This window comes from Dioscorea cayenensis, chromosome 14 (assembly GCF_009730915.1).
Source record: "Dioscorea cayenensis subsp. rotundata cultivar TDr96_F1 chromosome 14, TDr96_F1_v2_PseudoChromosome.rev07_lg8_w22 25.fasta, whole genome shotgun sequence".
Lineage (NCBI taxonomy): Eukaryota > Viridiplantae > Streptophyta > Magnoliopsida > Dioscoreales > Dioscoreaceae > Dioscorea > Dioscorea cayenensis.
Genome location: NC_052484.1, coordinates 24834 through 96523, shown reverse-complemented (window position 1 = coordinate 96523; position 71690 = coordinate 24834). Strand labels below are relative to the sequence as shown.

Below are 71690 nucleotides of genomic sequence, written 5' to 3'. Positions count from 1 at the left end.
TTTTTTTATTTTGATGAGATGTCAGGTTATATAATTAAAGACAACTTCATCTCTATTTCTTTTTCTATAAATATTTTTAAAAATATAAATGTTTGTATTTATCATAATAATTATTTTAGTTTAATGAAACATTCACATTGTTTAAACTCTCAATATGTAGATTTATGTATACTCTTTCTTAATCCTATTAAGATATTTTTGTTCTTTATTTAAATATTTGTTATTTTTATAGATATATCTATCATTTTTTGTACCTAAATTCTTATGCGTCTAAACTTATCCCAAATATTTAGAGTTATAAATCCCAGTGTTCAAATTTCTAACGGAATGCATTTAGATTTTTGCATACAAGTTTTTTTTTTCAGCTAATTGCTAATTAATTAAGTGCTCTATTTCAAATGTGCACGAGTAGCACACTCTTTAGCTCAAAATAGGTGTAAAGTTTCATTAAACTGCTTAGTTCTCTTGACAAGTATGTATTTTTTTCTTCATAAATGCTTAGATATCTTATTTCACTGTAGAACTATTAAAGAAAAAAAATATTCATTTTACTTAACAAATTCGTAAAATATAAACTAATAGCTTAGATTTCTCAATGGACACACTGTGTTACATATTGTTCCATAATCATTTATTAGATATAATAAGTAAATATTAGATATTTTTTTAATAAAAATCTAATTTTATAAAATTACTTAATCTCTTGAAGTATAGTCTTTTGTTATTTTTTCCGTTTCAGTTCTGTTTTGATACTACCTATTTATTTTTTGTAGATGTTTTATTTATCAGTTTTTTTGTTCTGATCATATTGAATGGTCGTGCTAGTTGTGTTTATCATTTTTATTTCTGAAATAAATTTTAGTTTATTCATTTGAAAAAAAAATACTCAATGAATATATGAGAAAAAAAAATAAATTAGTACCCTATCCATCTAGATTTTATTATATTAAAGGACATGTGTTTTAGTGGTCCTTGACATGTGTGGTTTATAAAAGATCATTTGTCATCTTGGTGGTCCTTGACATGTGTGATTAATAAAAGATCATTTGTCGTATTTGTCGTGAAATAAACAAGTCAATTTTTCGGATGTGCTAAAATATGTCCATTCAATTTTAAAACTTAATTATTAAAAAAAAATGTTAACTGGATATTTATATGCAAATAATTCCTGCATTTATTTAATATAAAAGTATATAGCTTTTTATTATGTACATGTTAACACTAGTTGCGATATCTTGTTAAATGGACTAAATATAAGTTTAAAAATTAGACTTGCTTAATTGATTAAACAATTGTGAATTTGTTAATGGAATTTTTAAGTTTCTCAAAGAATTTTGTGAGAAAAAGTACCAGCCATACGTTTTCAGGCCATTCATTTGATAGCACCAAATAAATTAATGAATAATACACGTGAATATGAAGAGACTTGTGAATGCATGCAATAGTTGGCACGTGCTCATATTTTAGTCCGCCGACCCAATAAAACCACAAACCCTGCAGCAAATCAACAGTTGACACGTGGTTATGTTTGGAAATATCATCCGCACGTTGGGTTTCACCCCTCGAAATATCAACCCTTTCAATAAATGTCAGTTTTTTTATTTGTAATTTTTTATAATAATTTTAGAAATTATTATTTTAAATTATTTTTATATCTAAATTGACTTCCCAATGGCTAACTCCATCTAGAGTCTCCTTTGATCTTCTAAGCAGAGATCCTTTCTACTATCTGAGGGTTCTATTTATTATAATTGTTTTTGTTTTGTTTCTTTTACACTTTCAATGGATTTTTTTATATTGTCATGTTGATGTGTGTCAATTTCTCTTTGTTCATACTCACTCTTTTTTTTCTTTAATAAATTAGTAACTTTTTTAAATGACTTCCATATTTTTGGGTGAGATGTTAATTACATCCAGCCATCTTAATTATTTTTATATTTAAGCAAACTTCTATATTTTTTTTGGTGAGGTATTACATCCACTTTCTGATAGGAACTCTTGTATTTTTGTTCTTCATTTATTTTTATTATTATTACATAAATGTTTTTTTTTCTTTTATTTTTTTATGTCTAAATGTTTATGTTTTTTGCCCTAATTATATAAAGATTTTAAAAGATCAAAGTTTTGTGTATAAGGATGGATATGTTTAAGCTTTTACCTTGGTAGGTTTATATATATAATTTCTTGTTTTTTTAATTAATGAGTTATTGTTTCTTTATTTAAATATTTTTCATTTTAATTTAAAATTTTGATGTTTATATGATGAGGCATCAATCTTGATGAGCAATAAAATATTAAAATCTTGATGAGCAATAAAGTAATACAATTTCTGCATAAAGAAAGACTGGAAGTGATTTTTTTTTTATTATTTCTATTATAATTGTAAAAATTGTGTAAATGAAAATTTGCATTAGTTTTTATATTTTAGCATTTTAGTCTCTTATAACTGTTAGTGGGAAATTGAGGAGGGCCTTTCCCTATTGCCTGCTCTTTTCCTGGCTTGTGGACCATGACCTGCTACCCAACACTTAGGACCTAGTTATTCTGTCCAATGTAATTAGAAGGATAGTTTCGTCTTTCTATCAATATTAATTGGGAACATAAATAACTTATAACTAGTTGTAATTGTTTCAAGAGTTGTAGCTTGATTTTTATCAAATTCCCAGATTTTTAGAACCCTAGGCTTTGGGGTTTTGGTTGCTTCAGCTAGTTTTTCAATCTTTATTGGTATAAGGTCAAAACCTAAACTTATTCCAAATGTTAAGTATTTTTTAATTTATTTTACTGAATGGAGGGTTTAGATTTCTAAAAGCAAATGTTTAGTTTATGTGCTCAAGTGTTTAGTTATCATACAAAAATTATTTTGTTCATATACCCAAATGTTTAGAAGATAGTATATAACTATCTAGAATATTTTGATATAAGTCTAATGAAGTGTCTATTTTTCTCTCTGGACATACTTTAGATGCCCTGTTTCACAACTCACAGGTAAGTGTAACGAAGAGTATATATTTTAATTCTAAGTTTTTCACTTGACCACTTAGATTTCTTAAGATATATTTGTCTCTTCATAAATGCTTATGTTAAACATTTATACATATATAAATGTTAGCTTGCATATTTGTAAATTTCACCTGGCTATTTAATTAGATATGTTTTCCTGGTCATAAGTTATCTGGTATCCTTCTTTACAATTAAACTTAAACAGAAGTATGCATTAATTTTTATTTGCAGAGATGTAAATCTTGAGCTAATTATTTTGATTTCTCAACAAGTATGTATTTCCTTTTAGTATATAAATATGTGCTTAAGTTCCTACTTCACTCTTGGTCTAAGCAAGAGTACGTATGCACTTTAGGGGTAAGGGTTTAGGGTATATTTCACCAAGTTGTTTAGATTTCTAAATAAATATGTATTCTCTCTTCAGAGGTGCTTGAGTTCTCTATTTCACCGTAATTATATCACTCAAGTTCATGTATGTACATATTAAGTTTGAACTAAGAAGTATTGTCTAAGCTTGTTTTAATCCTGACGTGTTCAACCAGATTGGAGTGAGCTTGCGCGCTACTCTCTTAGTTTCATAGAAAAAGTTTGTTTTGTTTTATTTCGACAATAGAGATAAGCCCTTGCTAGGAAATTAAGGAACGTGGCGGAGTTAATTATATATGTTTCATGTGTCCTCGCCTTCATTTTAGATTATTGGTGGTTTTGAACCTGTCATCACCTTAATTTTCTCTCTCCCAAATGACCCAAATTAACACTGCTTATAACCACCCGACTTAAATAATTTTGGTAGCTTAATTATAGTTAAGTTAAAATAAATAAATAAATGGATAAAATTTTAAAAACGTGCACCATGCATGATCTGCTTTCTGGAGACAATTAATATTGAATAATTAGCAACAGTGATATATCGGAGTCTATAAAAGGAGCTGGGGGCGAGAGGGAGAGAGCACGCACCAGTCCACACTACTTTCCACATATACTGCTCTCCAAACTCGATCCAAATGACTACTTCCAACATAACCCACTTTCTTCCTTTCCTTCTCCTCTTTGCTGTTCTTGCAGTCTGGATTAATGGCTCTTGTGCCAAGGTCCCAGACGAAGACGACCACGCTGCCTTCCTAGGTGCACCCATTTGTCCCTCTCCGGATAACTCTCTGTACTACCGGCCGGTGATCGGGATCCTAACTCACCCCACCGACGGTGCAGGCGGGAAACTGAACAAGACCTCCTATATCCCTGCGTCCTATGTTAAGTTCGTCGAGTCGGGTGGCGCCCGCGTCATCCCTATCATCTACGACGAGCACGAAGATACCATCACCCACGTAATTCCTTCTCATCTTCATCTCCACCTCACAATAAATTAAGATTTTGTGAATAATTCACAATTTTATTGAAAAAAAAAATATTTTCTTGAACTTTTTTTGATTACTATTTTAATGTTATAATTATAATGCTTTTTATAATATTATTAGTTTGTTTCAGGTGGTGGCCGTTGCTTTTTTAAATCCAAAGAGGTTTAGATTGTACTCTAATTATTTCTATTAATTATTGTTTTATAAGGATGTTAAACATTGTTAGATACTATTGGATAAAAGTGCGTGAATGGACAGCAGCGGTCAAATATTATGGTACATTTTTAAATTTTAAATTTATCAATATATATATATATATATATATATTAAAAATATGGATATGGACAAATCACGGATGAATCTTTTGACATTCATATTGAACCATTGACTAGAGAAATAAATGAACTGCAAGTCTTTTGTTGTCAGGGGTAGTTAATATATATATATATATATATTAATTTGAAATAATTTCAACATATTGCCCCTTTTTGAGAAAATATGCCATTTACTGAGTTCTATAAAAGTATTAATAATTTAATAATTTACAAAGTCATTCCATTTTATTAATTATTTAAATAAGAGTTTAAATGTCAAAGTAAATATTATTTTTAAAATACAAAAATTAATTCTCTCTCGAATTGACCCTTAATTAAAGCTACTAATGGAAAGGTTCAGAATAAAGTGCGTGTGGGTTTTTGCAAAACTGGGAAATATATTTAAAACTTAATTCTAACACACTATATCATCTTAAATCTTAATTATATTTTCCGCTTTAAAGTCAAGAAATAAAAATAAAAAAATAATTGACAACATCCCCAGACGTGTTACTAATTTTTGTATTGTTAAGAAAATACAGAAGTGGTTTTAATTGTTTGGAGTTCTCTAAATAACATGGTTTTTGTGCAGAAACTTGAGTTAGTGAATGGCGTGCTGTTTACCGGTGGATTCATGACATTACCCTCTTACACTAATGTGGCAAAGAAAATTTTTCAGGTATGACAGTCACATTTATGGCAATATATATATATATATATATATATATATGGTAGAGATGTTCTCGATTACAAATTTATTGCAGAGAAGGAAAACTGTGTGATGTATATATATATATCTGTATGGCTAGTTGCGGTATGTTTGTTGTATGGAGAAAGCTACTGATATTCTTTTCTTCTGTTTCCCAGACAGTTTTGCATAAAAACGAAGCAGGGAATCATTTTCCTTTGTATGGAATGGCCTTAGGCTTTGAGCAATTGATCCATTTCGTCGGCAAGGTTCCTGTTGTTCTTTTTTATTTGAAATTAAGTTGATGTTTAGTTTTGTACTATCTCAAGTTTAGCATATAGCATGCCTTTCAGGTTGAAATATGGGGTTGCTCTTTTACTGAAATCCTTTCAACCATGTTATGAAATTCCAAATCTTTTGAAGTCATTGACATACATATATATATATATATATATATATATATATTTTTGTTAAGTTCATCTTATCTCATTAATTAATCTACCTGTGTTTCTGAACTAATTAATGATTGTAGAATCCTAATATCATGGAGAAAATTGCTGCATACGATCAGGCATCTAAACTTAATTTCTACACTCGAGACTTAGGAGGAACTGTTTTCCAGAGGTAGGTATCTGCTCCAAAGCTGTGTGCCAATATATTTACGTATGCATGCTATTATTGAAACAAAACATTCAGAATTTTATATCCGTTTATGATTGTGTTTCAATGATCAGTTCTGTCATCCTGATTTTCTATTGTTACACTGTGATATGCTTTTATGAACCATTTGATTTAACATGAAGAGCGTTGTTTTAGCCTAATTTATGTTCACTTTGAAGCATGCTTTTCTTTTTGTTTTTGTGTTTTTTTGGTTTTTTTTTTTCCTTTCTATTTAGCATAGATCATTCAAGCTCTTCTAATTTTTATTCCTTAGCTTAGCGATATTATTTGAATTGTAATTTTTCTGCTGCTTACGTTGAATTGATTGCCTTTTATTATGTACAATGCTGAAGCTTTCCTCCAGAGTTATTGAATAAGATGAGCACAAAATGCCTTGCCATGCACAATAGTGGGGTGAGTTTTGAATAACAGCACTAAATATATATGCTGAATATTTACAAGGTCATTCATGTTACATGAAATGTATATAATTGTTTCTTTTGCTTCCATATATAGATATTGTTTAATCCATTTATAAAGATTCAAAATCTTTGCTTTCCAGCATTTATTCATATAAATGAATAGTGCACTGATAAAGTATTATTGTTTATAATTCATAGTTGTGGTAAATGGATGCCTAAGTTAAAGAGGCAAAGTATATGCACACATGAACCAAGGCATAGCTTAGTGGTTTCTTATCTTACTTTTTTTCAAGCACAAAGGTAAAAAAATAAAAAAAATATTTATCACCAATTTATAAATAAAAATAATAATAATAATAATAATGTATGCACACATATTGTTAAAGAATATATATTTTTTCACAATAGCATTAGTTATTACATATCCCACACTTGAACTAAAAAAAAATTGACAAGTGAATAATTAAGAAGGCATATTTTGTTTTTTTTTTACTTCTCATCCTAGTTGTCACTGTTAGATAGAAATCAAGGACATTTTACGAAATGTTACCAATAATAAACATCATAATTCATCTAGAATAGAGGGATGTGTGAAGAAAGAAGACAAGATATCATAACAAATCAGATATTATAATAGAAGCCACACACTCAAAACAAGTTTTGTCCCCTTTATAGAAATTGACTAATTCTATTGATAAGAAATTCCCATTGATAATACTACTAATTAACAAGCATATTGTCTTTCAATGACAATACTAAAACACATATATGATTTGCTTGGAATGTATTCTCACAGTTATACTACTTAGATTTTAGTGCTTTTTTGGATTAGAAAGACAGCTCACTAAAGACTAGCTAGTTCCCACCAAATCCAAGTAAGCAACATTACAAATTTATTTTCCATTAATATATATTAATCACACAAGTTCATGTAATGTAACACTTTCATATGATGCATTGACTGAACACATATATAGAAGCTTGATGACAATGAGCTCCTGTTTCAACATTGCATCCTTTATGTCACATTTTAGGAGATCTAGTTTATATCAATTAAATCTTGGTAATAATTTGATCATGCTGATTAATTATGAAAATATGGCAGGTTGGTATTTCAAGAGAAAGGTTTGAAAAGAACAGTACTCATCTGCCTAGCTTCTTCAAGGTTCTCACAACCTCTGTTGATGCTAAAAATAAGGTATGCAATTTGAATGCATTTCATTAACTGCATGCGAACCTATAATTTCTTTAACTTGATTAGCTACTGCCAATGTCTGTATTCAATCAGGAATTTGTTTCCACTGCGCAAGCCTACAATTATCCTATAGTTGGGTTTCAGTGGGTCCCGCCTGTATGTTTTAACCTTTATTGTATTAACTTTGAAAAATTAATTAATATTTCTAATTAGCTAATAGAAAATTTTACCTGCCTTGATACAGAAAAATGCTTTTGAGTGGGGAAACAGAAAAATACCTCGTACTGAAGATGCAATTCGAGTTACTCAACAAACTGCCAACTACTTCATCAGGTGGCTATTATTTGATTTTCAATGCTTGGGAGCTTTGTGTTTAATTGCTTTTTACTGCATTAATCTTGCAATTCTAATGTAATAGACCACATAATGCCAAATTGCCAATATTTTTCAATTAATTGGAAATGTTTGTCTGTGATGCTACTGAAGACAGAAGAAAATTTTTTAACCATAGAAATTCTAGTACTTAAATTTTAAGCTTGCAATTCACTTGATCACCTCATGCTAATTAATGAAGGAATATCCTCAAATTGTAATATTCCTGAATTGCTTTCTATTGTTCACTTATTTGTATCTGTTCTTCAGTTCTATTCTAGGAACGAGAACTAAATACCAAATATGATCAGTTAACTGAATGCAAACTCTTAGAAGAAAATAACTAATTTCTTGGTTCTCAAACTCTACTGACTGATACAACCGCTATTATTACTTTTTCATTAGATAACATTAAACAAATTGGCAATTGAAATCAGTATTTCTCTTTTAATTTATGCAGTGAAGCGCGGAAATCTAAAACCAAACCTGATGAGACTGAGGTTCTAGCCCATCTCATTTACAATTACCAACCAGTTTATACTGGAAAAGAAGGGTAAGGAAGTGTTAAACTTTGTCTATTTGCAATCAGCTTAAAGATTGTTGTTACAATACTTTGAAATGCTAATGCTTGTGTCTCTCTATGCTTCAACTCTGCAGCAAAGGATATGATCAAGTCTATTTCTTTCCTTGATGTCTCAATGCACTATGTTTATGTTTATTAAAAGTGCTTTAATTTAATGGACGTTGTATGTTTGGATGTCTAATTAGTATGTGCTTTATGTGTAAGAAGTCCTTCCAATGTGTATCTGTATCAGTGTATGTGCACTTGTAAGTGCTTGTAAACTGTAAATTTACTATTACTTAAGGAAATAAAAAGCACTTCAATAATATTTGTTTATCATTTTGTATGTTCCTCTTGTTTGGTTTTTAATAAAAACCAAAGAAATGGTATCCTTAATTAAAATTTATATCAAGCTTTTATATAACATCAAACTTTTGTTATAACCCAAACACCTCAAACTCCTACTAATTCATAATTCCCAACAATTTTACATAAAAGAAAACATTATTAACATCCATAACAACAATAACCAAAGAGTAAAAATTATTATTATTATTATTATTATTATTATTATTATTATTATTATTATCATGAGGCTTCAATCATTCAGATTGGAACTTCTACGCAGGGAGTGAGTCAACCAACTCGGCGACGACAACGGCACTCGGACCCAAGCCGACCCGGGCTCAACTCGAACCAGACCTGGCGAAACACCTTCACGATTACATCGTGGTGCTCATCAACCGAGTTCTCAATGCCAAGTGACAAGCCAGCAACCTCTTCTGGCCGTCCGATCCTCTTCTCCAAGATCATCTCCACCATCGATTCTTTATAGTACTTCTGGGGATCACACAAGCGCTTCACTACCGCGAACCTCTCCTCTCCAATCCCCTCCCCTTTCTCCTCCGTCATCGCCGCGCGGGGCTGTCGGATCTCTCAGTCTCATCGTGGATCGTGAGATCCCGGCGAAATTCCGGTAATTCGAAGTCCGATCCAACCGATCTAGCCATACGGCGGCCAAATTTCACCCTAGTTCCCCCAAGCGCAGTCGGCTCGGCGAATGCGGCTCGATCCAACGCCTACGGAGTGTTGGAGAGGTAGGCGGATGCGGATCGGATGGCGAGCGGGTGGGGTTTGGGGTTGAATTACTTCAGCTTGGAGATCCAAAGAGAGAAAGGAGTCGTTTAGCATCGGAGCGGTAAAACCATTCTGGGGACCTGTCGACTGTTGTTGCAAATACTCCATGGATTTAGCAATAGAAGCCAGTACTGATTGTTCGATCAAAGAGATCCTAGCTCTCTCGTCTTTCATACGATCTTTCTCCTCTTTTTGATCAAAGACCGCCATGACTGTTTCCATCTTAATAGTGCGATCCTGGAATCTAGTTGTTCTCCGCCATGATTCAATGGAGAAGAAGAAGAAGAAGAATGAAAGCTCCAATAAATGTAATGAACTGAATCCACAGATTCACACAAACTCCCCTGAAAAAGCTTCTTGCTCACATTCATTCACCAGTTTTTTTTCCCAAATGAACGGCTGCGCGTTTATGAAAGTAAGTAGTTTTGGGAAAGAGGAGCGGGCGAACCCACTAGAGACCCAGGGACGTGCACAAGCCTCGGTGGAACAAGTGGGAATGGGGCCGCGCTCACATGGGCGCTGAAACCACCCGTACACAACCACTATTCACAACTCCCAGAAATGTGCCCTCAGCCGAGAATCGAACTCTCACCACTCGGTGAGAGCTCTATCGGCGACCCGTGTACCAATAGACCCGAAAGTAAGTAGTTTGTGTAAGCTTCGGAGTAAGTGGGGAAAGGGCCTAAACATATATAGAGGTTGAAACCACTCACACATAATTAATATTCACATTATCAAAAATATCTCTTCACCTGTGATTCAAACTCTCATCACTATTTATGAAAAGTTCTAATGTGAATCCGGTAATTAATAGACTTTATTGTTAGTTTATTTAGGGGGTGTTTGTTTGGAGGTATTTAGTTTTATATGTAAATGAAATTACTTTACTTTAAAAAATTTGTTGTTTGTTTGAGTATATTTATAAACCAAATGTTAGAATTGGAAGATAGGAAGAAGAGACAGAGTTCTCACAGAGATACCAAGGTTACTGAGAAGCAAGATACACTATATTGAAGCTAATAGAAACATAAAGCAAAGATTCAAATATAAAGACTCTTAAGTTGACTCAGTCCCTAACACAGCACACAAACATACAAGAAAGATAAAAGACAAAAAATAAAAACATAAAGGTAACATCCAATGGCAGCCCAGCAATTCTTGAGTTGTCCAATCAAATTCCAGCAGGATCTTTGACAAGTAAACGGTCAGCTCTTCAGAGGTATAAAGTAACCATTCTAACATGCTCCCTTTACTCTAAACCTCTAACACCCAGTTCATCTCTAAACTGTTCGAATTTGTAATTGGGTAATCCTTTTGTGAAGACATCCGCCACTTGGTCGTGAGTGCTGCAGTGAACAATGCTAATAACTTCATCTTTTATCAAATCACGAATGAAGTGGTATCGGGTGTCGATATGCTTCGTTCAACTATGATGAGTGGGATTTCGAACTATGGAGATGTCCGAACTGTTATCACATCTGATGATTGTAGGGAGCTCCTATTTCTCATTCATGTCTGCTAAGAGGCAACGTAACCAAACAGCTTCACAGGCAGTGGATGTAACTGATATGTATTCAGCCTCGATTCTCGATAGTGCAGTTATCGATTGTTTCTTTGAACACGAACGAGATCTTAAAGAAGAAAAGCAACTGGAGTACCGAAGATATGCGAAGAGCTAATGCTAATGGAAAGGCTCTCAATGCAATTTTTGGAGGTGTTGATGACAACCAATTAAAGTATATTGCAACATGTGAGTGCGCCAAAAAAGCTTGGGAGATTCTTCAAACCATTCATGAAGGCACCAACTTGGTAAGAGAATCTAAACTTCAAATGTTGACAACCATGTTTGAGAATCTCAGGATGGGAGAAGATGAGACCATAGCCATGTTCAATGTCAAATTGATGGACATAGCAAATCAAGCCTACCAGCTCGGTAAGGAATACTCGGATAAGAAGCTAGTCCGGAAGACTCTTAGATCGCTTCCAAGATGATTTGATGCAAAAATCTTAGCAATAGAAGAAGCAAGAGACATTTCAACTATGAAACTGGATGAGCTGATGGGGTCTTTGCAAGCATATGAGATGAATCTCAATCCTGATAGAAGAATAGAAGATATAGCTTTAAAGGTTGAAACAACAAAGCAGAAGGAACTACTTCAGGGTGTTGAAACTGACAATGAAGATGAAGATGACAATGATGTTGCTCTTTTGACAAGAAAGTTGCGAGATATGATCAGAAAATACAAGACACAAGGTAAGAGATTCTAGAGTAAAGATGCTCCGAATAAAGAAAAAGAAGAAGTCGAAGATCATCTCATGAAGATTAAGTGTAGAGAATGTGGATGCTTTGGGCACTATTAAGCCGATTGTGCTAACACTCTCAGGAAGAAAGGAAAGTCACTGAATGCTAGATGGAGTGATGACTCAGATGGTAGCACTGAAGAAGACGATGAAGGAAGTCTAACCAACTATCATACATCTTTTCCTACTGTGATGAATGGATCAAATCGTGTTGCAGAATATGTTGCAACATCAGCTACAACATCAACTGAAACTGACAGTGAGTTCAATGAGTTAACAGAAAATAATCTTCTTGCATGTTATAAACTCATGATGAATAAATTCAATGAGATGATGTTGCAAAATCAATAGTTAGAGTAAGAGTTGAGTGATTGCAAAGAAAAGTTGCAACATGCTGAGAAGATCTTGAACTCCATGAACAAAGGTAAACCCAAGCTTGATGAGATTCTATCTGTTGGAAGAACAAGCAAAACCCGACATGGTATTGGGTATGTTGGGGAAACTTCAAAAGTCAAGACAAAAAGTTCAGAAGTTATATTTGTCAAATCAACTACTCAACAAAATAATGATGAGAAGCAAGTCGAAGTAAGGGAAGAACTGAAAAGTGAAGTGCCTGCATGTTTTCATTGTGGAGAGACTGGCCACATAAGACCCAAGTGCATCAAATTAAAAGAAGACTTGAAAAGTGGATGAATAGTTGGACAAGTACAAGCCGTCATCAAAAGGAAAGTCAGAGGAAAGACTATAGTAATCAAGAAACTATGGATCCAGAAAGATAAAAAACTAAGAGAAAATATAGAGGTCTCCAGTTCAGAGTTGAAGATTGTGAAAAATCAGACAACTACAACATTATGTTACAACCAGCAAAGTGTTGATTGTGGTACTATGAAGTCAACAAACAAAACACTCCAACGAGTGAAAATCTCTTGATGTCTCTCAAAGTTTAAAAAAAAAAAAAGAAATAAAGAGGAGGGAAAATAAAAATATTCAAAAAAAAAAATAGAGGGATTATTTCTTTTGAAAAGAGATTTTTTTTTAAAATATGAAAGGGTGCCTTGGAAGTTATAACTAATTAATGGGGGCATAAAAACCCTAATATCCCAAATTGTTTCCAAAGATTGTTTTTGAAATCAGGAGAAAGAGAAGAAGAAGACGAAGACAGTGAGAAAAGATGAGGATGAAGAGGATGACCCGCCGTGCTCCAGCCACCCCACAAGAAATCACTGCCCGAATTGCGGAAATAAGGATGAGAGAGACCGATTCTAAAAGGAAGAAGATAGTGTCACCCAAATTGTTAAAGGGAAGAAGATAGTGTCTAGAAAGAAGGCCCCGTCAAGGAAGAAAACCCTGAAGAATGAGAATGTTAGCAAGTCCAAGAGGAAGTCTTTCTCAGATATAAAAGTAGAAGTCTCTCCAAGGCTCAAGAGGAAGTGTACTGAAGCTGAAAAACAGGGGGAGAAACCATCATCAAGTTTTAAGAAAAAAGAAGAAGGCAACCCAACAGGCAAAAGACAATGATGAAGACAGATTCCTTGATGAACCATATAAGAAGAAGTTTGAATCTGTTGCAGAGAGAGGTATTGTGGTTGAAAGAATGATTGATGAGGTTGCATTTGAGAAGTTTGGACTGACCAAGTTATTGCAAGAAAGGAGTCTGTATAAGTCTGCAACATTTCCAGAAAGTTACAATTTGTCTCTAATGCAAGAATTTTACAGTAATTTTCTGTCATCTGACAAAGGTATCACTAGAGTTTATGTTCGAGGTAAGTGGATTCCTTTTACTCCCGCTTGTCTGAACAGATTCCTGGAGTTTAAACCTGAGGTGAAAGGCAACTATGTAGAAGGGTTTGAGTTGAATGAAGAGGTTCTGAAAGAAATTACTGGAGGAAGGACAGAGTCATGGGGAGAAGAAACAAGGCTACCGACTTCCATCCTCACAGCCAAGTACAATGTTCTGTTTAGACTTGGCATTCAGAATTGGTTACCAGCCCCACACAACTCCAGCATAGTAAAGGAGCTCGCGCTTTTATTATTTGCTATTGGAACTAGCAAGAAGTTCAATCTGGGAAGGCTGATTTTCCAGAATATTGTGAAAGAAGCTGACTATACAAGCTCCTCAACATCACTTGGGTATCCTGCACTGCTGTCACAGTATTTGTTACAACATGGAGTACAACTCAGGAAGGGAGAAACAGTCACAACAGTGAAGAAGCTGAAGATTTCTCAGAAGCTATTCAGCCCAAGTAAGAAAATTGATTTACCTGTAGGAGTGTCTCCACCACAAATGCCTGAAGATGCAGAAGAGGCGAATCTGTTGGTTGAAGAAGAGTATGAAAAGCTTTTGAAGGAACAACTAGAAGATGTGGAAAGGAGGCAACGATGATTGTCTGCAGAACTATTCATCATTGCCCAACAGAAGCAAAAAATCCTATCCCGCCTAGAAGTCCTCGAAAAGAAGAAGAAAAGAGAAGCTGATGGCCACAACTCAAGGGGAGATGAAGACCAGGAAACCTGAAGATAGGGGAAGTTGCTGAAGATGGTATAACAAAGCTTACAACAACTCATGAAGAATTCGGCATCAATTATGTCACAAAGGGGAGAAGTTTTGCTAGCACCAGACTGACTTGTTTTTCATTTCGTGGGCACTTGGACATTTAGTCTTATTGTTTGGTTCTGAACATTTTTATGGTTGTTAGTCCTTTATGTTTAATCATATTTTGTCTCACTAGTTGCAGTTTGTAATACTCTCTCAGTTCTTTGTAAGTAACTAGATGAAATCTGGTGTCAGTTATGGTTTCTGTTCTCCAGTTGATGTTGTAACTGGAAGTTGTAACAGTATTAGTGTAGTCTGTGTCCCAGTCAGTGTTGTAACTGAATGTTGTAACAGGAGTCAGTCTAGGTGCAAAAGCAGTTGTGTCAAATTATGCCAAAGGGGGAGATTGTTAGTGCAACCGCACTATTTATTGGCATGATTTGACACCAAGGCAGATGACATGCCAACCATGGTGACAAGGCATAATTGATGATATGCAGAGTATGGTGACATGGCAAGGAGACTTGGGGTGCAAGGCAAATCATCTTAAATATGGTGGAACTATTTTTAGTAAGTCTACAGCATGGGGCCAAATATCTTGAAGATCTTGGTGGTATTATTCTTGGTAACTTGTTCAACTTGAAGACAAGATCATATCAAGACCATACTTAGAGAGATATGATTGAAGACTAAATATGGTGGAGCTTATTTGAAGAAATATCTATTCATGGTATGAATGAAGGAGATATGATTTCAAGAATCCTTGATGATTGAATTGATTGATTGAAGATCTATTATTGGGAAGATTTGAGGACCAAACTTGGGTGAATTGAAGATCAAGTTTGGAGAATCTTTGAAGACCAAACTTGGAAGATTGAAGACTAAGTTTGACAAGTTTCATGGAAGACGCACAAGGACGTGCACCCCTTGCGAGGGGACTGCGTGATGAGAAACTGAGGAGGTAGGCTAGTTGCCGGCAGTCGGGATCGGGAGATTTGGCTGCATTAACTTAGACTAAGCATAACCGGGAGGTTGATGGGTCTTGAAGTCGTCCGCAACGTAACCAGAACTCAGTCAAGTCAGCAGTCAGGGCCATGTTGCAACTTATGTTACAACAGGAGTTGCAACAGCTAATTTCGGAAGGTTTTTAAATTAGTAGCCGCGGAGATTCTAAAAGAGGTATGTGCTATATTTGGGACGTTGAGGCGTATATATAAGCTACCTTGCTCGTAGATTGTAAGTGTGACTCTTGGAGGAGAGTGGGTGAGCACTAGACAATCTAGAGAGGGTAGTGTTCTTTATTGTTGAGTGAGTGAGTGACAAGTGTTTGTACTCATCTATTTTTACCTCTTTTAGTGGATTGTTTATCTCCGTGCTTGGCCCCCAGACGTAGGCGAGTGGATGCCGAACTGGGTTACCAATGTCGTGTGTCTCTTTCTTTCTTGGTTTGTGTGAGATTTCTATGAGTGCTTGAGTGTTCCCTAAAACCCACAAATTACACCGGCGGAACTAACAAGAGGTTTAGTCTGCACCCACAACCGTCAATCTATTACCATTATTATTTCTAATGAGTCTTAAACACGAGATCTTTCGAATCTCTCATCTACAATAAAATCAAATCAAGTACTATTATGTTATAAGTATTTTGGTCGATTTACAAATTACTATTTACCATTTAAGCTTAGTAGCAGTCTATAAAGATGAGCGCGGGGGAGAGGGAGAGGGCGCGCTAGCTGCACAGTCTCCTCCTGCAAACCCCAAATGGTTGCTTCCAACACAGCCCACTTTCTTCCTTTCCTCTTTGCTGTTGTTCTTGCATTATGGATGAATGGCTCTTCTGCCAAGGCCCAATCCCTTGTTCTCCCATGCCAAAATGATGTTATCTTCCGATCCTCAGATGGATCCAGCTGCCCCTCTCCTGATCCCTTGTTATACTATCAGCCGGTGATTGGGATCCTGTCTCACCCCGGCGACGGTGCAAGTGGAAGGCTGACTAACGCCACCAATGCCTCCAATATCCCTGCATCCTATGTTAAGTTCGTTGAGTCAGTTGGCGCCCGGGTTATCCCTATCATCTACAACGAGCCCGAAGATATCATCATAAAAGTAATTCCTCCTCTTAATTATAAGTCTTTTAAGATCTCCTTCTCATGAGAAAGAAAGGTGCATGTTTTATTTCCTCATTTAGATTGAATTCTCTCGTGAACTGTTTTTATTTTTATTTTGTTTGCATTTTTATTTAATGTTGTAATTATAATATATATATATATATATATATATATTATATACGTTTTGAATAGATGTCCAGCAATGTTTGGTGGTAGTTGTTTGATCATGGTTATTGTACTATTGTTGTAAGTGTTAAATAATATTAGATATTGTTTGATACTATATATGGCCAGTCCCATTATTGTACTTTTGTTTAACATTTCCGGAAGTAAACCCCTCTGGACGAAGACTAGTGATGAGGTGGTTCCACAATAACTATTAAATGCAAATCTAACGATCACTATGTGATGTTTATAAATTAGAAATTTAAAAATGTTTCTAAACGACACAATCTCATATATATTAGAATTGTGGATTGAACTTGAAGAAGAGTGTCATCGTTGTAATGGCCAAGTAATAAAAACATTTAATTACGGAAAGTTATGAGTTTAACTCCTTCTCAATACATGGTTGAAAGTGGTGGTTTAAATATGTATTTTTAATTTTAAATAATATAAATGTTTTCGTTTTTTTTTTAGAAAACATGCCATTTACTGAGTTCTAAATGGTTAATGTACTTATAATTTATTAATTTGAAACACCATTCAATTTTTTAAATTAATTAGACAAAAATCTTAAAAATCAAAGTAAATATTATTTTTAAAATCCAAAAATTAGTTCTGAATTGACACTTGTTTAAAGCTACTAATTATATTTAAGAATTAATTTTAAAACAACACTTATATATGTAAACATCCTAACAAGTCACAACATATATGAAAATCTTAATTTTATTTCCAGCCTTGAAGTGATAAAAAAAAATTGATAACAACCTCAGACGTGATACTAATTTAAATAGGGAGAATTGGTTATAAACCCCTCAAAAATTCTATAATTACATATTTACCCTCAGAAAAAACATAATTGTATATATACCTCTGAAAAATATAGGTAATTACAGATATGCCCCTACTGTTAGATTCCGGTAATCAAACTTGATTAACTATGGTTATAACTTGGATTAAAATATACAAAATGTCCAAAATAACCCTTATACAACTTAAAAAATACTTTTCAAGGGTATATATACAATGGTATAATGGTAATTTTATATATTTGTTGTTTGTTAATGGATGGTTTTTCAACTAATTTGAACCCCAAGGTTATATACACAATTATGTATATTATTCAAGGGTATGTATGCAATTAACTTTTATTCAGGGGCAAATATGCAATTTCAAAATTTTGTAGGGGTACACCTGCAAAAGCCCCATTTAAATATTGTTAAAGAAAAATACAAGCATGGTTTTGGTCAAGTTGTCTTATAACATGACGTTTGTGTAGAAACTCAATGTGGTAAATGGCGTGTTTTTTACTGGTGGATGGGCGAAAACAGGCTTGTACTATGATGTGTCGAAGAAAATTTTTGAGGTATGTGGTCACTCACATTTATGTCAAAATATTCCTTTTTTATTTATTTATTTTATTTTTTATTTTTTATTTTTTTTGTTCTTGATTACAAATTTATTGCTTAATTAGAAGAAAACGGTACCTGTGTTGTTGTTAGAAGAAGAAAGAGAGAGAATGGAACAAGTGTATATACTTGAACACATTACATGAGTGACCCTTTGGGTCTACATATAAAATATGATAAGTATACATATACATCTGTACATACATATACATGTATATATATAGACAATACAACAATACATCTAACAGTTGTATGTATATATATATATATATATATATATGTATGACTAGTTGTGGTATGTTTGTTGCATAGAAAAAGCTACTGATCTTCTTTTTTCTTTTACTTCCCAGATAGTTTTGGCAAAAAATGATGCAGGGGATCATTTTCCTTTGTATGGAATGGCCTTAGGCTTTGAGCTATTGACCATGTTCATCAGCCAGGTTCTTGTTGTTCTCTGTGATTTGAAATTAATTTGATGTTCAATTTGCTACTATCTCAAGTTTATATAGCATATAGTTAGCATGCCTTTCAGGTTGAAAGATGGGGTTGCTCTTTTACTGGACTCCTTTCAACCACGTTACGTAGATTATTAGAACACTACAAGAAAACAGTCGCATCACTGACGGACTTTTCCGTCACTGAAAACTACAATTCCGTCACTGATGATCAACAACGACGGAACTGTCCGTTGGAAACGTTTGTCGGAAAATTTTGTGTCGCTGATTATATTCCGTCGGAAATATTTTTTTCCGTGGGTGATGCTAGAGTATCACCGACGGAATATTCTGTTAGTGAATCCAAAATAAAAACTAAAATTAATGATAAGAAAATACATATCACCGACGAAATTCAGTCGCGGATATACTCACTTCACCCACGGAATTCCGTTGGTAAAGATCTTTAACACTAACGAAATTCGGTCACTGATGTGGTGTATTACCCACGGAATTCCGTCATTAAAAAATTATCACCCACGGAAATCTATATTTGAGTCTCTTCACCACCAAATGAATTCCGTCAATGATAGTGTATATCACCGACGGAATTCCGTCATAGATATACTCACTTCACCTACGGAATTCCATCGGTAATGATCTTTAACACCAACGGAATTCCATCACTGATGTTCTGTATTACCCACAAAAATTCACATCAATAAATAATTATCACCCACTGAATTAGGTATTTAGTCTCTTCACCACCAAACAAATTTTTGTCACTCGGTAGTGTATATCACCGACTGAATTCGTCACGGATACTCGCTTCACCCACGGAATTATATCAGGGAAAGTTCTTTTTAACACCAACGGAATTTTTGTCACTTATGTGGTGTATTACCCACGGATTTCTATCACTAAAAGAATATCACCCACGGAATTAGTCCCTTTACATCCAAATGAATTCCGTCACTAAAAGCTCTTATATTATATTATTAATTATATTTATCCTGCTTGATTTCCCTGTACCAATACATATAAGAAAATTCATATGGCAAACACACAATATTAAATACTGTCAACATGTAAATAATTTCCCGTACCATACTTAGTGTACATACATCACTGATAATTAACAAGTCTTAACAAGTACTAAACATAAAAAAGAAACAGTACCATATGTATAGCATATATTAATCTGTTTAATATTCAAAGTGGTGATCCACCAGTGTCTTTATCCTGCGAGGTAGGCTGAGAAGGTCCTACTGAAGCATTTGTAAACATACGCGCAGGATTAAACATATCCATCATTTGTTCAAGATACTTCTTGATATCCGCCGTATCGCTCGCTTGCTTCTCTACTTTATCCTCCAAGTTGATCATTCTGTCTTTCACAAGAGTCACTTCTTCACGTAAATTGTCAATTTCAATTGGAGTTTGTTCACGTTCATGATTCGGACGACTACAAGCCGAGTATGATGCATCTCCAGCATTGATGGAAGTAGATATGAAATTCTTACCACGTGGCGTGATTCCAAACCCATAGAAATGAGTGCGTGTAGTACCTTGCCCTCCAATTGCATCACACCAAACTTCTGGGTCAAACTCAGGATGATTGGCTTCATCAGGACCATACTTTTGACTCATTGAAGAAGTATAAGATTCCTATAAAAAAATAACAAACCAATTAGATCAACATATACATCAAAATTAATTTATAAACTAGCTAGTTGCAATTTCATCAATATACATATCAATGATCCTACATTATAACATGACAATAAAAAGTTGACAACAAAAAAAAAATTGTGATGTAATAATCCCCATACAAGAAGCATATTCAGTTTTTGGCACAAGAAGCATGCACAAATAGAAATACATGCAATTGTAAGAAAACATATGTAAATTCTCCTATATGGCCATGATGGAAAACACACCATGATAGAATTCTATAAATACTATCTCTAAAAAAAAAGTAGCACATTTATTCTCCAATAAAGTGAAAAGAAATATTAAGAACATAGACAACCACATAAGAAAAGAAGTGCATATTATCAAAGGCATACACTTACACAGACATTCTTGGACTTATGATCAACAAAATCACCTTGACCTTTCTCACGTTTGTGGGTGCGGTTGAACAATTCTCCATAGGTTGGTTTTCGGTTTAGTTGTTTTTCCTACATGACAATATTAAATAAGAGATTATAAAGACACGTGCTAGTAAAATTTAAAATATGAATTGTGTACATACCATCCTCTCCGCATGAACCATAAAAGGGATCGATCCACCGGTATGCTTGGTGATGCTTCCATCTTTCTCAATCATCCTATTTCGCTTGCCATTAATTGATCGATTTTTCCATGCATCCGTAGTCCACACATCACTAACCAATCGATCCCAAATGTCCAATCGAATCCAACCTACATTGTAACCTTTGCACTTTGAAATTTCACTAACACCAAAATGTCTCATTGCCCGCTTCCTTTCTTCTTCCAACATACCACGCAACCGTTCCTTGCACGTAGTCTCCCAAATTGCTCTCACAACTTTTGCTTTCTCAATAGGCCACATAAATTTTCCCTACCGAATAAGACATGGGTAAAAATTTCACCATTAGATTATCATCCTTATGCAGCTTCAAATTACAATCTAGTGTCTGCGTAGATGACCTTTCTCAAGTTTTGAATATGCTTGATCAACCTCTGTGCTTGAAATGATAAATTAGGACCTGAAAAATTAAATAATAGTATTCATTAACAACTGCATTTATAAAGTCATTTTTCACCATCATGTACCGCCACATGAGAAGTCCGGATTTTTCACTAAATTAAGTATGAGTTCATGATGAGGAGAATGCAACTCCAATCACTGATTAGAGATTAAAAATGATTTATGTGGAGTTTACTCTAGGCAACAAAGAGTCAACTCATTAATTTAGATTAATTAATTTCAACCATATAATTTATAATTTATTTGATGAAGTTAGTTAATTTCAAAAAACTTTATAGTTTATTCAAAAACAAACTTTATAGTCACCTAATCAACCAATATATAACTCAAAACTAGCTATTAATATATAGTTAAGGTCATGCACATTGGCCTTATGTTATCTTATAAAGAAATTGAAAATAATTATCTATATTTGCATTTTTTTCCATGCATGGTTATAGACAAACTTAATAATTTAAATTAATTTAAAAATACAAGAATTTAATGAAAATACCAATACCTTATTATGGTTTGAGAACCGGCACTAATAATTCGTATGTTTGTGAATCATCATCAATATCATTAGATAACTATAATCTAATGATATATATGTTTTAATTAATAATTCTCAACTCAAAATTTGAGGGTTGGATTCAGGTAATTTCACATTTATAAAAGAAGAGTGAAATTAAAATAATTCCTGTAATAAATGTTGATTATATAATTCAATTTCAAAATTAAAAAAATTAATAAAATGGTGCCATTAACAAATGAAATTTATGATAGTAGTGTAATGTTATGAGATTAAATTTTTGTTTAAAAAAAAAACAAACAAACAAACATAATGGATAGACGGCAACATGCTGCCATGAGTTTAGTTCAACCTTAATTAAAAAAAATCAATTAATTAAATCATTAAAGTGCTATTTGACACTCATTATGCTTTTCAAAGACTCCACACCATGAGCTACAACCACAAGGAAAGACAAATGTTTGTGTCATTTGGGAATAATGTTTCATTCTCTCAATAAAATATAAGATTAGAGACAAATGTTGATAAGAGACTAACAAAGAATGAAATATAAGTTAACATTTATGTCTTTTTTTTAGCTAAATAAAATTTTATATATTATCTTAAACATTGGATGCTTTTAAAAAGTGAAGAATTATTTTTCAGCCATACCTCGACCTTGATATTGATGAATGCTCATTGACCAACAACCCAAACATTCATCAAACAAGATTGAAAAATATATTGGCAACAAGATATCCACCAATTGAGAACCATCATAAGGGAAATCCAAATCCTAGATAAAATCACAAAATAAATCAAAATTCTCTACATAATAAACATGATTAAACCTAATAAATCACCATACCTTAACCACCACAGCCAGCACTGAGAAGGCAAGTATCGGTTGAATATCCTGCACATCAAGAGATCAAACAAAAATAAATTATAAATCTCATCAATAGGAAAAAAATAAAAACACAAAAGAAATCTACAAGATCAACTATAAATTATAGGGATCGGAAGAGATTTTTTACCCTCAATTTCGAAAACCCCGACTTTAATCCACAGGAGATCGAAGGATAAGAGCTGAAGAGATCACCAGATGATCGCCGATGCGTGGAAAAAGTTAGGGTTTAAGCAAGAGGCTATGAGAGGGCATACAATGCCGAGGGTGGCACTGGCGAAGGCGGCCAGGGGAGGCGCGGAGGTGGAGATTGCAGAAGAAGTGTGGGTGCTCTCAAGGAGAGTGGTGGTGGATGTTGCAGAGGAAGTGCGGGTGCTCTGGAGGCGTTTGGTGGTGGTGAGGACTAATAAAGAAAAGAAGCCCTCAATTGTATAAAGAGATAGGTCTTTTATAAAATCAATAAATAAAATAAAAATTATTATTACTGTTAATAAAGAGAGTGGATCTCAATTGTATTAAAAAATAATGAAAAATCATGGATATAATTTTACTTAATTTAAAAAAAAGGAGATGAGATTCATGTCGTCATTAACTTTTTGCCCTTGAGTCCCTACAATATATATAATTCATAGTTAAGAACTATTTTACTTGGTTTCAAAGCAAAGGTTTTTAATAAATCAATTTTTTTTTTTGCTCTGAAAATCCGTTAGTACTTAAAAATAACATATTTTTACAATATTCTTTTGTTTCATTAATTTATCTTGTTATTTAAAAATTAAATAAATAAACAAGCATAAATATTTAAAAAAAAACATATTTCACCCATAAATTTAATTTTATCATTTAATCCTTCATTAAATATCTAATATAACAATAATAAATTTAGGAGGTTTAAATCAACACTATATATTCATTCATATTATATTTTCTTGTAATTATAAGAAATAAAATAAATAAATATTTTATAGATGAACATTAAAATATTTTATAATTATCTTTTGATAAATTGATATATTATAAATCTATAGTAACAATAATTAAAAATAAATTAATATCTTACTAAATGTCATCATAAAATTGTTTTCTAGATCAATATCTTATCTTTTTGTTTTTTTATATATAATATAGTGGTAATATTTTATTTTTTTAAATATTTTGTTATAATCTAAATATAATCAAAAGTTAGTTTTTAGATATTTAAAAAAAATTACAAATTATTATTATTATTATTATTATTATTATTATTATTATTATTGGTATTAGTATTATTAATAATAGGAAATAATAGTTTATATTTGAAAGTAAGTTAATAATATTTATGTATATCAATGTTTACATTAATTTAATGGAGTGATGGATTCTCATGTGATTTGAAATTTTGAATCAAGGGTAGAGATGATTTTGGAGAAGAATCAAATGGTTGATAGTGAAGCCCACATATTTATTTAATTAGTAAATTATTAATAATTAAATGGACATTAGTATAAAAATTAACTAAAATTGTAAACCTATTATTAATTATCTTGCATATTTTTAATATTTCTAAATTTTGTAAATAATTTATTAACTAAATAAAAAATTAGCGATTAAAATTGAGACCGTGATTTCCATGAATTAAGAAAAGCCTTTTTTTAATTATTTTTAGTGGAAAACTTATTTATATTAAATATATATACAATTAATTCGGCGTTTCTATCTCCCATTATTATTTAATTATTTTATTAATTTTAATATAATAATTTAAATTAGAAATAAAAAAAATATAGTGGGAGGGGTTAATAACCCCGGAGTTAGCACTTAGTAACCCCGCCGCCGGGGTTATATCTCCCATTTAAAATAATTGATTATATTATTATTTTATTAATTTTAATATAATATTTAAATAATAAGAATAACAAAATATAGTGGGATGGGAGGGGTTGATAACGTCGGCACCGGGGTTAATGTCAATCTTATAATAATAATTTTCAAAATATTAAAAACTTATTTTTAAATCATCGAAATAAAATTAATTCTTTTCACCAACGGAATTTCCCACGGAAATTATCCCCGACGGAATTTTCCGTTGGTGATAAAATTATATTCCGTCACTAATATGTTCTGATGTGTTAAAAATTGTTCGTTGGAATTCCGTCACAAATTCCGTCAGTGATATTGATATTACCAATGGAACAAATTCCGTTGGAAAAATTCCGTCAGTGATGCGACTGTTTTCTTGTAGTGGAAATTCCTAATTTTTGAAGTCATTGAGATATATATATATATATATATATATATAAAGTTCATCTTATCTCATTAATTAATTTGAATGTGTTTCTGAACTAATGATTGTATAATAATGATATCTTGGAGAAAATTGACATAAAAAATCAGGCATCTACACTTCAGTTCAGTACTTCAGACTTCAATGGAACTCTCTTCCAGAGGTAGGTATTTGCTCTAAAGTTGCCAATTTAAGTATGCGTGCTATTATTGAAACAAAACATTCCGAATTTTAATACTGTTTATGACTTTATTTCAACGACCAGTTCTGTCATCATGATTTTCTATTGTTACAATGTGATATGCATTTATGAACCATTTGATGTTATATGAGAATGTTGTTTTAACCGAATTTACATTCACTTTGAATTGCATGTTTTTGTTTTTGTTTTTTCCTACTTAGCATAATTCACTCAAGCTCTTTCTGTTTTATATTCCTTAGCTTAGTGATTTTCTTTGAATTGTCATGTTTCTGCTTACGTTGAGTTGTTTGCTTTTTATCATGTACAATACTGAAGCTTTCCTCCAGATTTATTGGCTAAGATGAGCACAGAATGCCTTGCAATGCACAATAGTATGGTGAGTTGAATAGGAGCACTATGTTGAATATTTATAAGGTCATTCAATGTTACATGAAATGCAGCCAACAACCTTCGGGTCTATTGGTACACGGGTCGCCGATAGAGCTCTCACTGAGTGGTGAGAGTTCGATTCTTGGCTGAGGGCATATTTCTGGGAGTTGTGAATAGTAGTTGTGTACCGGTGGTTCCAGCGCCCACGTGAGCGCGGCCCCGTCCCCACTTGTTCCACCAAGACTTGTGCACGTCCCTCGGATCTCTAGTGGGTTCGTCCAGCGCCTCTTCCAAAAAAAAATGTTACATGAAATGCAATTGTTCCTTTGGTTTGTATAGATATTTTTTAATCCATTTATAAAGATTCAAAAAATCTTTGCTTTCCGTCGTTTTCGGCATTTGTTCATATAAGTCAATCTTCCCACCAATAAGTATTTAATTTTGTTTCCTGTGCAAAGTTCTGGTAGATGATATTGGTAGACATGGACATGGATGCCGAAGTTAAAGAGGCACAATATTTATGCACTCACATTGTTAGAATATATATATATATATATATATATATATATATGTTCATAATTGCATTTAGTTATTATATATATATAGCCTACACTTAACAATTAAAAAATTTTCATAAGTGAATAAATAAGAAAGCATATTTTGCTTATTAACTTCTCTCCTCAGTTGTCATTAATTGTTAGATATAAATTAAAAACATTTTACTGCAACATTAACAAATAAGAAAGATTAAAATTCATCAATAACAGAGGATGTGTGAAGAAAGAAAAAGAAAAGAAAGCATACAAGATATGATAACAAATCAATTATTATAATAGATGCTACACACACATACAAGTTTTGTAGGCTTGATTATAGAATTGACTAATTCTATTGATAATTAATAAATTCCCCTTAATAATATTACTAACAATGCATATTATCTTTAAATTAATAACAATACTACAAACACAGATTTACTTTGTACATGTATAACCTATTCTCACAGTCATACTCCTTAGATTTTTAGTATATTTTCGGATCAGAAACACATTATAAATTTATTCTCCATTATAAATAACACAAGTCCAAGTAATGTGACAAATTCATATGATGTAGTGACTGAACACAGAGAAGCCTAATGACAATGAGCTCCCATTTCAACATTGCATCCTTTATATATGTCACATTTTAGGATATCTAGTTTTTATAAATCAAATTAATCTTGGTAATAATTTAATCATGTTAATTAATTATGGAAATATGGCAGTATGGCATTTCACCTACAAGGTTGCAAGCGGACAATGCTCTATCTAGCTTCTTCAATATTCTCACCACCTCTGCGGATACTAATAATGTGGTATGAAATTTGAATGCATTGCATTGACTGCCAGCCTAGTATGTCTTTAACTTGATTAATTAGCTACTGCCAATGTCTGTGTTTAATCAGGATTTTGTTTCCACGGCACAAGCCTACAACTATCCTATCGTTGGGTTTCAATGGATTCCATCTGTATGTTTTAACCTTCATTCCATTAACTTCACAACTTTGAAGAATTACTATTTAATTATTAGATAACAAGAAATTTTACATGCCTTGATACAGAGAAATGCTTTTGAATGGGGGTACAATTATACAATTCCTCATACTGAAGATGCAATTCGAGTTACTCAACAGACTGCCAACTACTTCATCAGGTCACTATTTTATTGGATTTCAATGTTTCGGATCTCTGTGTTTAATTGCATTAATTTTATTGCACTAGTCTTGCAATTCTGATATAATTGATCACATAATGCCAAATTACCAATATTTTCTTCAACTAATTGGAAATGTTTGTTTGTACTGCTACTCATGAAGACTCACAAAAGTTTTAGCCATAGAAATTCTAGTTCTCCCTTTCATGTAATTTTTCAGTTTGTTATTCATTTGATCACCGCATGTTAATAAAACAATATTCCTCAAATTATAGAAATTCCTAAATTGCTTTCTACTGTTGTTCAATTATTTGTTTCTAACTGTTCAATTCTTATTCTGGGAATAAACCAATTAAATGCCAAATGAAATCACTTATTTCTTGATTCTCAAGCTCTACTGATTAATACAACCACTATTATTGTTTTTTCATCAGAAAAATTTAAACAAACATGCAATTGAAATCACTATTTCTCTTTTACCTTATGCAGTGAAGCGCGAAAATCTTCAACGAGACCTAAACCAATCGCGGTTCTAACCCATCTCATTTACAATTTCCAACCAACTTATAGTGGATATGCAGGGTAAGAAATTAAAGTGTTTAACTTCATCTGTTTTTAATCAGCTCAAAAATTGTTGTTGCAATACTTTGAAATGCTAATGCTTGTGTTTCTCTATGCTTCAACTCTGCAGCAAAGGATATGATCAAGTTTATATCTTTGTTATATGATGTCTCCATGCACTATTTTTATGTGGAAGCAAATGCGCATGTTTGGATTCATGACTTTAAGAAAATTGCTTGCTTCACTTATGTTTATTACAAGTGCTTTTATGGAGATTGTATGTTTGGATGTCCAATTAGTAGGTGCTTTTTATGTAAGAAGTGCTTTCCAATGTGTATCTGAGTATCAGCATTTAGAAGTGCTTGTAAACTATAAAATTACTATTAAGGAAATAAAAAGCACTTGAATATATTTATTTTTATCATTTTCTATATGTTTCCTGTTGTTGGGGTTTTAATAAAAAAATAAAATAAAAGAAATGGTATCTTTTAATAAAGTTATATGAAACTTAACCAACGGCCTTTGGGTCAATTGGTATTAGGTTTTTTACGTAGGGCGTTGGTTTTGGGGAGGACCCGAGATCAACCTCATGTTCTACATAAGGTGAGGGCACGTGGGTCAGCATTGAGCCTTACTCCCCACACATGCACGTCTCTGGGGTTCTATCACTTGTGGTCTTTCTCAAATATATATATATATATATATATATATATATATATATATATATATATCAAGCTTAATTAAATATAACATCAAATCAATCTATTTGAAATAAATCTTATAACAAACTCTTCAATCATCATCATCAATCCATTTGAAATAAATTGATTTACTTCTCCAATAGATTTTTTTACGATAGCATTTGTATCTAATATATATATATATATATATATATATATATGAATTTCTCATTTTTTAGAGTACTAAAATCATTTAATAAACTATAAAAATTCTAAATTTATAATTAAATTTTTTTGAACAAATTTTTATACATGCAGTAGTCTTCAAGTAATTATTTACAATCTCTTACATAGATTTTATTTTACTGTTTTAACTAACATGTTCATTTGCAAGAGCATGTTTCTTTGGTTTGCGGAACTCCTCTTAGTTCATAATTTCCAACAATTTTCCATAACAACAATAACTAAAGAGTAAAAATTATTATCATTATTATTATTATCATATTTGGACTTCTAAGCAGTGAGTGAGTTAACCAACTCGGCGACAACAACGGCACTCGGACGCAAACCGAGCCGGGTTCAACTCGAACCAAACCTGGCGAAACACCTTCACGATCATATCGTGGTGCTCATCCGAATTCAAAGCCAAGTAACAAGCCAGCAACCTCTCCAGCTCTTCTGGCCGTCCGATCTTATTCTCCAATATCATCTCCACCATTGATTCCTTAAAGTCCTTCTGGGGATCACACGAGCGCTTCACTACCGCGAACCTCTCCAATCCCTTCTTCTTCTCCTCCGCCATCGCAGCTCGAGGGGACGAAACCCTAATTCTAGCTCTTCCCCTCCGCCGGGCTCTTCCTCGACGCTGCGCAGCCCGTCTTTCCTTCATCCGGCTCTCGGATCTCTCAATTTCATCGAGGATCGTGAGATCCCGGCGAAATTCCGGTAACTCGAAGTCCGATCCGACCGATCTAGCCATACGGCGGCCAGGTTTCACCCTAGTTCGCCCAAGCGCACTTTCGTCTTCGCCGACCGAGCGTCGGCGGGGCTCGGCGAATGCAGCTCGATCCAGCGCATCCGGAGTGTAGGAGAGGTAGTCGGATGCGGATCGGGTGGCGGGAGGGTGGGGTTTGGGGTTGAATTGCTTCAGCTTGGAGATCCAAAGAGAGAAAGATCTCCAGTTCATAGCTTCTTCTCCTCCTCCTCCTCCAAGAGTCTCCAGGTATGTAGGCTTTTGGTTTCTTTAATTGTGTGGTGGTGGTGTTGGAGTGGTGATGGGGAAGTGGTACCAATCTTTATATTTATATTGGTGGTTGTGTGAGAATGGCCTGGAAATTGGAAAAGCATTGGCGGGATGCAGAGAGCTTGTGAACAAAAGGTGTGGGTGTTCAGTGTTCTAGAGTAGTAATAGAGAAGTCGTATGGAATCAGGGATAGGGAGAGGGTGTGAGCATGCAAAAGTGGGGAAAAAGAGGGGAGCATAACGGCGAGACTTTCGCTTTCTCTTTCTACTTTTCTGTTTTTTTGAATTAGGGCCCCTGCCAAGTTTTTTTCTCTGCTGCTACCACCAGTGACCAGTCTTTATATTTATATTTATATAAATAATTATTCTTGCATTTTGCATGGTCACGAAATTTCAGATATTTTATTAGAAAAAAAGATAAGAATTGGTGGTGTTCATCATTTCTCTTCGGCCTAAAAAAAAAGTTATGTCAAGCATCACTGCAGAAAGTTATTTGTGATGAACCCAAAAAAAAAAAATTTAATTCTGTAATTTATTATAATATCAAAAGATTGATTGTTTAATTTGTGTGTAACAGCAAAAGATTGATGGTTTAATTTGCTGTTGTTCCACAACTAGTGAACTCCTGATGTATAAATGTTTTTCAATAAACGTGATTTATCTATCTTTTTAAAAATAATAATAATAATAATTTGTGTGTAGCATTTGAGAAATATCAAGTATGAGTAATGAGTTTTCAGTTGTAAATGTGAATTTGTTGTTTAAATTTGTGTCATTAAATGAAAGCATTCGGACTGAATATTAAATTTATGATTTATGTGTGCACACCCATCATTTTTTTTTTTAAAATTATTATTTTAATAAAATTGATAAATTATTTTTCTCAAATTAACAATGTTGATAATAGAATTTGTTTGATCTCTTACTTACGGAGGGAAAGAGTTGCCATCTGTCCAATGTGAAGCTGGTGAATTTGATTAATGTTAATCACTTGAAATTGTTCATATATTTTTTTTTTTTTAATTATTGATTTTGATTAGAGTCCACGTGTAATAGCCGGTAAAAAGAGAAAAGCGGAGAGAATTGATTTAACAGGGTTATGGGGCCTACTTTTAAAAGTAAGGATTTCTCTGTAAATAGTGTTGTTTTGAGGACTCATCTTGAATTATTGGATTGGTTTGTGTCTTCTCTTTTTCGGAGGTAAATTTATTTTGGAATCCACGTTGACTGGGGTCAGGGAGGTGATTTGAGGAAGCATTGGTTGGCCTCTTTAATGTCTTGGAACTGATTTATCTATTTGCATGTTTAAATTTCTAGAAATTTATAGCATGGATGTTTTGTTTAATTATTGTTAATTGATGTACATTGTAGTGGGTGAGTGTTGATTTGATTTATTAATTAATACGGATTAATTTGAGGTAAGTATATTTGCTAAAAGTGAATAACCTATAATTTTAGTTACAAAATAAGAATTTAAACAACCAGTTTAGTTATTATAAGAACTTAAACAACCAACAATAAATTTTAGTTAGAAATAAAAATTCTCACAACTAACAGTAAAGCACGGGAATGACATGAAAAAACTTAAATCAGAGCCAATGAAAAAAAACTAGAAATAAGTCGACAATAATTCAATTGGAGTGAAAAAAAAAACAATAATAAAAGTACAAATGACACCTTAAAAAACAATTCTAAGGAGATTATCTTTTCTAAGTAACACTAAAGCGCACAAAAATCAAATGCCTTTTGCTTAAGTGTTACCAAGAACACATTTTTCGCTTCGACCAAATATTTCAAAACATAGCATAAACGAGGAGTTCTAATTACGGCATCTCGATGATGTTGGTAGAATAATCATGGGATGCTAAGTGGCAGAACACATGTATCCAATAGTTAGTAATCTATTATAACACTGCTTGGACTGGTTGGTGTTAGGATCTTGTTCGCAACTTTTTTTTACTTCTTGACAGAGGTGACAATCACCGCCTAGTTAGTAACATTTTCCATGAAATTGATTTCTCTTGGTATATGTTTGCACATCTGTAAATTTACGGTGATCATGCAACATTGATTCATAAAAAATTAAAAATTATATTTACACTTTATGTTGGCCACGTAGAAGAGAGATGGGGCCAATTGCCCCCTTTTTCTTTTTTCAATTAAGGAGTATATTTAATAATGTATATATTTGTAAAGAGTAAAGCTATTTGAACCGAAAAGACTGCACGAAAATTCGGCACGAATGACATGGATGTCTTAGGTGGCATCCACATTACTTCCACTTACATCACTTCTCTCTCTTTTCTAGTGCGTTCTGTTTCTCTTCATCTCTTTGCCCCTTCATTTGGATGACACAATACACTGGTTGGCGATTATCAGCTCTCGGCAAAAGGCCCTACTGCTCTCTTTCCCCCTCGCGTCCACTCTCTTGATCGCCACTACCCTCATGCCAATCCTTCCTCTGCATACACTGCTCAGCGCCCTTCTCCCTAACTCCCTCCCTGCCATCACTCCCACCAGCATCAGCAATCAATCAAAAGAGCTTGAAGTCAAGAAAAAAGAGTGAGAGACAGAGAAGATACTGATGCCTCTAGAGAAATCATGAGTGGCTGCATGGATCTTGGAGAAACAGAACCCTGCCAGCAATCCAGCAACCGTGAGATACACTGTTCCACCAACTCCACCCTCGCACCCTCATCCTCAACTCCACCGCACTCCGGGCTCACCAAAAGCAGCACCACCATCACCTCCGCCTGGCCACCAAAACTGAACTTGAACGACGAGTTCAATGAGTCGGCATGAACCTCAGTGAGCAACCACGAGTGATTGTTCTTAGAGCCACAACCACCATCCTTACTCTGCTCATCCTCTACAACTCGACCACGCCACCACAGCCGCACAGTGGTAGCAGACGAGGACAAGAGGGCAAGAGTCCACGTCATTCTTCTCCTGTATTTTGCTTCGTCTCCATGTGGGGAAGCTTGGATGGTGCCGAGATTCCCTGCTCCCCCTCCATGAGCTTCGAGCGTGCTTGAGCTCATGATGCATCCCATCGATGGTGAGAGAAAAAGAGAAAGAGAGTGAATAGCAATAAATAATGATGAAAGGAGTGGTTGGTAGTCAGTGAAAGTGGAGGAAAAAAACAATGTAGACGAGAGTTGTGAGAAAGAGATGGAGAAGAAGACAATGGAAATGCAATATATAGAGGAGAATAAAAAATAAAGTGATGTGGATGCCACGTAAGGCAACCACGTCATTCGTGCCCGGTTTTCGTGAAATGTTTTCGGTTCAAATAGCATGACTCATTTTTAAATATGAAAATAAATTTTGAATTTGATAGTGTTAATGTAAAAAATGTGTATATATATATATATTTTATAGGGTCTAATATGAACTGAACATTTAATTTTTTTTTTTTAGAGTTTAATATTTAGAAATAATTTGATTTTATAATATTTAATTTGAAAATGAACTTTTGAATTTGATTGATGTCTTATCAATATTATTTTTTTTTAGAATGTTTTGTTTGCCATAAAATTGTGAAGACTCATCTACACAATAAAATTAGTGATCAATTTTAGCTAATTGCTTAGTAATAAACAATAAGAAAATTTTATTTGATTATGTAGATAGTAAAATTATTTGTTAATTTCAAAATATGAAGATTTTTAGAGATTAATTATGAGTTTGTTCTTGTTGATTATTTGTAATACTTGTTTATATAAAAGACTTTTTTTTTTAAAGAAAAACTAGATATATCATTTAATTATGTTATTATATAATTTTGAATATATTTGAATTTTGATTTATTAAATCCCACTCGATTATATCTTGCTCCGCCACTACATAGCATCATTATAAACTTTTTTAAAATTATTTAAATAAGTAAAAAATCTAGGTCGTATTAATTTTTCTTTTTTGCTCATATTATGTTTTTTTCCCCTCTGAGATAACTAAGGTTTTGATGCAGAGTCAAATTGACTAAAATTTAATTTCTTCAATAAATCATGATTTATGCACTCCTATTCAATGCAAGTATAACATCATATGCAATTAATCTGTGATATAGATGAAAAGTTATTTGGTTTAAGACATAAATATCGAAAAATGATCCATCAACCAGAATTAATAATAAAACACCTAATGTAATATATAAAAATAAAAAGAAAATATTATGCAATAAAATTTAACAATAAATGACATTCACATTGAAGCTCCATGACACGTTTAATTGCTATGATCAAGAGGAGCATTCAGTTCTCATGGCTTTGCATACATGATGAGATGAGTGCAATTCTGATGATGGCCATAATGATATCACCAGTTAATCTGTTCGTCTTGATCATTCCCATTTTTCAGAAGGAGGTTCTCTCTACAATTATTGAGTTTTTTTTTTCATTTGTTTTCATTGTAGTTTTACTCCCAGTGGATTCTCTTAATGCTTTGTGAGCTATGCACTTGTGTTTTGGACATCTATGCTCTATTTTTTTTAATACATTTGTAATTTATGCATTTTTTTTTTAAAAAAAAAAACTCACATTATCTAAACCGAAAGCCTGAAAACAATCATATCACTCCCTTCCTTCAAATAGGACGAGGATGGCACTTTGCTCGTAGCGCACATGATCCCTATCAATATACATATTACCACTAAATCTTAGGATAATCATACTATACTGAAATTCAGGAAATGAAAGCTTCACCCCCTTTTTTTATCTCTTCTTGTGTGTCATTGTGTGTATATATAGCTGCCTCACTACTCTCAAAAAGTAGAAGGCTTTCTCTCTCACTTGCTAATAGGGCACTCTTAAACTCCTCCTCAGCTCTCTACAACACTAAGAATGGGTAGTATGGTTACAATGAAATCCACTTTGCTCCTTATCTTCATCATCCTTGTATTCCTTTCATCCTGCATGCATGCCACCAGAACACCTCTCAAAGTGGATGAAGATCTGAACAAGCTTCAATTACATCCTCAAGATTCACATGTTGTTGTGGCTCCTGTGATTAACAGGATCCTAAGATCAGTACCAAGCCCTGGAGTTGGCAACAAGCTTAACCATCCTCCTACCAAGAACTTCTATCATGGATTCATGTCTAATGCTTGTTGTTCCTAATTCCTTCCATTTTTAAGAGTCATATCAGTGTAATCATGTGGTATAAATACAATAATTAATAAAAATATCCAAATTAACATGCATATGTTTGAAGGCATCCCTTTTGATCATCTATGTCAGAGTGGTTTGATTATATATATATCTACGTTAAGTAGTTTGAGAAACATGCAAAGGGATCGATAGACAATTCATTGAATAAATTGCCATTTAAAAAAACAATAATAGATAATATAAAGATCATTAATTGAAGCTTAATTAATTAAGTACCCTCCAAATTACTTAAAAGCATCTTAATTAATTGTAACTCCATTAAAAAAAAATCAACTAATTTCGTGTATATTATATTTTAAATATATAATATTTTTTTATGGTTATTTATTTTATTTTTTGTTTTCAATAAAGTTATAGTTTATCCACTTTATTCAAATATATATATATATATATATATATAAAAGTCACATATTTAATTGAACTCTCGATTTTTGAGTGGGAAGGCGGTAAAATGTCAACTTTTTAAAATAAAATAATAAAATAAAATGTCAACTCCCTTTAACTTAATATTGGTGTTTACTTTAATTAACTGTTGTTTATAGAATACAGCCATAGGTTATATTATAATTATGTGGCGCATAATGTAGAAGGTCTCAATATGGCCACTGTTGTGAACTTTATTATTATTTTTACCCTCAAACTATAGTGCCTGAGCCGCCCCATTCAAAGACAAATTAAAGCATAATCTTTAATTTTTTTAATCTTATTTTTATCTCTCAATAATGCCCGCATATTTTATTATTTTTTTCATATAAATAAAACCTTCATCACCTCTGCATCACATAGGGAGCAGCCCTAACACTTAGCCCCAGATTTTAAGATATAGTTAATTTTTTGTATCAAGATAAATAAATAAATATATATATATATATATTATAAAAAATTAACACAGACACACGCACACATTAACGTTTATTCACATCACATATTAATACAATCCATTAAAAAATTGGAACCATTGAAAGAAAAACTGATCCATATATATATATATATATATCCCTCCTAATGTACTTTCTAATTTTGATGTAATTTTCTTCTTATCTTAATTAATATGATTTATTTATTTTAAAAACAAAACAAAAACAAAACTAGTACATAACCACATTAGAAAAATTCACATATAATCATGTATATATATCCTTGTAAAAGAAAATTCATATATAATTAATTAATTTGTATACATAATTATACATGCGATCATGTATAAATATAATCACTTGTATAATCATGATATATGAGTAGTCTTCCAAAAGGCTTGCATGCATGTAATTAATCTTTCTAAACGTATGCCACAGTGGTGTATTTATGTTGCACTCATGCAACATAAATAGCGTAATTAATAAATATCTTCTTTCTTTTTTTTCTTAATAAGATATATGCTTGGTGGGGTTTTTTATTTTTATTTGGAGTCTTACACGTGTATTTTAATGTTATGTACATTAACAACCATGCACATAATATCAATAGATGGCATAATTAAATTGATCATCAATATGTTAATATCGATATATATGTCAATATATAATGTAGTGATAATTAAGGATTGCTTGGAACAGGTGGAAATATACTTCTGTTTTTTTATGTTGCAAGCATTGTTTTTTTAATAGTGTTATTTGCTTTTATTATGAGCAATTTTTTGAATCATTTTTTATTATTTATTTATTTATTTTGAAAAGATGAATAAATCATTTTAATTAAAATATATATATATATCAAAATAGTCCCTCTATTTTATGTTTTCCGTCTTTTTAGTCCCTCTAATATAAAATCTAATATTTTGGTTCTCGTATTTGCACATTTTCGTTCTTTAGCTGTAAAATCTGCTCTTTTGGTCCTCGTATTTACAAATTTTTATCCTTTTTTAGTCCCTCCAGTTCATCAGTTGGAAGGAGGCAGATCCATCAATTGGAGAGACCAAAAAAATAGAAATGTGTAAATACGATAACTAAAAATACGGATTTTACATTATAGGACTAAAAGGGCGGAAAACGTAAAATAGAGGGATCATTTTGATATTTTGACACAAGAACACATCAATCCTCCAATGATAAATAATTTTTCAGGAGATAACAAAGGCATCTTATTTATAGAAAAGAACTTTTTTTTTAATAAAAAAAAAACTTTAAAGTCATAATTTTTTAAGGTCAAACTAAATAAAGCAACTTCATTGAGCTCATTGCATTTATTTTTTTAAAAAAATCACAATTAAAGTCTTTGTGTATATATATATATATATATATATATATATATATATATATATATGTTATTTAATATTTTTTTTCTCAAAATTCATAACCTAATAAAATTTGTATTTAATGATTAATTTATTTATTCATTCACTTTCTATGCATAAATACGTGTGTGTATATATATAACATAAATTTGCTCTTATTATTGAATATATAAAGTTTTTACCAGTCTCCGATAGTTTTTTTAATCTAAATTTATAAGTCGATAATAACCCAAAAAAAATTATAAATTTGGTTTTTAAATTAATTAAAATAGCAAAATCATTTTAGCTTATATATTAAAAAATTAGATCATATATTTTTGAAGAAATTCATTTCATATTCTATCTCATCTCTCAGCTTTTGTAGTACATACATCTCTCAGCTCTTGTGGTACATATGTGACGTACGTCTCTATTCCATATATATATATATAGTGAAAAAAATATAATATTTGCAATTTTACCGTATATAGTATATGTATCAATTGCACATCAAGGAGAGAATTTACATAATTGATCCAAACGAAAAAAAAAACCTCTATAAAGTTGGGATTTATTTATAATGTTTAATTAAAAATGGTCATTTGCCACTTGATATAACACACCCTTACATTGGATGAACCAAATGAAATTTTCTTATAAATTTGTTTTATTATTCCGGTTTATTTGTTGCTCCTCAGTTAAATATTTTTCTTCCATTAAAATATGAATATGCAATCAATTTGACTAATAATTTTTTTATTAAAATCTCTAAAATAATGGCCATCTTATGAAATCATCTTCCCTGACTCAAAAACAGTAGAGGTACGCTAATTTAGTACTATACCACTATGCATATAACTACAAAACTATAAATAAGATAAACTTAAATCCAACCCTAAATATTAAATTCCTAAAATAATATATGCATAATTTTATAAACAGTAATGAACAGTAGAAATATCAGGCCAACCTTGTTTGAAAACATGCAAGTTGAGTTTGTATTGCATCACAAGGATGTGTCTCTTTTCAAAACTTTATGGAGGACATTTGAATCTTCTTTAAAAAAGATTCAGCTTAACATGTCTAGTGGGTTGGTGTCTGCACTCAATTGTGTCACGTCCACTTGTACCACTGTTGATAAACAGTTCAATATTTAAAAATATGACCAACCATTCCATGGCTTAATTCCAACAACTTTTATTGGTTTAGATAGCTTTCCACTCGATCGATCTCCCCATATCTCTTGTGTTACTTGATCTCAATCCTCCACTCCCAACATTAATTGTGGTGTTTATCCTCTTTTTCATATGAGTGGATAGTAACGAGTTAATCTCCAACAATATTAAAACTGAAATTAATAAATTAATAAATAAAATTTTTGTTCTGTTTTCAGTATATTTTTTTGCCTCACTATTTATTTATATCTATTGTATTTTATTCATTTTTCAGTTACGCGATCGAGTACAGTGGTTATTAGTTGGCAACTCACGTTGGGTTAACATCTCACTAATTATTTAAACAAAAAATAAGAATAAATGTAGTGATCTAATTAGGATTTCTTTTTACACCATTATTATTAATTGGTTAATTAATATATAGCATAAAACAAGATTAGGTAAGATTTGATGTTTTGAAGCTTCAGAGTTTCTTTGTTGGACTATGAATAGAAAAAATTTGTTAAACGTGCTATAATTTCAATAATGATCGAGAGAGGGCCAATTCATACAAGGACATTAACGGAGAGAGTTTAATCAAGTGCTCATTAGAGGCTTTCATAGTCATACTTGATCATCTCTCCAAATTGCAGCCCTTAAGACTACCTTTTATTTTTTTTTTTTTGTCTCCAGATCGACAATGCATGCATTGAACATAACCTTAATTAAGCTCTTTCTTAACGTAACGCTACTAAACTTTTCAAAATACAAGTCAAAAGGACACGTCAATATATCTCCCACTAGCTCGCTCACTCAGTACTCGATCGATCTCTATATAAATCAACAACCAAACTTAGTTGCATTAATTCTCAAGCACAACATATATAGTACTCTAATATATGGCTTTGATTATTAACAAGAGATCAGCCTCATTGGCCATACTGGTTTTCTTCATTCTTGTTTTATTATTTCCATCCTTTCTGCAAGCTAGAAAGCTTATTATTGATAATGGGAAAGAAGAAAAGGATAAGCTCCCATTGTTATATCATGAAGTACCATTCAAGGGTGGTAGTCATATGGAGGTTTCAAGCATGAAGTTTCAAGCTTCAAGGTGGCTGGGGGAGTCCGTCCCTAGCCCTGGCGTTGGGAATAAAATCCCCCATTAATCTCTCTCATATATAGTTTTTTTTAATAAAGTGGATAAACCACTGATTTATTAAATAAAAAAAAACAAATATAACTCTCTTATATATAGTTCACTGCTGGTGCTTTATCTCTACACTACATAAATATATATATTGAAAGCTTGGACCATATGTTTGATCAATTTGAATTGTAAAATGACAGTTATAAATATCATAAAAATTGATAACTGTTTTGTATAAGTACAAATGTGTGAATGTTGTTGTGGTTGTACTGTTGATTAATTGAAAGCTCAAGAAAGACAGAAGAATGTGGTTTGTTTAGGTAAAGTGTTTCTTATATTTTATTTGCATGGTTTTTTGTTTTTTAAGAGATAAGAGAAAACGTTTCTCAGATTAAGACGTGTGAGATGTGCATGAGAGAGATATGAGGAACCTGTTCTTTTCTATGCCTGTTAATTAACTAATAACTATAAACTAGAGCGAGTCAATTTGAATGGATATTAACGTGGTTGTGATAGCTTGAGAATATTATTCAGGGGCAGGATTAGAAATATGCCACTCTAGCTTATACTCACGTGGGCTATACATTAATTAATTGGTTGACTAAAAGAAAATGTCAAAATGCAACTTTAAATGACTTAGTTCTTAATATTTATAACTTGTCTGTCAAAAGTCTATGTGATTTAGTGTCACCATTGGACACTTTAAATTTTAAATCATGGTATCTGTGAGTTGGTCACTCAATTTATTTATTTATTTTTGTATTTATCTTTGTTTTTCTTTTTTTTCTTTGTATTTTTTCTATAAACTTTTATATTTTTCCTCTCTAGTTTTCTAATTTAAATTTATAAAATCAATAGTGTTCGTTAAATTTAGTTATTAAAATAATTGAAATAATCAATGCTGAAATTTGTTTTATATTTTATATTACATCAATGATTCAAGGTCAAATTATGGTGCGTGAGATTTTAATTAGAGATTGTAATAATAATCTCTCTCTCTCTCTATTATATATATATATATATATGTACATTTGCAAGAGAATAACGTACACTTGTTTGACAAATTCATATGAAGAGAAAACATTCCAAGATTGAATGTCCATGTGTAACACACTTACAAATAGCATTACTCATTGGTTTCAATATACCAGTTTTTGCACTCCTTGTGTCACGTCCAGATGCACTACATAGTGTACTGTAGATAAATAGTTAAAAATGTCATCATTCATTCAATAAATGGTCTCCAGCTATTTTTATTCTTTCAGATGGCTTTCCACTTCCCCAAATCTATAGTCAATTTAAAAACTTAAAATCCTAAATGTATATCAATCTCTTTGTTTCACCCTTTTTCATGTCTCTTTTTAGTTATCATATTTTGGAGCTCTTCTTTGTTTTTTATTTGTAACATTAGAAATTTTGTACAATATTAAATAATTTTTTCAAATTTACTTTTTAATTTAATGTACTTATACAATTTTCAATAAATCACAATCAAATAAACATTAAATTATATACTTCACTAGTGGAGTTTTAAATAGGGATAATTTTGAAAAGTAATAAATTTTTTTATAAAATATAGATAATCAACTATCTTTAACTAACTTTTTTTAATCAATGTGATTTAGGTAAAGTTGACAACTAAAAAAGAATAGAGAAGATTATATACAATTCAATATAACACATGTTTTTATAATCTGTACCGTTGCGTGAACGTACTTCATCCTCATAAATTACCTTAAAATAATAATATTAATAATATTTAATATAATATAAAAGTCTACCTTATTTTTAACATTTATGTTAACTCAAAAAATTAATATTAAATTCTTTAATCACATTATTTTAATTTATGAAAGTGTTAAATATATATATATATATATAGTGGTATGGTACCTTATTGAATATTTTGAAAGTATATAAATAAAAATGAATATCAAAATCACGTCCCTTGCTACTAATTTATTGTTGTGGTGAGATATATATATAAGAAAATAGTTAACTACAAATTTATTGTTGTGGTGATATATATATATATATATATATATGAAAGAAATTAATTAATTATGCGGCTCTGCTAAGTGAAAACACAGACTTTGAGTGTTAAGGGATTAACTCTGTACTTGTACACACACCTCTTTACTAGCTAGGCTGGCCAGGGCCTGTGCCAGTGTGGTCTGCCAGATGAGACTTGAGGTGACTAACTTTGCATCCTTAGCTAGTATTGGCCCCCCTAACCCACAATGGTTTATCCACCAATTAAGTTGATTTGTCACATGTGGAATGAGATCAGAGCAACTGCAAAAGCACTGATGGAGAGTATTGAGTGCTAATCAGCACTTCATAGTCATGCTTCAACTCTTCAAAGTAGAGCGGCCCTTCATCTTAATGTTTTTTTTGTCCACACAATATTTCCGTGCATGCTTTGAATGTAACCCCAAGAACATCTTCCTATACGTAACGCTACTAAACTTTTTAAAATCCAAGTAACAAGGACATACCACTCACTCACTCACTTTGCTCTCTATATAAATCAACCACAAACCAAGTAGCGTTCTCATACACTACTACTACTACTACTACTACACACTCAAATGGCTTTGATCATTAACAAGAGACAACCAGCCTGCACATTAGCAGTATTGGCTTTCTTCATTCTTGTTTTATTATTGTTTACATCCTCCTTGCAAGCTAGAAAGCTCATTAATACTGATGGGAAAGAAGAAGAGGATCATAAGCTCCCATTTTATGAGCTAATATTCAAGGGTACTGCTAATCGTATGGAGGTTTTTAAACATGAAGCCTCAAGCTTCAAGGTGGCTGCTGCAAGAGTCAGTCCCTGAGCCCTGGCCAAGGCAATAAGGCTCCCCATTAATTTCTGTGTCTTAATACAGTGCTGCTGCTTTAATTTATCTCTGCATATTATACTGAATGTTTGGTTTGGACCATATATATATATATGTGTGTGTGTGTGTTTGTTGGATTTGAAATATTGTAAAATGACTTTGATAAAAATAACTGTCATATATATATATATATATATATCTTTGTATTTCATTGTACTAGTACCGTTGATTAATTTGAAAGATCATGAAAACAGTGTGTTTTATTTGGGTTAAAATGTCTTTAATTTTTTTCTTTTTAATTTTGCACAGACAAACCTTTTCTCAGATTAAAACATGTGAACAAACAAGTATAGATGTCACATATATATACACACATGTAAAGAGACACTGTTGTGAGAGAGAGAGAGAGAGAAGAAATGAGCAACCAAATCTTTAATATTTTAAATTAACTCTAATTCGAGTGAGTTTAAATGGTCATTGATTTTTGTAATTTTCTCTTCTTCTCAGAATTTTTACAGTGTTGAGATACAATGAAATTTAAGTAAACTTTTAATGAATGGTCAATTAATTGATCTTACTTAATTAGATCTGTAGCAAGTTTGTGGCCAATTGGATAATATGATCAAATTTTAATTAGAAAAATTATTATTATTATTATTATTATTATTATTATTATTATTAAACGTGGATAAACCAGAAAGAAAAGTAAATTTTAAATCATCTCACATTTCTCACGTACTTTTTTTTTAATAAATAAAAACTTGTGAAATATCAGATTGTATCGATTAAGTCTTCCGACATTAAGCACAATTCATTCGAAAATTGTCAAATATCATAATTGGTTCTTTTGAGAAGGAAAAAAAACACATTACATTGAATCACAAATTCTATCTTTGTGGCTGATTTTGTTTTGGAGGTTTAATTATGCACTGCACTAAAACAAAAAAAGAAGATATGATACATTGAACCAGAACCAACTCATTACTTTGGATCAATCTAGTGTTCTCTTCTTATCTTCAGGTGCAACTTCCTTTCACTTTCACAAATTTTTCTTTGACACTACATATTCAAAAGGCATGAAATATACAAGCTAACAAATTTACAATATTTTTAAAATAAATAATTATAACAACTCATTTATTAAATTGAGAACACATAATGTTGGTTTGGTGGCCAAACTTCGATCCAGCCCATTTATTATTAGTAATAAAGACAGGGGGCAAAATGCAAAAGAAACCCTAAACATAAATATGTGGCTGTTGAGAAGGCATGATGGTGAGAAAAAAAGAAAAGAAGCGTGGTTTTGTTCTCTGTGTCCATTGGAAGAAGGAAGGTGAAGAAAGCATATCTTCTTTTATTGAATCCTACTCAAATCAGCGAGTTTGTTTGGAGGCAATCTTGGAGGGTAATTTCTCAGTTTTTCTTGGTGTGATCATTCAAGAAAGGGGTTTTCTAGAGTTATTATTTGTATTTCTCCATTATTGGTGGTGATCTCAAGTGTGCATTTGCTTGAGAGTTTTTTGTACTTGTTGATTTTTAATGAGTGGATTTGATTCGGAGTTTGGCCCGTGGTTTTTCCCTCCGAATAAGAGGGTTTTTCCACGTAAATTTTTGTATACCTTGATTGATTTCATTTATTGTTCGGGTTTAGTACCCAAAATTATTTTATTTATATCAAGAAGCATTTGCTGTGCAAAACTCAACAAGTGGTATCAGAGAGTGAGGTTTGTTGATCCGGGTGTTTCTTGGTGTGAATTGAAATGGAGGATTTTTTGAGGTCTGATGATGAAATTGCTCGGCTCAAACTATTCAATTTGGAAGTCAAAGATGGAGGACCTTCTTTATTGCAAGGATTTATATGATCCTATTAAATTAGGAGCTACTAAGCCAGCAGGGAAAAATCGATGATGATTGGGAGAAAAATGCACGGGAAGGCTGTAGGAACTATCCAAGCGAGTGGGTTGATATCGAGTGTATATCATCATATAAGCAAAGAAGTTGATGCACGAGTGCTATGGAAAAAAATTAGAAAAATATGTATGAGAGGAAGAATGCTCAAATGAAAGCTTTTTGTTATCGAAAAAGCTTATGAATCTGAAAGCTTAGAGATGGGCGATCAATTCTTTGAACACACGAGTGATTTTTCAAGATATGGTAAATCAATTGAGCACCATGAAAATAACACTAGATGATGAATTGCAAGCATTATTGCTCTTGAGTTCTTTGACTGACAGTTGGGAGACCTTGGTAGTGTCTCTTAGCAACTCTGCTCCGAATGGTGTCCTATCTTTATCTATGGTAAAAGATAGTCTTTATAATGAGGAGACAAGAAGGAAAGATATGGGCATTGATACTTCACGGGGTTCTTATTACGATTCTGAGAAAGCGAGGCGGGGAGTAAGAGTCGAGGTCCTAAAGGGCGCTCTAAGTCAAGGGGTAAGTCATATCAAAAGGCAAATTCACTTGCTATCATTGTGGCAAAAGAAGGGCATATCTTGAAGAAAGCTGCGAGGATCTGGAAAAAAAGAACAAAATGATGAGGAAGAATTCAAAGAAGACAGATGATCAAAATACCACTGCAGCTATATCTGTTGAAGAAGAAGAGCTGGTTGTACTTTTCTTTAATGAGGATGAAAGCCGAGAATGGCGATTCTTGTGTTGAGTGGGTTATTGATTCAGCAACATCATACCATGCTACATCAAAGAAGGAAGTTTTTACTACATACAAATCAGGAAACTTTGGCAGAGCAAAGATGGGTAGCAGTGATTATCTGAGATATAGTGGGTATTGGTGATGTTTGTGTGGAGACAAATCTTTGGTTGTACATTGATTACGAAAAAAATGTACGACATGTTCGGAGTTGCGTTTGAATTTGATTTCTACTCATGCTTTGGACCTAGAAGGTTATTTCAATATCTTTGGTGACAAGAATTGGAAACTTACTAAAGGTTCAATGGTGGTTGCGGAGGTACTTTGTGTCATACATTATACAAGACTCAGCGAGGGATGATTAAAGGTGACTTAAATGCAGATTGAAGATGAAGCTTCCCTAGATTTGTGGCACAAGAGGGTTGGCACATATGAGTGAAAAAGGCTTGCAGATTTTTGGCAAAGAAGTCTCTCATTTCCTTTTGCTAAAGGTATGAGTTTAAACCCTTGTGATTATTGTTTATTTGGCAAGCAACATAAAGTTTCATTTAGTAAGTCCTCCGAAAGAAAAAAACTAATGTTCTTGAGTTAGTTTATTCGATGTATGTGGTCCCATTGATGTGGAAACTCTAGGGGGTGGTAGATATTTTGTTACTTTTTATTGATGATGCTTCACGAAAGGTTTGGGTGTTTGTTTTGAAATCAAAAGACCCGGGTGTTTCATTACTTCAAGCAATTTCATGTCATGGTGGAAAGAGAAGGGGTATCCTTGAAGTGTCTTCGCAGTGACAATGGAGGTGAATACACTTCAAAAGAGTTTGAAAATTACTGCTTGGAGCATGGCATCAGACATGAAAAAGGCATTCCTAGTACTCCACGGCACTGATGGTGTAGGGCTGAAAGAACAAAAGCAGAACCATTCGGAGAAGGTCGGGATGCATGTTAAAAATGGCTAATCTGCCTAAGCCATTTTTGGGGTGAAGCCCTTAACACGACTTGCTACCTAATGAATCGATCTCCATCGACACCTTTAGATTTTTGATGTTCACGAGAGGTATGGTGCGGGAGAGATATTACTTACTCTCATTTAAAGGTATTTGGGCTGCAAAAGCTTTTTGCACATGTCTAGAAGGAGCAAAGAGCGAAACTTGATGGCGAGGGCTATTTCATGCATTTTTTTCGGGTTATGGAGATCACGAGTTTGGTTACGAGGCTATGGGATCGAGTGAAGAAAAAAAGGTCTTTAGATCGAGAGATGTTATCTTCCGGGGAATATAAGACCTTGGTTGATTTTTGAAACATCGAGAGAAGAATAGTGACATTTCTTTTTTCGATTGCCGATTACTCCAGCGAGACTATCACAAATGACGAGGAATTACATGAAGAGCATGGATCTAATGATATGATTGAGCAGTTGATGTCGATGATAGTGTTGAGCAAGGGGAGTTGTCACTTTTCACTGAAATTAGAGAAGAACCCCGAGCTCGGAAGATCGGCGAGAGAACATCGTCCATTTACTAGATATCCCGATTCGGGAGTATATTACGATTCTTGAAGAGGGGCGGAAAGCTTTGAAGAAGTTCAAAATCACAAACAAAAAGGCACATTGGATAAAAAGCTATGCATGAGGAGATGAATTCTTTAATGAAGAATGATACTTATGAGCTTATCGAGCTTCCTAAAGATAGAAAAAGCCTTGAAGAACAAGTGGGTGTTCAAGTTGAAGATGGATGGTGAGAAGATAGTAAAATATAAAAGCTCGCTTTGGTGGTCGAAAGGTTTTTAATCGGAAGCAAGGAATTGACTTTGATGAGATTTTTCTCTCTGTTGTGAAGATGAGCTCTATTCGGGTTATTCTTGGATTAGCTGTCGAGTTTGGACCTTGAGCTTGAGCGATTAGATGTGAAGACAGACATTTCTTCATGGTGATTTGGAAGAAGAAATTTACATGGATCAACGGAAGGTTTTTGAAGCTAAAGGGAAAGAACACATGGTTTTGCGAGGTTAAAGAAGAGTTTATATGGGTTGAAACAAGCACCAAGACAATGGTATAAAAAATTTGATTTTTTCATGATAAGTCATGGCTATATTAGAACAGATCACGAGATCATTGTGTGTACTTTAAAAGTGCTTCGGATGGTAAATTTATCATCATACATTATATGTGGATGATATGCTTATAGTAGGACAAGATATTGCCATGATTAATGTTTTTGAAAAAAAGCGAGTTGTTTGGCTCTTTTGACATGAAAGATTTAGGGCCAGCACAACAAATTCTCGGCATGCAAATTCTTCGTGACAGGAAAGCCAAGAAGTTGTGGTTGTCACGAGAAAAGTATGTTGAGCGAGTTTTGAGTAGATTTAATATGAAGAGTGCTAAACCAGTTAGCACACCTCTTGCTAATCACTTTACACTTAGCAAGAAATCTTGTCCTACTACTCAAGAAAAAAAGGAAGATATGGCAGCAATTCCGTACTCATCTGCAGTTGGGAGTCTTATGTATGCTATGGTATGTACCCGGCGGATATTGCTCATGCGAGTTGGTTTAGTCGGTGATTTCTCTCTAATCGAGGGAGAGTACACTGGGAGGCTGTGAAGTGGATCTTCAGATATATGAGAGGTACTTCAAAGATGTGTTTAGGTTTTGGAGGTTCAGAACCAATTCTAGAAGGATACACGAGATCACGGATATGGCGGGTGACCTTGATGATAGAAAGTCAACTTTCGGGGTTTGTGTTTACTTTTGCGGGGAGGCTGTTTCATGGCGAGTCAAGTTGCAAAAAAATGCATAGCTTTATCCACTGCTGAGGCGAGTATATTGCTTTGGTAGGCGAGCAAAGAAATGCTTTGGATGAAAAAGATTTTTTTCAAGAATTGGGCTTGAAACAAGATGAATATATGGTTAATTGTGATAGCGAGTGCATTAGAATTAAGCAAGAATGCCACATATCATTGTCGCACCAAAGCATATTGATGTGAGGTACCATTGGATTCAGTGATGCCATAAATAAGAAAAGAAATATGTACGAAGAAGATCCCCAGCGATAAAAAAATCCGGTGATATGTTGACTAAAGGCGGTGACTCGTGATAAACATCGAGTTACGTGCCAAAGGCGGTGGGAGCTGAATTGCAAATGAAGAGTTGAAGTGTGGACATCTCCCCATGAGGGTGGAGGGGAGATTGTTGGTTTGGTGGCCAAACTTCGATCCAGCCCATTTATTATTAGTAATAAAGACAGGGGCAAAATGCAAAAGAAACCCTAAACATAAATATGTGGCTGTTGAGAAGGCATCGATGGTGAGAAAAAAAGAAAAGAAGCGTGGTTTTGTTCTCTGTGTCCATTGGAAGAAGGAAGGTGAAGAAAGCATATCTTCTTTTATTGAATCCTACTCAAATCGGCAAGTTTGTTTGGAGCAATCTTGGAGGGTAATTTCTCTAGTTTTTTTTCTTGGTGTGATCATTCAAGAAAGGGGGTTTTCTAGAGTTATTATTTGTATTTCTCCATTATTGGTGGTGATCTCAAGTGTGCATTTGCTTGAGAGTTTTTTGTACTTGTTGATTTTAACAGTGGATTTGATTCGGAGTTTGGCCCGTGGTTTTTTCCCTCTAAATAAGAGGGTTTTCCACGTAAATTTTGTGTCTGATTGATTTCATTTATTGTTCAGTTTAGTACCCAAAATTATTTTATTTATATCAAGAAGCATTTGCTGTGCAAAACTCAACACATAATTATTAGGCTATATATAATTGAAAGACATACTCAAACTAAATACAATTAATTTAAACTAAATATTAATTTTTCAACCTCCACTACATCAGATATATATATAACTCTTCAGCCACGTTTTATACTGTAGTACAAAGTCTCCAAATAAAAACACTGAAAAGCGCAGCCATTAAATTAGAAAAACACTAAATAAAAAAATAAAAAGAAAGAAAATAAAAGTATGATCCATTAATTCAACCCCAACTCAATTGCTTCAGTTATCCTTCCACTCTTTAAAGATGATCAGCACTCCTCACATTGTGCTAGTCATCTCGCAGTGTTGATTGACTTTCATTTACAAAACTAAGGAACACAAACAAAGAAAAAAGAGAGAAGAATTTGAAGAGGGGGCCCTAACCAAAACCAAACAGTTACCTCTTCTTTATAAATTAACCTTTTAGAAATTCATTCATTTCAAACCATGGAATAATGAGTACTAATTGGTTAATTTCTACAATGCAATATTGTTGTCCATAACGTAACGTTACTAAACTTTTGAAAATCTAAATTATCAAAATGACACATCACACTCCCACTCACTCTCTCTCTCTCATTTACATGCATATATCATATCTATAAATAGCAAGTATTGATCATATGCTCTTTCACATAGACAACAATATGGCTATGATCACTAAGAAGAAGGCAAGCACATTGGCATTGGTTTTCTTCATCCTTCTTGTCTTGTTTTCATCCTCCTTGCAAGCAAGAAAACTTATTCATGTTGGAAATGATGAAGAAGAAAAGGAACAAGAGAAGAAGGCACCAATGTATGCCATGGGTTATCAAGCTTATCATGTTGTGGATGTGGCCAATTACAGGCGTCTAGGTTCTGTCCCCAGCCCTGGCGTTGGAAACTAGTGCATGCAAATATCTCAATCAGATAACACTACTATCTTTTCATCTATTATATCATATAATTAAAACATATACAGAGTTTGGAGTTTGGAACCATCTTATCCAACTTTGTTTCCAAACCTTTTTCTTTCTTTTTTTTTTTAAAAAAAATATACATGTAGAATGGCAGGAGCTTATCATGCCCTTTTCCATTTCTATCTTTATAAATAATGTAATAAAAAAATAATTTCTGTTTAAGGAGTGAATGCACAATGGTCATACATAGATACACATGGATTTTCTATTATGTGTTGTTTTAATTTACTTGTGGAATGTTGCTACGTGAATGTTGCATTTTCATATGTTATTTTTGTCAATGGTAATGTCATCATTATTAATACTTAAAAATTTTATTAAGATTCTCGATTCACCTCCTCATTGAGGTGGCCTCGGTGTTTTTTTTTCAATTTGTTTTTCTATATTGTTTCAGTTTTTATTAAAACTGTTATTTGATTCCATATTTTCTCATATTTAACTATTATGTACTTTTATTGATGCTTAAACTCTTTTTTGTCTTTTTTTTCTTTCATCAACTTGGTTTATCAATTTTAAAATTATTGAAATTTTTGAAGATCAAAATTGAATGGTTTTAATAACTTTGGAAAGTATTATGGCCATGAAAGATTGAATCATTAATTGAAGGCCAAGCATTACGTAGCCCACAATGGCACTATATATGGTGGGCCAAGTTTGCTTTTCTTAACTTTGACATTTTTAAATAAGATGATATTTTATAAAACGTCTAGGTTCAAAAGCTAGTTTGAAGTTATCAAGAAAGTGATAATTCCATTCCTTTTTCTAGGAAACACTTCATTATTTCTTTTTCCAAAAAAGAAAAAAAACAAATAAATAAATAAATTGTTTATTTTATATTATTTTATTCATTATTTATTTCTCACTGAAGATAAATACAAATATATCAACAAAGAACCATACAATTCTTTTATGTCGTTTAGTGATCATAATTTCTAGATATTTTTGATGTATTAAATTAATATAAATATATAGAATTATCATACGTATGTGATGTCTTTACTTGAACATCAATAATATTAAAATTATTTTGTGTCAGTACAGTATTGTCTAAATTACATTGTGTCGGTGTAGTATTATCCAAATTATATCACTATCACAAAACACTCTTGATAATTAATTAATTAAATAAATAAAATATAATGAAAATTTTTAAAAATTAAATAACGTTAATAATCTAAAATAAATAGGTTTATGGAAGAGCAAGTAATGTGCGCAAAAAGTATGGTGAAAGATTTATTATATTGAACAGTTGGGAAAGCTTTTATATGATAAAGAAAGAAGTTGACTTGACCTCAAGAGGAGTTGAACTAGATAACTTTACATTGAATATAATTGCAATAAAAAAAGAGGAGATCTAATTTGAAAAGTAAAATATCAAGAAGCAAGTATCTTTCACTTTCTCACGAAGTCCACTTAAAAATATAACCATGCGCGTGAGATTACTCAAAAGTTAGTCATTTTTCAACGTTGACATGGTTTGATCAAGTGTGATTTGTTAGATAAGTGATGCTTTCAAAGGAAATCAGTTGAGACTCATGAGATAGACAAAGCTATTTAATTATTTACATATATACATTAAATAATAATTAATGTAGTTAGTGGTTCCTTTTATTGTGGGACTTCAACTCTACTTTATCAAGATATGGTCTTCTATTCAATGAATTCTGTTATTTTATTCAGCTATAATTATTTATTTATTTAAAAAAAATTTGAATAAACCATATGTTCATATAAAAGAAAGAACATTTATTCTCAATTTTGATAGGTAAAAAAATTGAAATTCTAGCTCAATATTATAAAGGTGAACAATTATCAAAATTTTCAAGTATATATATATATATATATTTTATGGGTTACTAATTGTTGTATAATATCCACCAAAATATGTGTTTAATCTTGTAAATTTCTATTTATATGCATCGACAATTGAGGCTTTTTAAATACTCTTTTAACGTTAATTACAAAGCTATAGTGAAAATTTTATGTAATCGATATCATAAAAATATATTTTTCACTTTTAGTTGTATTTTTATGAATATATTTTGTTTTGTCCGAATACTCAATTCTACATGTAGTTGAATGTAAGTTTTACTTATTGAAACAAAAGAACGGGACCACTCTTTTTATTGCTGAGCATAATATTTAAGAGTTTAGGGCCACCTCTTTTTTATTACTAAACATGTCATTTAAAAGATTTACATGATAACTTGGATTATTTATATAATAATATTTTAGATGAAGAAAACAACCCTGTAATAAGAAAGTAATAATTTATTTTTCTCTAAAATTATAAAAAAAAAAGTTATTTAAAAAAAAATTGAAGTAAGAGGACTCTTCTACTCATATTTGACGTGTGACTATAATAAAAATTTTTGAGGTAATAAATATTCGTTGTATAGTTAGGTGGAGGAAATTTGTCTCATATTTTGATCAATAGATTGAAACTAGAAATTAGCTCTACTCATTCAAATGTGCCATAGGCATATTATTAATTAGTTAATTTTAAAACATTAATTTATTATGTAAATAGTAAAGACAAAACACCAAAAGAAAACATAAAAAATGTGTTAATATATGCACCACAGTGGCACATATACAGATTCTTGCCAATTGGGCAATACCCAAAATACTAATTTACATTATTATTATTATTATTATACTAATATATTCACAACTACAAGTTTCAACATTAACTTTCCATTAAAAAGTATGTTAGGAAATTTAACTAATAATTAAAACAAAGTCCACATGATTTGACTAAACTTTTCAGTACATCTTCTCATGTGACATGCCCTACACACACACACACACACACACACATATATATTGTAAAGTAATTTAATTAGAAACATATCTCATGTGAAAGTCATGCATGAAAAGACTTTTTTGACTTGGTTTGCTCGGAGTTATGGATTGAAGGGAAGACAGTTGGGAAACCCTACTTTTGGGGTACATGGTTGTATTACTAGTACATGAGACACTCGTGTACAACAGCAATGATCCAGCTAAGCAAATGCTAATGTTGATATTAAATGCTCATGCATGGTACGTACTTTTACTGTATTACCTAGAATTTTTCGATTCTTGTTTAGACTTGATCGATCATTGGATAAAGCTGTATCTTTTATATATATATATATATATGTACCTTGTACGTGTTATAATGATTTATTGGACATCAACTTGATACGATTGAGATAACATAATATAAACATGATAGGTTTAATAAAAATTTTTTTCTTTAATGTGGTAAAGTACTTTTTAAAACAGTACGGGTTTATGCATGTGTATCATTTGTCTCTTTTTTTCTTACTTAAAATATATTGATTAGTGGCCATAAACATTTGCCTTAAGTTTGTGCTTTAAATTATTAATATTTTTTAATATATTTATGTAATCAAGTAATTGATATTTCATCTTGATTTATTCATTTGTTTATTTATTTTTATAAATATAACAAACGTAAAAGGACTTGGACTAACTCTCCATTAGATGAGATTTAAACACCCGGCTCTTTGCATTTTGGTTTTAGCCTTTTATTTAAAAAAAATTGAAAATTTAAGTTTTGCTACATAATACTCTCTAATACATAATATTTAAAATTATAAAAATATCTATCATAAAAAATTTAAACATGAACTCAAAGCTTGATTATGTATATACATGTACATGTCTCATTTGCTTTTAAAAGAATTATGAAGAGCTATATAGTTACCGAAACTTATAAATGTTTTGTAAATTTTTCTTTCCGGTTTCATTTAATAACATTTTTTTTCCAAAATATTTAATCTCAAAAATCTATGGACAAAAACAAGGCACCATTAAAAATTATATTTAAATTTCAAAATTTTGCGATTTTCTATATTTAATTTAATAAAAGAAATTATATAATAATAACAAAATATACGGGATAATAATATCATTGTTTCTTTAGTTAAAAATTACGTATGTAAGGGATGAGTGTTGAATCTGACTTTATGCATGTGAATTAAATATTTTAATCGTCACGTTATTTCCGTAGTGATATTTATCCCGATTATCAATAGTAACAATAACAATAGAAATTTACATGGTATAGTATTGTAAAATTTTAATAGATATATATTATGTAAATATCCATTGAGTAGGTTAAAGACAAAGGTTACAATGGATGAATGCATGAATGTTGAGCAACCAAGACATTGTTAGAATTTAAAACAGGGTTGTGGAAGAGTTGAAGCTAGCTGGGCAGGTTGTCAAGTCAACAAGTCTATATATATATATAGAGAGAGAGAGAGGCGTGAGCTGGCTAACAAGGACCACGTGCCAGGGCAGCCACTTGAGCAAATAGCCAACCATGAAAGCTCTTGCACATACCTAGTTTGCCTAGCTTAATTAAGTGTGTACAATGCTTCCATTTTTCTTGGCTAGCTTCCCCATGCTACTATGTTAGTACGTACAATTACCATACATACATATACTGATATACTTACATACCACTCATCATCTCTCTCTGTTCGTTTCCTTTTTGGCCTCTTATTTACCACTGTTGCACAGCAACAGCTAGCACATGGTAATGAGGTTAAAACCAGTCCAATTTTATTTGGATATATATATATATTATTATAATTTAATAAAAAGCTTGAAATTATTATGTTAGTTGGTTCAAACTTTATTTTATTTATTTAATTTTTTTATTAGAGTAGTTGGCACTTCTTTAGCTTTTTGAAAATTAAAAGTTTGATTCTACTCATAGCTTATTTATAATTTAAATAAAAAATAATTTTTAAAATTGAGTTTTATGAGATTTATTATATTAGAGTTTTTTTTTTCTATTTTAAAAAAAAACTAATAGAGACGAAATGAAAGCAATATAAAATAAAGTAATTAATGGGCTATTGAAACAAAAAATACTTGGCCCGAAGGACAGGTGGCTTAATGGCCTTGCGCCTATGAATACTTGGCCTCAAGAATTTCTTGCATCGACTACGCCTCACGGGACGGTGAGGAAGCTGGCTTGGTTACTGGAGAGGCCGCCCGTTCAGGATCGAGCCATTGCTAGCAAATCCGGTCTAGATCGAACTTCAGCACAATGAGAGATAGCGATCTTAAGATGTGGGGTTTGACTGCCAATGGCGCCTTCTCGGTCAAGTCCTTCTACGGGCTTTTTGAATGAGGGAGGTCTCGAGATGCCCCATGGCTAACATCTTTTTGGAAAGGTCTCGCCCTAAAAGAAGATTAATATTTTTTTAATCGGCTTTGCTCGGAAGAACAAGATTCTCTCCCTGGAAAATCTTGCCAAGCGTTGATGCAATAGGCTGCCGACTGACACTTGTGTGCTCTGCCATGCTGACGTCGAATTTATGGATCATCTTTTCTTAAGGTGTCCGTTCTCTAAGAAGGTGTGGTCGCCCCTCCGTCTGCCTCTTTCGACCCTGTGGAGATGCCTATGTCTATGGCTCAATTATGGAGCGCCTGGAGGTCGGCCTTACGACCAGCGGTTAGGATGTTTGGGGTTTTGTTGGTTAAAGCTTATGTGTGGTCGATTTGGACTACGCGGAATGATTATATCTTTCTCTGATAAATCGTCAGTCCTTTTGATGTTGTTAGGAAGACAGCTTATATGTTACTATCTTGGTATTCTGCAGTTCCTGATGGTGTGAAAGCGAAGATTGTTGATCCTATCTCGGCTATCAGACGTAGCTTAGAGTTTACTGGACCTCGGTCCCTGGGGGTAGTGGACACCCCCATGCCTGAGGTTGATCAGACCGACGGGAAGGAGTAGTTTGGTATCTTTTGGGTTAGGAAGAGACCTGTTGTTCCTCCAGTTATGTTCATTTTTAATTCCACAGCTAGTGGAAGTTCGTTTGTAAATTTTGTTTCTTTTATTTTTAACGTACGTGTTTATCCACTTTTTTTCAAAACATCCGATCCACAATCAGTGAATGAAAACATTACCAGTGCAAAACAAATAAGTGAAAATAACTGTACTTAAAAATTACTCTTTTATTTTTATTATTTTAATTTTTTTTATAATGTGAACAAATCATTTTAAACACACATTTTATTATCATTTTTCTATTTTTCACATAAAAATCAAGGACCATAACAACTAAACTAGTGTCATAGTAACAATTCATCCTAGTTTTCTCCCCCTGAATCTATCATTTTCTTTCCCCTTTGAATTTTAATTTTTATCTGAAAATAATCAATATACACACACAGACACAAGCATAATAACTCTCCATCACTGTTGTCTTGTTATTGTCTTAATTTTACCATCACTAAGATTGCCATTGACGCCCTCCATCCATTTCTAGCAACCACATCACTAGGAAACAGATAGAATAAGCTTTTGCTGCTCAACTTTGTCTACATCCTTCTTGTGTTATTATTGTCCCATTTTTGTCAAGCTTCTTCGTGTCAATCTACTTGGTGGTTAATTGAGCATTGAGCTCCACCACGCCTCTCAATTTTGTACCCATATCTAATATTCAAAGTGAGCTTAATTATATATATCATAATGATGAGTGTGTCCAATTATATGGTCACAAATGTTGTTAATGATATATGCAAGAGCCATTGAAAAGATATTTAAGTAATTGACATATATATGATAATAATACTTCTAAATAACAATAATAGTTTTAGCACAGAAATATACAAACGATGGAATTTTGATTGGATTATTAAGAGAAATATATATGGCAAAATAGATTTTGATAAAATTGAATTTTAAATTTAAAAGCATGCTAGAGACATTTAAATTTTTTAAAAATGTATTTTGATATATTAATTTATTCAAAATTTGTTTTCCTTGATATTATCAAAGAAGTCAAAGGGGTTGTACCAATTAGGACTAATAAAATACTAAGGAATGCTAGTTGTTTAATTGCTTATGATTAATAACTCCGGATTCTAACATTCAAATCTATCTTTATTAATTTTAATTTATTAAATTTTTTTTAAAAAATAATATTTAAAATATAAAAACAGATATTTTTTCCCCTACGCTACATTACAATAGAGATATTTACAATCTATAGATATCAACAATAATTTTTGGGATTCATATTCCTTGTAATTAAAAAAAAACTTTCTAAAGAATATTTAATGTTACTAAAACTTATTAATTTTCTTCATTTATTCTTAGCTTTTCCTTATGATGAATTTCACAAAATCTAATATCAAATTTTAAAATTTGCCTCCCAAAAGTTTCTTCTTTTCTTAACAATTTATATTTATCAAAGAAGTTTAAGCTTCCATTAAAAGAATATATATAAATATATACATACATATATCAATATTACATCAAAAGTGAAAACTAGAAAAGCATCCTATTTCATATATCTACCGACATGAAATTGGTTGTTCATAAATAAAATAATAATAATAATAATAATAATAATAATAATAAATTCTTAAATAATTCAGATGATTTCAAAAAAATTTACATACTAAATAATTTTAAAAAAATATATATAATTAATAAGCAAATAAAATAAAATAACCAATTTGATTGATGATGGTATTGGAAATTTGAATTGGTTGATGTTCCGGCTCAGACCCAGAAAAAGCACAAATGCCTGATAACCCGTTCAAACCTTTCACACGTGTCATCACACCCTGTTTCCACGTGTCTACAAAATCCAACCCTCTCCAAATCCCCAACAATAAAAAGCCAAAAAACGAACCCAAGCATCCCATCCAATCCATCATCATCATCATCATCATCATCAACATCATCTCTTCTCCTTCTCAACCCCAACCCCAACCACAACCCCAACCCCAACCCCAACATTGATGTCCTCCGTCTCCCTCTCAAACCCTAGCCAACATGATGTCCAGATCCTACACCAACCTCGTCGATCTCGCCACTGGGAACTTCTCCGCCCTCTCCGCCGCCGGGGCCGCCCGCCCACGCCGCCTCTCCCGTGTCATGACGGCCCCTGGCCCTGTCTCCGAGCTCGATGATGAGGACCGCGCTAACAGCGTCTCTTCCGATGCTCCCTCGTCCCTCGCCCAGGATCGCATTATCATCGTCGCCAATCAGCTTCCTGTTCGTGCCCGCCGCCGCTCCGACGGACGCGGCTGGTCCCTTTCCTGGGACGAAGAGTCCCTCCTTCTCCAGCTCCGTGATGGCCTCCCCGACGACATGGAGGTCCTTTACGTCGGCTCCCTCCGCTCCGACTCCCCCATTGACCCCCGCGACCACGACGACCTCTCCCAAACCCTCCTTGATCGATTCAAATGTCTCCCTGCTTTCCTCCCTCCTGATATCCTCGAGAAGTTCTACCATGGGTTTTGTAAGAAGCTTCTGTGGCCTCTCTTTCACTATCTGTTGCCATCGCCGGGGGCTGGCGGCTTTGATCGCGGGCTCTGGGAGGCCTATGTGCTCGCCAACAAGGTGTTCGCTCAGAAGGTCATCGAGATCATCAGCCCCGAGGATGACTACGTTTGGGTACACGATTACCATCTCCTTGCTCTCCCTTCCTTCCTTCGTCGCCGGTTCCTCCGGCTTCGCATGGGGTTCTTCCTCCATTCGCCGTTTCCTTCGTCTGAGATCTACCGTACTCTTCCTGTTCGTTTGGAGATTCTGCGGTCCCTTCTCAGTTGTGATCTTATTGGGTTCCATACCTTTGATTATGCGCGCCATTTCTTGTCCTGCTGCTCCCGGATGCTCGGTCTTGAGTACCAGTCTCGGCGAGGATATGTAGGCCTGGACTACTTTGGCCGCACGGTCGGGATCAAGATCATGCCTGTTGGTGTTCATATGGGGCAGCTTCAATCGGCTCTCTCGTTCTCTGATGGCGAGGTCCGGGTTGACGAGTTAAGGAAGCAGTTTGAGGGGAAGACTGTGCTTCTTGGTGTTGATGATATGGATATTTTCAAAGGGATTGATCTCAAGTTCTTGGCTTTCGAGCAGATGTTGAAGCTTCATCCTGAATGGCAGGGGAAGGCAGTTCTTGTTCAGATTGCGAATCCAGCGAGGGGCAAAGGCAGGGACTTGGAAGAGATCCAGGCTGAGATTGAGGAGACCTGCAAGAGAGTTAATGGCCAATTTGGTTGTGATGGTTATAGCCCTGTGGTGTATGTTAATCGTACAGTGTCTCTGAGTGAACGGATTGCATACTATTTGATTGCTGAGTGTGTTGTTGTCACTGCAGTGAGAGATGGGATGAATCTGATTCCTTATGAGTACATTGTCTGCAGGCAAGGGATGCCAGGGTCAGAGCCACAGTGCATGAAGAAGAGCATGCTAGTGTTATCAGAGTTCATTGGGTGCTCTCCATCACTAAGTGGCGCGATAAGGATCAATCCATGGAATGCTGAGGCCACAGCTGAGGCCATGAATGAGGCGATTTCAATGTCAGAAGCAGAGAAGCAGTTGCGGCACGAGAAGCACTACAGATATGTCAGCACCCATGATGTTGGATACTGGTCTCGGAGTTTCATGCAGGATATGGAGAGGACTTGCAGGGACCATTTGAAGAGGAGGTCTTGGGGGATTGGTCTTGGATTTGGATTTAGGGTAGTGGCTCTTGATCCGAATTTCAGGAAGCTCAATGTGGACTCAATTGTTTCAGACTATGCGAAAGCTAAGAGCAGGGCAATATTTTTGGACTATGATGGCACAGTGATGCCCCAAACATCTATTAACAAGACGCCTAATGCTGAAGTTATTTCGATTATTAATGCTCTTTGTGCAGATAGCAAGAATATTGTGTTCATTGTCAGTGGGAGAGGGAGAGACTGCTTGGGAAAATGGTTTTTGCCATGCAAAAAGCTTGGTATCGCAGCCGAGCATGGTTACTTCATGAGGTATGCATTTTTCTTTTTTTCTGGGCAATTTCATCTTCTATTCTACTCAAAATAATTCAATGCATTTGTCTTCATATGCCCTAGCCCTTTAAATTAGAAAAAAGAATCCTCATGTGCGTCAGTTGTCAGTGTTTCTAGTGGCTATGCAAACATAATTATGACGGAATCTTGGTATAGTTTGTTCACAGTCCGCCCAGATGGAAGTTGAAGAAAGCGAACAAATTGGAAAACAATGCAAATTTTGCCTGATATGATACTTCGATAACATGGAAAACATTTAATGCTATTCAAAATTGTCATTTAATAAGATAGTAAGATACCCCGGCCATTTTATAACTGATCAAGTTTTGGCACTATTACTTGGAGGACGACCATCATATAATATTGGTTTGCAGAAATGCAGTTATAGATTGTTTGTGAAATGGATTATAAGTGTGCTAACTATGAAGTTTTCCAACTGGTATCAATTGTGGTGTACAATGCTTGCTTCTTCACTGTCAAAGTTGACGGGTTTACTCCCATTAAAAAGAGCTTCTGATTACACCTTGTGTTATGCTGCAAACTCGCAGGTGGAATGGGGAGGAAGACTGGGAAACTTACGGACATGACACTGATTTTGGATGGATACAGATGGCCCAGCCAGTGATGAAATTGTATGCAGAAACCACTGATGGATCATTTCTTGAGGCTAAAGAAAGTGCTTTGGTATGGCACCATCAGGATGCTGACCCAGACTTCGGTTCTTCACAGGCAAAGGAGATGTTGGATCATTTGGAAAATGTGCTGGCCAATGAGCCAGTTGCTGTTAAGAGAGGCCAATTTATTGTGGAAGTGAAACCCCAGGTGTGTTTTATTTCTACAGTTATTTTGCTTCCTCTTATATGAATTATGTTTCTACTATTTTACTTGAACTTCTAGACAATGATTTTGGGGGTTCATCAGCTGATACTTAGGCAGAGTTTACTTGGACAACAACCTAATAGCATTGCATGAGAATTCTTTTGATAAGCTTATGTTCCTTCACTAGTTTTGGGCGGTTTTACGGATTGATTGCAATCATTAATATCTAACACCCCCTTAATGTGATTGTTTATTTTATCTGTTCCCATGCACTTACAGGGTGTTAGCAAAGGCATAGTTTCTGAGAAGATACTGTCATCAATGTGTGACAATGGGAGAAAAGCGGACTTTCTTCTATGCATTGGTGATGACAGATCTGACGAGGACATGTTTGAAGGCATTACTCGGATTGTGGACAAGGATATGGTTGCTGCTAATACATCAGTGTACGCTTGCACTGTCGGGCAGAAGCCGAGCAAAGCCAAGTATTATCTGGATGACACTGCCGATGTCATAAACATGCTCCAAGCTCTTGCAGAAGCTTCCGAGCCATCTCCTTCTTCCGAGACAAATGCAGAGCCATCCTTTTCTGCCGAAATAAAGGCATAATTCATTTTTGTGCAAGAACCCAATCTGGTTGCACTTTCAGCTCCCCTGTGAGATTTTCCCACGAAGATGATGGATGCCTTGTGCATACATAGAATTGGAGCCTCATGTGATAATTTTGTTAATCAGAGAGTAGGTGCCGTGCATTTTTTAATGCTAGTTCAGGGATGTAATTCTTAATGATAAGGGGACGATGAACCAGCAAGAGAGGAGCTCTTTTCGGCATTCCATTGAACTCTTGTGCAGGAGGATCTCAGAGTGTAATACAGCATGTCTAAAGGAATTGGCATATTAACCTGCAAAGTAGTACTGGTTTCAAAGGATGCCTTCCCAGGTTTAGAGTTCTATTCCTTCTATTGATTACTATTTGTCATCACTATTGCTTGTTTTGATATTTTAGTGGGTTAGTTTTATCTTGTTTCTTTCAGCATTTGTTGATTAAATTGCTTTCTTTCTTGGGAGGAAAAAAAAGGGTTGAAGGGTTGTTGAAGAAAAGAAATCAATGAATGTACATTCTTCTCCTTTCTGGAACCAATAGTTTAGACTGTCAGAAATTTCCAGAGACCATTTCTTTGAATTCATTCTTTTAATGAAAATGCATAAGCTGGCTGACTTCTTGACATGAGAAAGGGCGACATTTCTGAGTTCGATGTTTTGCAGTTAATGCTTGGAGTGTTGAGATTTGCGAGTCAGGGATTTCTTAAAAATCTGACTTAAGTCCCCTTTAGTAGAGAGTTCATTTTCAAAGATCAAAATAATCATATTGTACTAAGACTAAAGATGGACTTTCTTCGCCATTGCAGATATCAAGATGTCTTGGTTGGATTAAGAGCCATGCATTGAAATGGTGTTTTTTTATACAAAAAAACTGATCTAAAAAGCACGCTCATGGAATTTTTAAAGATGGTCAATCTGCACGTTTCGTTTGGGTGTTCACACCAAATTATAGTGACATAATGATGCTTGGAGGTGTGTAAAACGTCGTTGAAAGGCTTGGTCTGATTTCAAAAGCCAATAATTAAAAGCTTAGAATGTTGATTTTTCTTTACCAAGCTTTTGGGTGGTAAGCATGTTTTTTTGCCCTTCAGTTTTTAGGTTTCCAGCTTTTTTAAATTGTCAAAAGCTACAAAAGCAACACAAAAACAAGTCCTGAAGTTTTTGGCAGTAACTTCTTGAGATAAACCTGCAGGGCCAGCACAAAAAGTAATGAAAGAAAATACTTTTCCCTATTTCATATGCACACAAGAAGACAGGATCATGCTGGACAGCTCCATTGATAACAATGTCAAGTTGAATTCGTTCTTCTTGGATGTGTGTGCCAACCAGTAATCACTTTTCAGGATTTTTTCCCTCCCCAATTTTTCTAAGTTTTAATGAAGGTAACAACAAAAGGAAAGCCTGATACATCACAGAGGCCACCATGAGAATCATGCACGTGTTACGACAGTCCAATTCAATTTTTTAACAAATAATAATACATGAAGATGTAAGTAGTTGCAAGTGCAGTTTACATGACTTCAAAACCAAACTATGGTTAGAATTGCGAACAAATTAACTTTTAATAAATTATATGGAAACTCTGTGTCTGAACACAACCTGCTTCCCTTGATTTCCTATGGAACAAGACCAAGCAACTTTTAACAATTTTTCTCCAAATTCTGCTTCTCAAGTTTTTCTCCAGTGTCAAATCTTCCATCTTCACAACAGGCAAAATGAGCTAATCTATTTTATTTCTTTTGAAAAGTAGAAACTTTGAGCATCATCCAATTCAAGCGGGTAGCTGAAGCTTTGAATTGTTTTTCCAGCTGAAACAAAAAAAGCATATACAAGGTTATCGCTTTGACAAATGCCATCAACGTGAAGCATGAAAGAAGGTTATTACCTGATAAAGTAGTAATAGAAGAAGTCTGCATAGAGAGCTGTTTGGACAAAACCAGCGATCCATGCTGGTGAGCAAAACAGAGAATTTGCGTACTTTTGTCAGGTTATAAATAACATGAAATCATATTAGTGTTTACAGCTAGAGTGACTTACAAATCCACCAACTGTAATGCTTTTCTGTAAAGTAGCGATAAATCCAGTTAAGGATATAAAATGCTCGATAGGCCCTGTTTTATGGTAAAGCCAAACAAAAAAAATAAAGATTAAGAAAGTCTGAACAAGTTTTTGCAACATTAATTGAAAATGAGTTTGCAAATTCAGATCAAGAATACAACTAAATACATGCACAATGCTTCAATGAACAGATGAAAGTCTGGTGAGGATTGTGATTTACAACCTCTATCTAAGCTTTCTCTAGGAAGGATAAGGATGAAATTTTTTATGATAATCAATATGCTCCAATTGACCATGACAACCCAATATATAATAGATAAAAAAGAAAGTTTCATTAATTTAAGTTTTAAATGTTGCGAATTGGCCAATCCATTACTAGATCAGGCTTTTCATAAAACTTCCATGCTTAGTAATAACAGATTAATCATACCAAGTCCAGCTTTATTTAAACAATCTCCAGTCAACAAATGCAACTGAATATCAGGGACAAAGCAAAATTTTTCAAAGATTAACCAATTGTCCAATGTGAAACTTAGCATTGCTATCCTTTTACCCATTAACATTCTCCTTAGTCCAACTAGCTATGAAAACCTCCACGCACCAAAGTGAGACACAATTGGAAAACAAGCCTGATTGAAGTACACATGGCAGTGCCGTGGTTTTAGGGATCATAACATCTATGGGAGATTCACTGTTAGGCATAGAAATTCCACCAATATCAGTTTGCTTGCCACCAATCAATTGTTATAGTGGTAGAAACTACATGGCATTATCTTTTATTGGACAGGAGGAACACAAATTGTGCCATGAGGTTCAGCTTTGGTTTCCACCCTGAAAATCCTGTAACAGGCAGCTCCTCATAATTTAGTATATTAGTCATCTGCTAAAGTTAGGGATCACCCGGGCAAATAAACTTGTTTTTTTCAACAGCAAAATCTCCACCAGGCAAGTTGTAGAAATTCCTTTCATAATATTCAGGGCCCATTGGCGATCTTCTAAAGTTCAGAAATCTAGGACTAAGTGAACCTGTCATTGTCATAATCAAAATTCACATACTTGGCTGCTACCCAAATGCTTAGAATCCTTTCAAAATCTACTCCAAATTGTCTTTAGCCAAATGCCTCATTTTTTAAATTTGATGCAGAAAAGTCCATAAATAGCTTCAAGCATAACACGCTCACACAAGAAACCATCGGTCCATCGCTTAGCAATTTTGTAAAATTATATTTTTCTTATGAAGTGAAATCATTATAACTAGCATGGTATCAATGGCAATCCTATGCTACTAATGTAAATTCCTTTTTCTCTTCAAAATAGAGAGATTAAAATCTGGCACTCCATCTTTCTTCATTAAGTCCATTAAATAAATTCTTGACCCTTGTTATTGCTGAGAAAAATTTTCACTTTTTCATTGACAGTTATGACTAGCATATCATCAAAAAAATACATGATAGAGGTCAAAAATCAAATAAAAATTTAGTATAAGTATCAAGATGTATAAATCAAGATAAGTAAGTTGGAGAACCACTTAGACTTCTGATAATTATTGCATTACAACTGATTCATTTTGCTATTCTATATTCAAGTGATACACATGCAAATATCTTCAAAATATACAAATTCCATTTTAACCATCTTTAAATATAGATCAAGTCCAGGTTTCCAAGTTTTGAGGCGAAAATCACAAAAAGCAAAACTAATAGAATTTGAGCTTGCACTTTTGTAACTTATCTTATTTACCTCACCTCAAAGAGGAATGGTTGCTCATCTTTGGTTTGGTATCCCTATCTAAACCTCTACCTTAATTGACCAGAATACATTTTCCATCTAATATATTACATCATTTGACTTACAATTAAACTTGCGGCATAACCCAAGCAAGAAAGGGTGAAGTGACCAAAAATCATATTTGAAGTAGGAATTACAATAAATTCCAATTTAAGAAGGAATCTGTTTAAATTTAACATTAAAAAGTAATAGATCTAAACCCAACCCCTACGTATGGCTAAAAATACCTAATTCAGAAGAATTATAATCCATCCCGAGAAGAATGGCACCTGGACAGTGGTCAAGATAACAGTCAGAAATTTAACATCAACTTTACTTTCTATTGATGCTCAGATGTTGAAATTATATTTCTCACCAATATGGCCAATGTGGAAATATTTTTATCTTCTGAAGTATGGATTCAGAATTTTTCACTTAGTGCAGCTAAACAAAGCACTGAGCAGGAAAATGGAAAAGTCACTTCTGTCAGTATTGAAGCTATACCCGAGAAAGAAAACATATTGTCCAGTCAAGTTGTCCACGTTTCCACTTCTCTGTAGCAAAACTAATTGAGGAAGGATTGCAACAGCCTCCAAATATATGGAAAATGCCCAAAATACCTGTAATGATGACAATAATACACCATTAGGTAAATAGTTAAGGTTTCATTTGCAAATTATTGATGGAGCAGATGGAAAAAAAAAAGCTTCATATAATCAAAAACAAAAAATCAAATCACAGTTAAACTGTATTTCTAAAGACATACCCCCACACATTTCTCAAAGATAAAAAATGGGTATGTCAGAACTCCGCGGTTTGTTACTTCAAAGCAAACCGTAACTCATCAACTCAGTATGTAATTAGTCATGCATAAATAGATCTTCAGAATTCCAGGACACCTCTCAACCATTCACATATACTATCACAACCAAAAGCATAAAGATGTCTCTCAATGGTGAATAGAAAACCACTTGATATGTGGTAACAGATATGCTCATAAGAAACCCAAATTCAAAATCAGCACCCATAGTTCTCTAATTCAAAAGACAAAGGATAAGCTCCCCATTGACATGAAAAAGCTGCATAATGCCATGCTTCAAAATGACTTCTTCTGCCTTTTAGAGGACCATAATACTGATATGAAACGGTCAATTTTACAATTTTAAGTGACTTTGCTTAATCACCAGCAAAGAAGCTAGCTTCGAAACATCTTTCTACATAATATAATCATAGATTTTCAGAATCAAGCCTTCAGATGGAGTATCAAACTCCTTCCAAAGCACAAACTCACAAAGCAGAGATCTTTATCCACATTATATTCATAAAGATTAAAATAACAAAATTAGAATCAATATAATACCTCCCTGACGGTAAAACTATCGTGAAAAAGCAGCGCGAGGACAAAGCTCGCCGCAACGAGGAAGTAGTGCCGAAACGTATCCTGCTCCTTGTCATAGGTCCTCCGAACCAGTGGATGAAAACGCATGCACCAAACAATGCCGATCGAACAGGTAACAAACACCACCTTCATCACGCTGTTGTAGATCGAGATGAAACTCGTAAACAGATCCAAGTACCGCGCTACGAAAACAATCACATACAGCTCCTGCGTCTTCAACGAAATCCCTTCCATCCAAACAAAAAAATCACGCAAAAATTCCTCACAAAAAAAAAAAGAGGAAATTATTAAAAAATGGTAACCCTAGAGCAAGTACCAGAGCAGGATCTGGTGGCGTATATCTTTAGGAGAAGGATGAGGATGCTGATGAGATGGGTCATGTCGCCGGCGAGGCGGAAGACGTTCATGGCGTCGGATTGGAGAAACCCTAGAAATGGTGGAGGATTTGGGGGGAGAGAACGGGCGGGAGAGGCGAGAGGGACGAAGGGTTTTGGTTGTGGATTTGGGGAAGAGAAAGTGACGTGGCAGCGGGGCGGTGCTTCAGTGCTTGTGTTCTTTGTTCACGTCTACAACTAGTACAACGCACGAGTATTGTGAGTCACTCGTTTATCATTTTTATTTTTTAAGAATGTTAGGGTCTTTCTTGCAATTCTATTTTAATATTTTGGAGGAATTTTCACATTTCATGTTATTTGATTTTAATTTAATATTTATTTTTTCCTTTGTGTATTTTTTTTTAATAAAAATATTTTTTATTTTCAATTATGAATAGTTTAATTTGGAATGAATATATTATCTTGATTAGAGTAATTTTTTTATTAGAATTGATAACCCACAATTTATTGAAATAAAAAATGAGATACAAAATAGAGAATTAGAATCTAAAATAAATAAATATTAGATTCACCAAAAAAATGAAAAGATTACAACCTTTGACAAAAGAAAAATAAAACCATATCTCAACTAGATCAAACTATACATCAACATCACAAGGAGCAACAGATGATTTATTTTGATTGTGTGAAAAAAAGCGGTGACACTAACAGTATGATTACTCACCTCAATTAATGTTGTAAGAGAAAATTGATTTTTCGATCTCTCACTTAGTAATATGTAATAATTTTTTTTATTTTTAAGACATATTTAGATAATTAGGGTACTACTTACTATCTTTCATGATGTCTATGTTTATCCACATTAAAAAAAAATTATATATATATATATGATAACATAGTATATATATTACCCACAAAGATTGACGTAAACTTCAATAGTCTAAAAACAAATGGTTTTAAGTTTGAATCCTATAAATATACAAAAACACTAATTATTGACGAAGATCAACTCTTTTATAAGGCTCACATCGCCTTTAGACTAATTTAGAGTTGGTGGTTCATATATAAAACACTGATCATGAGCCAAAACCTAGAAAATGAACTGAAAATTAATATTTGACAGCCCATATTATCTTACAAAAGTAGGGAAAAAAATAAAAAAAGATACACAAATACAGTTGATATTTCTGAAGATATTCATAAGTACATAATGAGCAAATGAGAACCAAATATATATAAGTCAGACAGAGCGACGAAGGTTGACCCAATTGAAAGCCTCTTCCATAGCTCTTATAAGTGCAGCAAGGTCCGCAGCCAAATCATTGAGATCATTATTAACAGCACTACTATTGTTACTGCTAAGAGCCAATGCCATGTCTTTCCCCTCACAAAGTGAGAACCTACAAATAGGACACTTGCCTTGGCTCTTCAACCAAGGAACAAAGCAGTCATGGTGGAACATATGGTTGCATGGGGTCACTAAAACTTGTTCATTTGGCTCAAAGGACTCCAAGCAAATAACACAAGTAGTTTTACCTTCATCTTTTTCTTCATCTCCACTGTTATTGTTAGTAGTATTACTGCTGGTCTTGTTGTTAAAAAGACTTCTTTTCCATGCCTTTTTCCTTGGGTAAGGAGGGTTGTAGACTTGTTTTCTTACCTTCTTCATGGCCTTCTTGAATTCTTCATTTGTTAAGCCAGATTCTTGAGTAGAGCTGGGGAGATGCCATTCTCCTTGGATGTGTGGAGGTGAGTCTTGGATGAATTGTCTTAGCCTTGGGTTTACTCTTTCATTTGTGTTGTCATAGACTAGTATTCTTACTGGAGAAAATGGTTGTGAAGGGAAACTGCATGTAAATCAAAATATTGTGAATAAGTATTTTGAGTTATAAAAAGAATAATTTGAGTTAAAAACATCAAATATGTCATAATTTAGCTTTTGTGTGAAAACTGAAAAGACGTGTTTAGTTAATACCGGGATAAATTATAAGGTCCAGTTCTGACCCGTTCTTCAAAAAGCCTCCATGGAGAAAACATGTCTTCCTGCTGAATGCAATATACCATATGTAAAATTATTTATTGATTTTTTTAATATAATAGTACTTGAATAGGACTTGATTCCATTGAAGAAATCAACCATTGGATAGCCCAATGGTATGACACCAAAAAGTATAACGGGGAGGTCATGGGTTCAAATCCCTCCCCGACAGATCTGATTCGCCGTATCTGTTTATATACTGTTCACCCGGGATTCTTATATTATTCTTATACTGTACATCCGGGTTCTAGTACTGTTTGTATTCATATAAAAAAGGCGCTTGTCGCCTATTATTCAAATTAAAAAGGGTTCAACGGGCGCATTGTCCTATTATTCATTAAAAAGGGTTGAAGCGCCCCTTTTTTATGAATAGAAAAGGGTTCAACTCTTTCAACCACGTGACTGAGGCATAATAATATAATAATATGTAAATGTTAATTTGGAGTGATTTGTTCAAATTAGTTAAAAATAACTATCCTATGCTTGGAATCAAACGAACCACGTGACTGAGGCATAATAATATAATAATATGTAAATGTTAATTTGGAGTGATTTGTTCAAATTAGTTAAAAATAACTATCCTATGCTTGGAATCAAAAGGTAACGAACGGTTCACAAAATAAAAATTATTTTAAAAAAACAAATTTATTATCTCTAACGTTATGTAGAAAAAATACAAATAATAATTTTTTCATATTTTCTAAAATAAACACACTATTTTTTTAATCAAACTATATATATATGTAGAATTATAGACAAGTCATAAGTAAAATTCAAACTCCTGATCTCTAATAAATATTAAGAAAAATGAAATGCTATTTTATCACATAATAATTTGGTACCTATATATTATACTTATACACATCTCTTAGACGATTATAAAGTAATATTTTCATAAAATTTAAGCAAACATAATGATAAATTAAATTAAAAAAACTCAAATAGATGAGTTCAAACAAGCTTGAACAGTAAAAATGAGGCTAGCTAAAGGAAAAACTCAACACACCGGCCTTGATGGGTATATCGACAAAGGTACACGAGTATGTTCATCATCATAGCTATTGTTCTGAGAGCGAAAACCAGGATCTCTAACATAAGCGAGACAAGTGAAACTAAGGTCAGGGTAATAGTAGCCACTCATTCTTTCAATGTAATAATGGAAGTGGACACAATGATATTATTTACTTATTTCACTTGGAACTTGCCTAGTTTTATATGCTCTAAGTTTTGTTCTTTAATTTTCAGGGTGAGAAAGAATCAATTTACCTTTTCTTTTTGTTCTTGCCTTTTATGCTTTAAAGGATGTTATTCTGATTTGCAAACAAAGGTTCTTCAGTGATAAGCGCTAGTGGATGCTCCACTCATGAGGAATATTAAAAGATGAGAATGTGCATTCTAGACTTTCTAGTAATCAAAATGCTATAATGGAAACTATAAATTATATATTATCCATCTCGCAACATTTGGGATGTGATCGCATTTTTTTTATTTTTTCTTAATTATATTTTTAAAAAATAGTATACTATTTGCCGTTGTATATATGATGCTAAACAATTAAAACACTAGACTCTCGTGTTGGAGATTAAGATATAGATTTTTTTTTCAATACATGATTGACGTATAATAATAAAAAATGTGTGATTAGGATGTTAGAGATGAAGGTGAAGTTCAAATGCTGAAAATTGATGTCTGAGAAAGGTCCAAAAATGGAAGTCCAAAGCTGATGCTGAATCTCACTGAAGCCCTCTTTGTTAATTTGTGAATGAGGAATGCAGCTCTAGTTGAATTTTAGTCAAATTAGTTGGTTGTAGATGACTCAGTAACCAGCTCAGCTTTAATTACATTAGTTATTGGTTTACATTTTATAATGAGCCACGTCAAGGTTGTTATATTATTGTTTCTATATAAACTACTGATAACTGTAAACATTCAATTCAATTGAAATAAGAATCAGTTCCAATTTTCTCATCTCAAGCTTGTTCTCTCCTTCTTTTTTTCTCCTGCTTTTAAACATAGATATTTTTCTTGATTTCATGAAGAATCAACATTAGGATGACTTGACCACATTATAAAATAAAATATATTATTTTCAAAATATATAGATTTTTGAGTTTCGCCATTAATTTCATTTCTCCTCTAAAGTATAGTTTAAGCATTTTCAATTTTTTTGAATAATAAACATCAAGCGCCCTTTTTATATGAATATAAATAGTATCAAACAATACTGGAACCCAGATGTACAGTGTATGTACAGTATGAAAATAATATTAGAATCCCGGTGAACAGTATATGAACAGTACGATGACCAGTACTGTCGGGGGGATTTGAACCCATGACCTCCTTATACTTTGGTGTCATACCATTGGGCTATCTAATGGTTGACAAAAACTTCACTTGTAAAAATTTTTTTTTAATAATAGACGACCAACGCCTTTTTTATATGAATATAAACAGGTTTTTCAATCCAAAGCTACAAGTGATATTAAGAATAATCCTAGTTTTTTAAATCCAAAATTTTATGGTGACAATGGTATGGAAAGTTTTGAAGTAATTTTTCAAATAGAGGGATTAATCTGTATTAAACTATATTCCTATTTTCCAATTCAACTATTTTTATAGAGAAAATTTTAAAAAAATAATAAAAAGTAAGGTGGATTTACAAAAAAATTGACTAATTAAACAAAGAATTTCTTTAAGTTTTGATGGTGAATATTAATTATGTAGTTTATAGTTCTCAATTAGTTGAAAAATGATTTTATTGCTAAAGTTTGTTCTGAAAGCATGTTAATTGTGATTTTACAATTAATTGGGTTAGAAATTTAGTTGAGATCTAATAAATTTTTTTAGATGAAAAGTGCTGATTATAATCATACAGTTTGGTTATGAAAGCTATTTATATTCATTGAATATTTTATATTTATTAAATAATGAGATATATAACTAATTAAAGGGTTTTTTAGTTTTTATAGAGTATGTTTATGAATGCCATTTTTTTCATACCTTATGCTTAGGGTATTGAAAGATAAAAAGTTCCCATAAGATTTTTCAAACTAATATATCTTATGGATTTTAATGATTAAAATATTTTTATAGGTTTTTTAAAATAGTGCGCCAATTTCCAACTATAATAAAAGAAAGTGAGTATAAGTACAAGAGTCAAGATTATACTT

At 33.1% G+C, this 71690-nt stretch overlaps 7 protein-coding genes across 8 annotated transcripts; 3 read left to right on the top strand and 4 right to left on the bottom strand.

Moving 5' to 3' along the window:
* Positions 1-3950: 3950 nt before the first annotated feature.
* LOC120275937 (gamma-glutamyl hydrolase 1-like) lies at positions 3951-8897 on the top strand. Its single transcript, XM_039282665.1, has 10 exons — positions 3951-4328; positions 5265-5351; positions 5540-5629; positions 5893-5984; positions 6374-6434; positions 7548-7640; positions 7731-7793; positions 7882-7970; positions 8470-8562; positions 8667-8897. The coding sequence occupies exons 1-10, from the start codon at positions 4008-4010 to the stop codon at positions 8698-8700; spliced, it is 1023 nt and encodes a 340-aa protein (XP_039138599.1). The 5' UTR covers positions 3951-4007; the 3' UTR covers positions 8701-8897.
* A 7406-nt stretch (positions 8898-16303) lies between these two features.
* Positions 16304-28049, top strand: LOC120275521 (gamma-glutamyl hydrolase 2-like). The gene is made up of 10 exons (XM_039282131.1): positions 16304-16648; positions 18095-18181; positions 18575-18665; positions 25128-25218; positions 25573-25633; positions 26894-26983; positions 27074-27136; positions 27230-27321; positions 27811-27903; positions 28013-28049. The coding sequence occupies exons 1-10, from the start codon at positions 16304-16306 to the stop codon at positions 28047-28049; spliced, it is 1050 nt and encodes a 349-aa protein (XP_039138065.1).
* On the bottom strand, positions 19743-21276 carry LOC120275330. Its single transcript, XM_039281865.1, has 3 exons — positions 20916-21276; positions 20734-20841; positions 19743-20326 (listed from the first exon to the last, which is right to left on the bottom strand). The coding sequence occupies exons 1-3, from the start codon at positions 21234-21236 to the stop codon at positions 19871-19873; spliced, it is 885 nt and encodes a 294-aa protein (XP_039137799.1). The 5' UTR covers positions 21237-21276; the 3' UTR covers positions 19743-19870.
* An 861-nt stretch (positions 28050-28910) lies between the features above and the next one.
* Positions 28911-30076, bottom strand: LOC120275386 (transcription repressor OFP2-like). Its single transcript, XM_039281941.1, has one exon. It carries the CDS (start codon positions 29746-29748, stop codon positions 29092-29094), a length of 657 nt encoding a protein of 218 aa, XP_039137875.1. The 5' UTR covers positions 29749-30076; the 3' UTR covers positions 28911-29091.
* Positions 30077-57405: 27329 nt separating this feature from the next.
* LOC120275562 (probable alpha,alpha-trehalose-phosphate synthase [UDP-forming] 7) lies at positions 57406-61548 on the top strand. Its single transcript, XM_039282181.1, has 3 exons — positions 57406-59480; positions 60050-60323; positions 60600-61548. The coding sequence occupies exons 1-3, from the start codon at positions 57496-57498 to the stop codon at positions 60927-60929; spliced, it is 2589 nt and encodes an 862-aa protein (XP_039138115.1). The 5' UTR covers positions 57406-57495; the 3' UTR covers positions 60930-61548.
* An 803-nt stretch (positions 61549-62351) lies between these two features.
* LOC120276498 (ER lumen protein-retaining receptor A-like) lies at positions 62352-66708 on the bottom strand. The gene is made up of 6 exons (XM_039283254.1): positions 66464-66708; positions 66109-66374; positions 65253-65368; positions 62961-63034; positions 62809-62872; positions 62352-62731 (listed from the first exon to the last, which is right to left on the bottom strand). The coding sequence occupies exons 1-6, from the start codon at positions 66552-66554 to the stop codon at positions 62695-62697; spliced, it is 648 nt and encodes a 215-aa protein (XP_039139188.1). The 5' UTR covers positions 66555-66708; the 3' UTR covers positions 62352-62694.
* Positions 66709-67561: 853 nt separating this feature from the next.
* On the bottom strand, positions 67562-69716 carry LOC120275297 (E3 ubiquitin-protein ligase RING1). Of its 2 annotated transcripts, none has more exons than XM_039281829.1 (3): positions 69527-69716; positions 68458-68528; positions 67562-68329 (listed from the first exon to the last, which is right to left on the bottom strand). In XM_039281829.1, exons 1-3 carry the CDS (start codon positions 69659-69661, stop codon positions 67723-67725), a joined length of 813 nt encoding a protein of 270 aa, XP_039137763.1. In that variant the 5' UTR covers positions 69662-69716; the 3' UTR covers positions 67562-67722. The 2 variants fall into 2 exon arrangements, with proteins under 2 accessions (XP_039137763.1, XP_039137764.1); XM_039281830.1 differs by having other exon boundaries at positions 68458-68525; positions 69527-69715.
* Positions 69717-71690: the final 1974 nt, after the last annotated feature.

Bases quoted from the DNA above. Each gene is read 5' to 3' on its own strand.
- LOC120275937 (XM_039282665.1), top strand. From the start codon at position 4,008: ATGACTACTTCCAACATAACCCACTTTCTTCCTTTCCTTCTCCTCTTT. The intron at 4,329-5,264 runs GTAATTCCTTCT...GTTTTTGTGCAG, and splicing joins ACGAAGATACCATCACCCAC to AAACTTGAGTTAGTGAATGG. The intron at 5,352-5,539 runs GTATGACAGTCA...TCTGTTTCCCAG, and splicing joins TGGCAAAGAAAATTTTTCAG to ACAGTTTTGCATAAAAACGA.
- LOC120275521 (XM_039282131.1), top strand. From the start codon at position 16,304: ATGGTTGCTTCCAACACAGCCCACTTTCTTCCTTTCCTCTTTGCTGTT. The intron at 18,666-25,127 runs TTCTTGTTGTTC...AATGATTGTATA, and splicing joins GACCATGTTCATCAGCCAGG to ATAATGATATCTTGGAGAAA. The intron at 27,137-27,229 runs GTATGTTTTAAC...GCCTTGATACAG, and splicing joins GGTTTCAATGGATTCCATCT to AGAAATGCTTTTGAATGGGG.
- LOC120275330 (XM_039281865.1), bottom strand. From the start codon at position 21,236: ATGTGGCCTATTGAGAAAGCAAAAGTTGTGAGAGCAATTTGGGAGACT. The intron at 20,842-20,915 runs GTATGTACACAA...ATTGTCATGTAG, and splicing joins TGGTTCATGCGGAGAGGATG to GAAAAACAACTAAACCGAAA. The intron at 20,327-20,733 runs GTAAGTGTATGC...ATTTTTTTATAG, and splicing joins ATAAGTCCAAGAATGTCTGT to GAATCTTATACTTCTTCAAT.
- LOC120275386 (XM_039281941.1), bottom strand. From the start codon at position 29,748: ATGAACTGGAGATCTTTCTCTCTTTGGATCTCCAAGCTGAAGCAATTC.
- LOC120275562 (XM_039282181.1), top strand. From the start codon at position 57,496: ATGATGTCCAGATCCTACACCAACCTCGTCGATCTCGCCACTGGGAAC. The intron at 59,481-60,049 runs GTATGCATTTTT...GCAAACTCGCAG, and splicing joins GAGCATGGTTACTTCATGAG to GTGGAATGGGGAGGAAGACT. The intron at 60,324-60,599 runs GTGTGTTTTATT...ATGCACTTACAG, and splicing joins TTGTGGAAGTGAAACCCCAG to GGTGTTAGCAAAGGCATAGT.
- LOC120276498 (XM_039283254.1), bottom strand. From the start codon at position 66,554: ATGAACGTCTTCCGCCTCGCCGGCGACATGACCCATCTCATCAGCATC. The intron at 66,375-66,463 runs GTACTTGCTCTA...TTTGGATGGAAG, and splicing joins CGCCACCAGATCCTGCTCTG to GGATTTCGTTGAAGACGCAG. The intron at 65,369-66,108 runs GTATTATATTGA...TCATCATTACAG, and splicing joins ATAGTTTTACCGTCAGGGAG to GTATTTTGGGCATTTTCCAT.
- LOC120275297 (XM_039281829.1), bottom strand. From the start codon at position 69,661: ATGAGTGGCTACTATTACCCTGACCTTAGTTTCACTTGTCTCGCTTAT. The intron at 68,529-69,526 runs GTGTGTTGAGTT...TATTGCATTCAG, and splicing joins CGATATACCCATCAAGGCCG to CAGGAAGACATGTTTTCTCC. The intron at 68,330-68,457 runs GTATTAACTAAA...ATTTACATGCAG, and splicing joins GGACCTTATAATTTATCCCG to TTTCCCTTCACAACCATTTT.